The sequence below is a fragment of the Mirounga angustirostris genome, unplaced genomic scaffold (assembly GCF_029215605.1).
Source record: "Mirounga angustirostris isolate CCGP_5_RB_7025 unplaced genomic scaffold, mMirAng1.0.hap1 SCAF_3, whole genome shotgun sequence".
Classification (NCBI taxonomy): domain Eukaryota; kingdom Metazoa; phylum Chordata; class Mammalia; order Carnivora; family Phocidae; genus Mirounga; species Mirounga angustirostris.
In genome coordinates this window covers 133,862,315-133,914,529 of record NW_026991711.1, presented here as the reverse complement: position 1 = coordinate 133,914,529, position 52,215 = coordinate 133,862,315, and the positions used below count along the sequence as shown (strand labels likewise).

Here is a 52,215-nt window from a genome sequence, read left to right as displayed (position 1 = left end):
GAAATCTTGGAAGTTAGTATGTCAATACTAACAATTCTTAGAATCTAACTTAAAGACCTGCACAAGTGGTATGTTTTAGTGAGAAAAATATCTTCATTTTAGAGAAAGATAATAGTAATTATAAAACAATGTTCCCCAAAGCAAAAATTTCATCTCTCCAGACCAAAAGTGACGTAGAATTGAGAATTACAATCTGATCTTCCAAGGTACAGTTCCTGTCAGATGCTGTATAACAGCAAGTCAAACTCAATCAGTACATCAACTGAAAAAATTACTCAACTATTTTTGTAAATAGTTAAGTAAATAAAACTAGGCAGGAAAAATATTAGTATGAATCAAGCTGAGTGGAATTACAAAGAATAACATAGGCAGTACAATATAAATAACTTTTAAAGCACAAATTACTATAAAATCAAAAGTGATGACTTAAGATCTCAAGTTATTAGGATCCTGCTTTTCTGTGTTAATTAAAAGCTGCTGCTGCTGCAAGCCTCTACTTAAATGCAATCAGAAAATCTATACAAGATTTCTTCTATCTAGTGGCTTCTAAAGTTACTTTAATCATGAGAAACACAAGCTTCTGTAACAATGTATTCCAACAATCAGTTATGCTTGTTTTCAACTGGCTAATCACACAAACTGGGATGTAGAATAGCACATTTGCTATTGGCTGATTGTTGCAACACAAAAATGCATACATGAAATAGTTAAACACAGCACACAGTATTACACCAAAGTGTTTTTCTCATTTCAAGTTTATTAAAACTTTAGCAGTACAAATTATCCAGGTTGCAGATTATCAAAAGATCAACTCAATAAAGTCCACATTAAAAAAAAAAAAAAAGGGACAAACATAAAACCCAAAAACAATGAAAAGAGGAAAACAACATAAAGGAGATTCATCAGCAAGTCTCTAAAACTTAAAATTTGAGCAGAATGGAAATAAGAAGTTTACACAACTCACTCATCCACTTTTGTCTTCATCTGTTCCAGGGCTTGATTCATGATCAAATTTTTTATTTTTATCGTGTATGTGGTCATTTTCTTGACCCTTTGATTTTTGGTTTTCTTTTTCCACTGAGGATCTGGTCTTCTCATCCTCCTTATTTTTCAACGTGGAGAACTTTAACTCATTGTCCTGACTACTTTGTTTTATTTTTGAGAATGGACTTTGATCTCTATCAGCCTTTTTTTCCCTATTATTTGAGCTATTATGATCACGATTTTTAGAGTACATTCTCTTCTCACCCTCAGAATTTTCTTTTCTGTGTGAACTCTTACTTTCTTGGTTTCTATATTTTTCTTTGTTTCTGCTTTGACTTTCTTCTCTCTCTGAGCTCCGTGAATCTCTCCTCCTCCTCCTTCTATCTTTACTTCTTGATCTTCCTGGTGATGCTCTTCTCTCTCGGCTTCGAGACCTTCCCCTTCTCCTGTACTCTTGTTCTCTGTATCTATGGTACTCCTTGCTTCTGCTGCGATCTCGGTCATGGCTTCTAGATCGCACTCTTCTGCTCCTGTCCCTACTTCTGCTTCGTTCCCTTGTTCTACTATTGTAACTGTGTTTGCCTTTAGTGATATCACGTTCTCTACTCCTAGACTGTGCACGTCTATCCTTTTCCTTACTTTTATTATGATCATGCTCATTACTTTTTGATTCTAACTGTTTAGACTTCTCTTTACTTCTACTCCTTTCCTGATCTTTTCCTTTAGAATCAGACTTTTCTTTTTCTTTAACAATCTCATGATCCCTTTCTTTACTCCTTGATCTCATCCTCTTTTCTTCATGTCTATTATGCTTTGCATCTCTTTCTTTACTCTTTGATTTCTCTTTGCTCTTACTCCTACTTTTAGATTTGGCCCTTTTCTTCACTTTGTTTTTATTATACTTATCATCCTTTTCTGAGTTTCTTCTGATGTCTCTCTCTTTGCTGTTAGATTTGTGGTCTTTAACTTTCTTTTCCTTTTCATTTTTTCTGTTTGGACTCTCAGACACATGCCTGTGATCAGTTACTTTTTTCTCTTTTACTCTAACTGGACTTCTTTGATTTTCTTTTATTTCATTTAACTCACTCCTAAAAAATAAGGAGAAAAAAAAGCTTTTTGGAAATTTTATTAGAAAAAGGATGATGTCCATTATTAGCCAAAATGGTATTCTGTATTTTTAAAAATATTCAGAAACAATTGAAACGGCTATAAATTGAACAACTTTATGTACAAGAGTAAAAACAAAAATACTTGTCACTATATGTGAAATAATATAGGTAAATCTTACTTATCCCCTTTGATCCATCTTTCACCACTTGATACCCTCATTCTTTGTGCTCTCTGCATCTCTTGCCTCCAATGTGGAGGAGTCTCACTACGTCTGAAACGATCCCTTGATCTGGATCTAGAAGGAGTTCGGTAACGCTTAAAAGAATAAAATGGGAAAAATATTAACCTCCTAAAAATATAAAAGCATTACAATTATAGCTATAGCCTATACATTTCTAGGTTCAAATAAAATGTCTTATACTTCTATACCCTCTAAAATAAATAAGATTTCGGGCGCCTGGGTGGCTCAGTTGGTTAAGCGACTGCCTTCAGCTCAGGTCATGGTCCTGGAGTCCTGGGATCGAGTCCCACATCGGGCTTCCGGATCAGCGGGGAGCCTGCTTCTCCCCCTGACCCTCTCCCCTCTCATATTGTTTCTCTCTCTCTCTCTCAAATAAATAAATAAATAAATAAAATCTTTAAAATAAATAAGATTTCCTAATTTTCAGGTATGAAACCAGTGACGCAAAAATACTTTAAACACTCACTCATACTATAAATTCCAAACAAAAAGCATTAACCACCAAACTCTAGCCACCCATGTCCTCTCCACAGAACTATCCTATTTAAGTGATGCTACTGGACCATAACAGGTACAGGAACCCTTACAAGTTGCCAAGTTTCAATTTGGAAATATGTATTCTTGATGTTTCCAAGCAAATATCCCATATTAGGAGAAAAACTGAGTAAATGCATAATGTTCATTTATTCAACCAATATTTACTCAGCTCTTGGAATGGCCAACCACTCTACCATGTGTTGCAGAAACATTAGTGAGCCAAGACATGTCTCAATTTTGCTCTTTTGGAACTTGAATTCTATAAGGCTAGGAGAACCCTTAGATAGATATATAATCACAGATATTCAAAGCACAAATCAGTTACAATTAGAATCAGCATAAAGGAAATACAAAGTGCTCAGAGAATATGTAACAGGGGAGATCCAGCCTAGTACAGGGAAGGTTAAATGATAATTAAAAGCTAACAACTAACAAACATGCATCAAGAGTTACACAGGCAAGGGTAAGGAAAAGAAGGTAAAAGTGTGAGGATGGATGGGTAAGGAAGAATATGTGAAGCATAAGAAATATCTTATTTGAAGGTCCCAAAACAGGAAAAAACATTGCACTTTTTAGAAATGACCACAAGATAGATCAGTACGGCTAAAGATAAAAACTGCCAGGGAGGGACGCCTGGGTGGCTCAGTCAGTTAAGCGTCTGCCTTCAGCTTAGGTCATGACTCCAGGGTCCTGGGATGAGTCCCAAATCAGGCTCCTTCCTCAGCAGGGAGCCTGCTTCTCCCTCTGCCTGCCGCTCCCCGCCCCGCTTGTGTGGTCTCGCTGACAAATAAATAAATAAAATCTTAAAAACAAACAAACCAACAAAAAAAAACTTCCAGGGAATGTAATACTAGATAATACTGATGAGGTAAGCAAGGACTAGATTTTATAAGGTCTCATAGGCCATGGTAACAATTTTGGACTTATCCTATAATCGATGGCAAAGGAATGACATTTTCATTCTTAAATGACCATTCTGGGGGCACCTGGGTGGCTCAGTTGTTAAGCGTCTGCCTTCGGCTCAGGTCATGATCCCAGGGTCCTGGGATCGAGTCCCACGTCAGGCTCCTTGCTTGGCAGGAAGCCTGCTTCTCCCTCACCTACTCCCCCTGCTTGTGTTCCCTCTCTCGCTGTTTCTCTCTGTGTATCAAACCTTTAAAAAAATCTTTAAAAAAAAAAGACCATTCTGGATACTGTTTAGAGAAAGAATTCTATCAGTGATTCTCAAAATGCTGTCTAGGGATCCCAAGACTCAGGGGATCTGTGAAGTCAAAACTATTTTCATTATATCATATTATTTGCCTTTTCATTTTCACTCTTTCATTATTGTACAGTGGAGTTTTTCAGACTACATGACGTTTTAGTATCTTTGCTTTCATAGCTAATGGAATGTGTGCTTATATATTCTTGTATTTTAAATAGTTCTTGGTTTGGGCGCCTGGGTGGCTCAGTTGGTTGGGCGACTACCTTCGGCTCAGGTCATGATCCCGGAGTCCCTGGATCGAGTCCCGCATCGGGCTCCCTGCTCGGCGGGGAGCCTGCTTCTCCCTCTGACCCTCCCCCCTCTCATGTGCTCTCTCTCTCTCATTCTCTCTCTCTCAAATAAATAAATAATCTTTAAAAATAAAAATAAATAAATAGTTCTTGGTTTTAATTTCTAAAACTATAAATATCGATGGATATAACCCATATCACAAAAGCTCCTTTGGATCCTCAATAATTTTTAAAAGTGTAAAGAGAAGGGCACCCGGGTGGCTCAGGGATCGAGCCATGCATCAGGCTCCCTGTTCGGCGGGAAGCCTGCTTCTCCCTCTCCCACTCCCCCATTTGTGTTCCCTCTCTTGCTTTGTCTCTCTCTGTCAAATAAATAAAATCTTAAAAAAAAAAAAAAAAAGTGTAGGGCGCCTGGGTGGCTCAGATGGTTAAGCGTCTGCCTTCGGCTCAGGTCATGATCCCAGGGTCCTGGGATCGAGTCCCGCATCGGGCTCCCTGCTCCTTGGGAGCCTGCTTCTCCCTCTGCTTCTCTCTCTCTCTCTGTCTCTCATGAGTGGATGGATAAAATCTTTAAAAAAAAAAAAAAGTGTAAAGAGATTCTGGGGCACCTGGGTAGCTCAGTCAAGTGTCCAACTCTTGATTTCAGCTCAGGTTTTGATCTCAAGGTTGTGAGTTCAAGCCCCGCATTTAAAAAGAAAAAAAAAAAGTGTAAAGAGAGTTCGAAGACAAAAAAGTTTGACAACTGCCATGAGAACAGTTAGAAGGCCATTTATAGTTCAGAGAATATACAAAGGTAAACTGAATTAAGGTGGTGGGAGTGAAGCTTGAGAAATAGATGGATTTCAAAGTATTTACAAGGTTGAAATGAAGGGATTTGGTTTTGGTGTTGGATAAGATATACAAGGTAGGGGGGCGCCTAGGTGGCTCAGCTGGTTGAGCGTCTGCCTTCGGCTCAGGTCATGATCCCGGGGTCCTGGGATCGAGCCCCACATGGGGCTTCCTGCTCCGCAGGGAGCCTGCTTCTCCCTCTCCCACTCTCCCCTACTTGTGTTCCCTCTCTCGCTGTGTCTCTGTCAAATAAATAAATAAAATCTTAGAAAAAAAAAAAAAGATATACAAGGTAGGAAAGCAGAGAAATAAAATGATTCTTGGGCTTTAAGTAACTGTACAGGTGTTGGTGTCTATCAGTGAGAGCAGGAACCTAAAGGAGGTCTGAAGAGGAAGTGCTTATGCTCAACATTATATACACTGAGTGTGAGGTGTCTGTTAAGCAACTAGCTGGCTGTCAAATAAGTCTTGGCACCAGAAAAGCAAATCAGCATTTGATACTTATCAACACACAGGTAAGCCACTGAAGCTGTGGGAGTGATGAGACTGCCCAAGGACCATATGCAGAGTGAGAAGAGTTGGAATCCTGAGGTACTACTATATTAAAGGCCAGGTATAAGAGTGTGAACTGGCAGTGGACATTCAAAATAGACTGGCCAGAGAGAGAAAGAAAATAGGACAGAAGCAAGTGGAAAGAGTATTACAAGGAGGGAGAGTAAGTAAGACAAAGACAGAAAGGACCCACTGGATTTTATGACATATAGCCAACCATATAGCAAGTGCTATTTTCAGCAGAATGGTAGAAGATGAACTGAAATGGTTTAGAAAGGAGTAAGAAGTGAAGAAATAATATACCAAGTACAGCCACATTTCTAAAAAGTTTTGAAGACTCAAGATATTCGGATGGGGAGAATCCAGGGAAGAGGATGAAATACAGGAACAGGGTTAATTTTTATTAATTTTTAACAAGATCAGAGATACAATGGTCAGGAAGTAACAAAGAGGCACAAGAAAGACACTGATCTCATTTTACACCATGCACATGTAAAATCTATTAACATCCATATATTTTCAGTTTGGAAGTACCAACACAAAGAAGTTACTATAAAAAGAGAACATGGGGCGCCTTGTTGGCTCAGTCGTTAAGCGTCTGCCTTCGGCTCAGGTCATGATCCCAGGGTCCTGGAATCGAGCCTCGCATCGGGCTCCCTGCTCCGTGGGAAGCCTGCTTCTCCCTCTCCCCCTCCCCCTGCTTGTGTTCCCTCTCTTGCTGTGTCTCTGTCAAATACATAAATAAAATCTTTAAAAAAGTAAATAAAATAAAAAGAGAACATAATATCCATATCTACTCTAAATTTTAGTTACTTATAAAACAATATTTAAGAAACACTCAAATTATTTACAATAAATGCAATATTATTAAGATTTCTGGGAAAAGAATCACCTACCCTTGGTCCTCTTCCTTTAATTTTCCTGCCAGACCTAGTAACTAAAAGTCGCCTCTGGTATGAAGCAGGCTGGGAGTTAGGTGGATTACTAGAAGGAAGCAAAGGGAAAATTAAAATACACACACACACACACACACACAGGAATATTACTTGGTCATCAAAAAATGAAATCTTAACCATTTGCAACGACGTGGATGGAACTAGAGGGTATTATGCTAAGTGAAATAAGTCAGTCAGAGAAAGACAATTATATGATTTCACACAAATGTGCAGGTTAAACAAGACAGATGATCATAAGGGAAGAGAGGGAAGAATAAATTCAGATGAAATCAGAGAGGGAGACAAACTGTAAGAGACTCTTAACTACAGGAAACAAACAGGGTTGCTGGAGGGATGGGGTAACTGGGTGATGGGCATTAAGGAGGGCACCTGATGTAATTAGCACTGGGTATTGTATGCAACTGATGAATCACTAGACTCTACCTCTGAAACTAATAAAATATATGTTAATGAATTAAATTTAAATTAAAACAACTATAAAAATGGATCTGGAGAATATAGCTTTACTGATCTAAACTAATAAATTTAAATCTTATACATAATCAGTAGTTTTCAATGTTATCAATTCCTACTAGGTATCTGGAAAAGTATGGGAGCATTTTTCAACTGTTAATGACTAGACAGTGCTACTGGTACTTAGAACCATGAGTTAGGAATGCTAAAATCTTATAATGCATGAGAATGAAGAACTATTCTGCCCCAAAATGCCAGCTGTGTGCTGAGAAACCCTGTTAAATAACCATTTTTAAGATGAAATTAACTTGACAGCATTAAGGAAAATCAACATAGAAGAGTTCATATAGCTCAGCATAGGCGGTATGCCACTAAGAAAATAATTTTAAAACTATCTTATTCCAGGGGTGCCTGGGTGGCTCAGTAGGGTTGAGCATCTGACTCTTGATTTCGGCTCAGGTCACGATCTTAGGATCCTGGGATCAAGCCCTTGTCGAGCTCTGTGCTCTATGGGGAGTCCGCTTGAGATTCTCTCCCTCTGCCCCTCCCTCTGCTCACGCACACACTCTCTCTAAAAGAAATAAAATCTTTAAAAAAGAAAAAAACAACCCCATCTTATTCCAAAGTAGCTTATAATCCTATAAGCAACTGTTCACTGTCAAAAGAACTACAGAAAAGAGTAATTAAGGATAATAAAGTAGACACAAGCTGGCGTGAATTAGCAAAAGATTTATATCCTGGTTTATACCAAAAAGGGAAACTGTTTTCAAAAAATAATGAGTTAATATTTAATTAGCACAAACAATATCCATGTAAGTTATGTTTGAAAAGTTCATTCTAAAGTAGTTCAAACATTATCTCTGTAATATTTATTTCCTTAAAAATACCTTTCCTAGTACTTGAGGAAAAATTAACTCAATCCACTCCACTGAAATTACCCCAAGTTTCAAAGAACTTTTTTTAAAATAAAACTAAGATTTATTTTTATATTTTTACTGTATTGTGAAAGTATATGGGAGATACTCAGAATTTTATTACTTTTATGTTATTAACAATACATTTCTAATCATAAATAAGAAAATGACTTCAATCTTTTTTCTATTTTTGGAGATAATTATTAAAATGATTTACAAAGAACCAATAGGCCAACTAATACTAATAATGTGAATTTACGCAGAAACATTTTCAAAGAACTTGAATATATCAATTTTCATTACCACAATACTATAAATTAGGCATGAAAACAGCATTTTTGCCCTATTAAATTGAAAAATAAAGGTTCTTACTTGCTTAGAAGTTTAATATATACAAATTACACAGACAGCTTGGGTTTTAAATGGAATTGGTCTGAAATGCCACAATGCATCTTTTTGCAGTGCTTATTTTTCAAAAAAGTAACTTTTAATTCAAAATCTGTTTGAATTAAATCAGTTTCTCTTTTTAGATATATAGTTAACAAAAAGGAGCTTTGCTAACTTTATCCTATAAAAAAAGATTTCAATCTTGGGACAAGGTCACCAATTAAATCTTGTTTAAAGTACATAAAGACTTAAAAAAAAAGTTCTGTTTTAAAGAGTGTAGGGCACTCTACAAGATAGACACATTAACATACCACTCTCTCTCTCGCTCTCTTTCTCTGTTTTTCCTTTCTTTTTCATCAGCTTTAGGAGGACTTTTTCTCATTAGGAATCTATTTTCAGGTATAGGAGGGATCTCTTCTGGACGGACAGTAGACTGGGGTTGTGCTTCAAGATTTTCAGTCTCACTTTCACTAGATGCACTTAACAGAAAACATACAAAAAAAATTCCATTTCATTATTATGCACCTACCCCAAATTTCCAATTGTTGGTATTTCTTTCCTTTGTAAGATGTCACAACATATAAGCCATCCTGCCCACCCCCTCAAAGATGCAATAACATACAGAAAATCCTCCTTCATTTGTCTGACAAACCAGCTAACCAACCCAAAAGCAAAACCAATTGTTTCCACTATCACATTCTCAGAAAGTATTTTCCAATAAAATGGATCTAACACATGGAACTCCACAGGCAATGTACTCTGATAAATTTAAAATACTTAAAAATGTAGGCAAAGAAATTAGTTGCTTTAAAGACAACAGGCGTAAGTTTTAGTACATAGATTATTTCAGACAAAACAGAAAAGAAAGTAAATATACTGATAATATTTGCTTCTACCCTTGTGTTTTCATAGCAACAAAGGAAATAAAGGACAAAAAAAGCAAGAGAGACTGCTATAATAAGGAAAATAATAATTGGTTTCCTCTAATTCTCATTAATCCTATATATTCCTCCTAAGAAACACAAACCTATAAAACCAAAAGCATCTTTTCACTGAGTTCAGACAAACAGAACTGAATGGCTTTGTTGAAAATGATATGAATGTACCTAAATTTAATCTACAGACTGTAGAATCAAAATGGTCTTATACTTGGGGCGCCTAGGTGGCTCAGTTGCTTGAGTGGCTGCCTTTGGCTCAGGTCATGATCCTGGAGTCCCTGGATCGAGTCCCGCATCAGGCTCCCTGCTCGGCAGGGAGTCTGCTTCTCCCTCTCACCCTCCCCCCTCTCATGTGCTCTCTCTCTCATTCTCTCTCTTTCAAATAAATAAATAAATAAATAAAATCTTAAAAAAAAAAAATGGTCTTATACTTAATGCTAGGAAATATTTCTCACTATTTTAATATCGCCATGCAGATGATCCAAAATCCCAATAGATTTACTTATAAACTGAAGGGAATTAGAATATAAAGCTAGTATTATAAAAGAATTTAAAATTAAGACCTTTTCTTGCTTTTCTTTCGCTTCTTCTTTTCTTTCTTGTGTTTTCGGGAATTTTTCCTATGTTTCTTTTTTCTTTTTTTTGATTTCTCTTCAGAAGCACTTTCTGAATCAGAAGAATCAGAAGACGACTGAGAATCACTTGAGCTATCTGAGTCACTGGATGAGGAGGAAGATGATGACGATGACTTATGTCTTTTCTTTTCTTCTTTCTTAGCTTTAATAAGAAACAAAAATGGTTTTGGTCAGCACTTTTTAGATAAACTTTATAAGTGGAAATTTAGGTCTGCAGCAGATTCTCACTAAGTCCAGTATTTAACACTTAGCTCATCCAGCTATGTGAACTGAGGAGTACAGGAAAGGAGTCAAGACTTAGGATTAGAATCCAGATCCCTGGATTCATAGATCGAAGTTCTATCTATTACGCCAAAGAATTTTGGAAAAGTAACAGGTTAAGTCTAAAACACTAAGTTGATTTTAGGAAACACTTAAATGACAGTTTCTAAAAAGCACAGAATTTTGAGTCCCAGATTAGAATCTTCTTGTGGTTTTCAACTTTTTCTATTATCAAGAATAGAGGTAGAACTGTGAGAGAAATAACACACATAAAAAATACTTTGCATAAATGTGGAAAATAAGAAATATGACTCCACTGGCATTGGCTTGTTTCAATGCCTGAGCATTCCTCTAATGATTAAGAAATTTAGCTTAGTTGAAGAGAATTACCACAGAGGGTAGTCATTTGCCAATGGTTAATAACTATGCTACAAAACTGCTACAAAAATAATTTCAAATTGAAATTTTATTTTGGATTAAGTAGGTAATAATTTTTAAAGGGATCCCAAAACTCAAATGCTTTAAGGACCAGGCAACAAATATAAATAAGTGAAATTAACCAGGTATGATACAACAGGAATTGGGGAAAGATAAGACAAACTGAATAGAGCCTGACTCATCTAAAGGTATTCTAATTCAAACTATGGTGGACTTAAAGAGAAATCAGGCCAAAGATGTGACAACACTGATATATGGATAAGTATAATAAACTGGAACACATCAAATATATTAGAATTCATCAGTTCATATATATTAGAATTCATCAGTTCATAATGATATTGGTAAATAAAATATAAAGAAATTACCTGCTTTTCCTTATACAAACTGTACCCACAGGCTAACCAAACAGTAAATGAAAGGAAAATGCTCTTTTATCAAAAGTATTCAGGAATAAATGAAGCAGAAATGATGATTAGGATATCATCATTTTGCAACTCATAATGAGGCACTGACACCAAGAACTGCTGCAGAGCACAAAAACTACTTTTCGTATATGACACTTGCTCTTGTCAAATAAATCCATCCATCCATCCATCCATCCACCCATCCAAACTGCATCTGATCAACTTTCTAGACCTAACTACAAAGTCATATGAAATAGAGGCAAAAAAGAACACATTACATAACAAAGATGCAATCAGTATAATCTAATGTCTGTAATAATGGAAAACACTACAGGACAAATGACCTAGCTTGTTCAACAAATAAATCTCAAGGAAATAAAAGAGATGGTACCGGAAATCTATTTAAAACAATATCAAAAAAATCTCACAAACCCAATGTCTGAACCTTACTTGGATTCAAATTAAAACATTAAAAAAATTACATTAATGAAACAATTAGAAATTGGAACACTGACAGGAATATTTAGGAATATACATGTGTGTACACAATTATGATATTAGTTTTCTTAAAGGAATCGTTTTTTAGACCAATAATGAAATATTTATCAATAAAATGTCATGCCTAGAATTCGCTTCAAAACAACAAGAAAGGGAGAACTGGCCAGGATATAGGTAAAATGATACTGGCCATGACTTAATTGTTGAAGCTGCGTAATGAACACTATTGTTTGGTTATACTACTTTGACCACTTCTGTATATGTTAGTATTTTCCATGATAAAAAAAAAAATCAGAGCACAAAGAAAATACATCTTTGGACTGACTGTTGGTTGATTACAGACCTTAATTGAAAGGGTTAACAGCTGGTTTATAGCCTTTCCTTTAGCCTCAGGAGCACCTGAGGTTCTGGCAGTTGGCCAAATCATTCTTGAAACTCTTAGCTCAGAATTTATAGGAGTGTACTAATTAAAAAATAAATGACAATCTGGCTGAAGTTACTATGTACTTTACCCAGGACTTGCAGTTCACCACACCAAGACTGTTTTTCCAGTACCAGTAAGATGCTGCTGCACTGGAGAATGGGAATAAGGTATAAAGGTGAAGGCAGGGGGGAGGAGAGAAAAAAAAAAAAGGTGAAGGGACCTGAGGTAAAGGCTTCATCACACAGCCATGTTCCTCAGGGTCATGAACATAACAAAAGTGAGATGCCTGGGACGTATGCAAGCTCTGCCTAGAAATCATGAGATCTCTACTATGTTGTTGCTGTACAAACTATGCTGTTCCTGTCCTGAATCCTTTCTTAAAGGAAAATAAACTTAGTGCTGAGTAAAGTCTATTTTGTATTTTGTCTCATGAGTCCAACTGTTAATCTGAACCCAAGCCCAATGTTGTCGGTTGAGGCACAGAATGGGTATGTAAACATATACAAACTGAAACATCCACTTATATATACTACAAACCTAAGAGATGGGTGGGTGGGTAGGAGGTAATCAAACTTAAACTGAAGGAATAAATTCATAATGAATAACTCTAAATATGAGATCACAAAATAGGCAAGCAAAATAATTCACATAAACACAGTAATGCTTTACTTGATTACCATGATTTACCAGATTAACAAAGCTTTATTTACCAGTTCCAACTTATATTTATTTTGCATTGAGATTCTTTCCCAGGGTAAATACACTGCAGTTTGCTTCTTTAAGAAGCCTAATCTCCCCACCAAATGTATTTTTTTAAATTATTTATTTATTTATTTGACAGAGAGAGAGATAGCGAGAACAGGAACACAAGCAGGGGGAGTGGGAGAGGGAGAAGCAGGCCCCCCGCCGAGCAAGGAGCCCGATGTGGGACTCGATCCCGGGACTCCGGGATCATGACCCAAGCCGAAGGCAGACGCTCAACAACTGAGCCACCCAGGCGCCCTCCCCACCAAATGTATTAAATACATTTCAAATGACCATAATTTAGTTCACATATCACTTTTTAAAAAATATTTTATTTATTTGAGAGCAAGGGAGAGAGTGAGATAGAGACAGAGAGTTAGTTCTAATAGAATATATCCTGAGTCTCAAAATCTGTGTTAAACTAAATTTAAAAATATGATTTACGCACATTGTGAATCTAACTGAAACTTTATCCTTCTCAGATCAACAAATACAGATGACCACACCCTTGCAGTCAAAAATCCATGTGTAATTTTTGACTCCACAAAAACTTAACTGCTAATAGCCTACTGTTGACCAGAAACCTTACCAATAATTATAGTCAAGCAACACATATTTTTGTAGGTTTATATGGATTATATACTGTATTTTATTTTATTTTACCTTTTTAGAGAGAAGGAGAGGCGGAGAGAGAGACGGGGGGGGGGGGGGGGCAGAGGGGTGGAGGGAGGGAGAGAGGGGGGAGAGAGAGAGAGAGCGAGCAACTGTAGCAGGCTCTACGCCAAGCACGGAGTCTTTAGGTATGGGCCTCAATCTCTCAACCCTGAGATCATGACCTGAGCCAAAATCAAGAGTTGGATGCTTACTCAACTGAGCCACCCAGGCGCCCCTATATACTGTATTCTTAAAATAAGTGAGAGAAAAAATATTAAGAAAATCATAAGGATGAAAAATACATTTACAGTACTACACTGTTTTTATATATTTAAAAAAAAATCCATGTATAAGTAGACTCGTGCAGCTCAAACCCGTGTGCAAGGGTCAACTGTATGTTTGAGTAATATATAGATAGTATATAGTACATATAATACTAAAGTAAACAGTTTATAGATAAGTATGTAACATGAAGGCAGGATGTAGAGTATATGGGCAAGTTCCATAGTAAACTTAAAAGATATGCACCTTCCCTCAGAGTTTAGAATCTATTTGGAAAATAAGACCAACAAGTGTGCATTCAATAGCAAACAGCATCAGAAAATATACACTTTAGTAAATTTTCTAGAAACTGACTATAAATTGTATAAGGATTTAAAGTGAGTATGGTTAATAAACACAAAAGTAAAAAAAAATAAAAGAAACACAAAAGTAGAAAGGCTTTCAAGAAGTCAGTTCCACTGTTACACAACATATGTATTCCTATAAATCACTATGCTGTGTATGAAAAATTACACAATAAAAACTACATGGCTTATGGGAAAAATGGGAAAAGGGTGCAAAACCCAAAAACTTCATCAATAACATAAAAAAAAAGTACAGGAAACTAATAAGAATGGCAGCAGAGTTTTACACACATTAAATGGTTAATACATAAATACAACAATAAATGTGGCACTTTACTTTGAAAAAAACCTAGGGTTCACCTGTGGCAATAAATATTAGGGGGCTATAACTTGTGAGTTACTGTAAAGTAGTGGAAGGGTGATCTAAAATCAGATGGAAGGTTTCAGCAGTAGATTGTGCTTAAGTGTGACTTATAACACAAGTAAATAACTGTGATAGTTTAGTTGATGTTTAAGGTGTGTGTAATGTGTAATTTTTGTGTATTCCTGTGAAGCTGTTACCCTGGGTGTAATTTTCTGCATTCACTTTATGTTTCTTCTAAACAAGATCATGTATAAACAAAGGTGAAAAAGGTATTATGTTCAAATTGTTTTCTAATATACCAATTGAATAAAACAAAAGCCTGTTTTCAAAACAAACAGTACAGCAGAACTGACTATACTACATTAAGATTTCATAGGAGTAGGGGGCGCCTGGGTGGCTCAGTTGGTTAAGCAACTGCCTTCAGCTCAGGTCATGATCCTGGAGTCCCGGGATCGAGTTCCGCATCGGGCTCCCTGCTCAGCAGGGAGTCTGCTTCTCCCTCTGACCCTCCCCCCTCTCATGCTCTCTCTATCTCATTCTCTCTCTCAAATAAATAAATAAAATCTTAAAAAAAAAAAAAAAAGAATGTTTAAAAAAAAAAAGATTTCAGAGGAGTAGGAATAGTGGGGATTAATATCTGTACTCACAAAATGCTAATAAGCACTGAACAAACAGTCCCTTTATAGGTGTAATTTAAGAATGAGTAGATGAGGGGCGCCTGGGTGCCTCAGTCGTTAAGCATCTGCCTTCGGCTCAGGTCATCATCCCAGGGTCCTGGGATCGAGCCCCGCATCGGGCTCCCTCCTCAGCGGGAAGCCTGCTTCTCCCTCTCCCCCTCCCCCTGCTAGTGTTCCCTCTCTCGCTGTGTCTCTGTCAAATGAATAAATAAAAGCTTAAAAAAAAAAAAAAAGAATGAGTAGATTATAGTCAAGGAGGTAAAAGACCTGCACTCTGAAACTATAAAACATTGATGAAAGAAATTGAAGATGACACAAATGGAAAGATATTCCATACTCACGGTTTGGAAGAACAGATGTTAAAATGTCCATACTACCAAAACAATCTACAGATTTAATGCAAATCCTATTGAAATACCAAGAACATTTTTCACAGAACTGGAAAAACAATCCTAAAATCTGTATGGAACCACAAAAGATCCTAATAGTCAAAGCAATCTTGAAAAAGGACAAAACTGAAAGTATCACAATCCCCAAATTTCAAGATACACTACAAAGCTGTAGTAATCAAAACAGTATAACCATGAGAGATGATGGACTCTGAAAAACAAACTGAGGGTTCTAGAGGGGAGGGGGGTGGGAAGATGGGTTAGCCTGGTGATGGGTATTGAGGAGGGCACGTTCTGCATGGAGCACTGGGTGTTATGCACAAACAATGAATCATGGAACACTACATCTAAAACTAATGATGTAATGTATGGGGATTAACATAACAATAAAAAATAAAAATAATAAAAAAAAACAGTACGGGGCGCCTGGGTGGCTCAGTTGGTTAAGCGACTGCCTTCGGCTCAGGTCATGATCCTGGAGTCCCGGGATCGGGTCCCGCATCGGGCTCCCTGCTCGGCGGGGGATCTGCTTCTCCCTCTCATGCTCTCTGTCTCTCATCCTCTGTCTCTCAAATAAATAAAAAAACAAACAAACAAAAAAACAAACAAAAAAAAAACAGTACAGTACTGGCCCCCAAAAAGACACAGAGATCAACAGAACAGAATAGACAGTTCAGAAATAAACCCATGATTATATGGTCAATTAACCTATAACAAAGGAGGCAAGAATATACAACAGGTAAAAGACAGTCTCTTCAACAAATGGCATTGGGAAAACTGGACAGCAACACGTAAAAGAATGAAACCAGACCACTTTCTAACACCATACACAAAAATAAACTCAAAATGGATTAAGGATCTAAATATGAGTTCTGAAACCATAAAAATCCTAGAAGAGAGCACAAGCAGTCATTTCTCTGACATTAGCTGCAGCATCTTTTTTCTAGGTATGTCTCCAGAGGCAAGGGAAACAAAAAAACTATTTAGACTACATCAAAATATAAAGGTAATATAAAGCTATTAATATAATAAACTATTCAGACTACATCAAAATATAAAGCTTCTGCACAGCAAAGGAAACAATCAACAAAACTAAAAGACAACTAACTGAATGGGAGAAGGTATTTGCAAATGACATATCCGATAAAGGGTTAGTTTCCAAAACATATGAAGAACTTATACAACTCAACACCAAAAACCCAAATAATCCAATTAAAATTGGGCAGAAGACATGAATAGACATTTCTCCAAAGAAGACATCCAGATGGCCAAGACAAATGAAAAGCTGCTCAACACCACTCATCATCAGGGAAATGCAAATTAAAACCACAATGAAGTATCACTTCGGACCTGTCACAATGACTAAAATCAAAAACACAAGAAACGAGTGTTGATGAGCATGTGGAGAAAAAAGAACTCTCATGTACTGTTGGTGAGAATGCAAACAGTTGCAGCCACTCTGGAAAACAGTACGGCGGTTCCTCAAAAAATTAAAAATAGCATTATCACATGATCCAGTAACTCCACTACTGGGTATTTACTGACAAAATACAAAACACTAATTTGAAAAGATATATACACCCCTGTTTATTGCAGCATTATTTAAAATAGTGAAATTATGGAAGCAGCCTAAGTGTCCACTGATAGATAAATGGACAAAAATGTGGCATATATACAATGGAGTATTACTCAGCCATAAAAAACAACGAAATCTTGTCATTTGCAACAACACAGATGGATCTATAGGATATAATACTAAGTAAATAAGTCAGTCAGTGAAAGACAAATACCATGTAATTTCACTCTTGTGGAATTTAAGAAACAAAACAAACGAACTCTCTTTTAGAGAACTGATGGTTATCAGAATTGGGGGGGGCGGTGGAGGGGGTGAAATAGGTGAAAAGGATTAAGAGTACACTTATCATGATGAGCACTGAGTAATGTATAGAATTGTTGAAGCATTATACTGTACATCTAAAACTAAGAGAATGTTGTATGTTAATTACACTGGATTAAATTAAATTAAATTACACTGGCAATTAAAATCAATCAAATGGCTAAAGGAATTTCTCTAAAGAGAAAGGAAATAATAGAAAGTGGCTTGGAATTTCAGAAAGAAAAAACAAGAATGGGTAAAAGATATGGGATAAAGGAACAATCAGTTCATATAACTATAAATGATTCTTAAATTAAAAGATGCTAGGGGCGCCTGGGTGCCTCAGTCGGTTAAGTGTCCCAACTCTTGGTTTTGGCTCATGTCATGATCCCAGGGTCGTGAGATGGAGCTTGGAGTCCGCTTGAAGATTCTCTCCCTCTGCCCCTTCCCCCATTTTCATGCTAAAAATAAATAAATCTTAAAAAAAATAAGATGCTAGTATCAAACACCTTAGAGAAATGCCAATTAAAATCAGCTGAAAAAAAAATCCCACCTATTATTAGGCTGACAAAGATTAAAGAGTTTGACAATACATGGCTTTGCAAAGTATATAAGGGTAATTAATTTTGTGTTCAATGGCAGTGTCTATCAAAATTACAAATGCATGACCCCTATAATCTATTAATTCCATTTTTAGGAATTTATCCCCTGTAATCTATTAATTCCATTTTAGGAATTTGACCAAAATTCACATACATTTAGAATGATATACAAAATGTGGGAATGAAAACTGATGGGCAGAGACAGGAAGGAGACTTCACTGACTATCCTTTTTGGCCTCTAAATATTAAAGCAAATGAATATATTAAATTTAAAAAAATTGTAGAGGGGCACCTGGGTGGCTCAGTCGTTAAGCATCTGCCTTTGGCTCAGGTCATGATCCCAGGGTCCTGGGATAGAGCCCCACGTCGGGCTCCCTGCTCAGCAGGGTGTCTACTTCTCCCTCTCCCACTCCCCCTGCTTGTGTTCCCTCTCTCGCTGTGTCTCTTTGTGTCAAATAAATAAATAAAATCTTTACCAAAAAAAAAAGAAAAACTGTAGATACTGGGGTGCCTGGGTGGCTCAGTTGGTTAAGCAGCTTCCTTCAGCTCAGGTCATGATCCTGGGGTCCTGGGATGGAGCCCCAAGTCAGGGTCCCTGCTTAGTGGGGAGTCTACTTCTCCCTCTCCCTCCACCCCTCTCCCCACACTCATGCTCTCTCTCGCTCACTCTCTCAAATAAAATCTTAAAAAAATAATAAAAAGTTAAAAATTGTAGATATTTTAAAACTTCCAAGTATGATAATAATGGTTTCCATCCCGCAAAAAATCCTCCTATACTTGCCTAACCACTTACACACAATCTGTTCCAAAGTATCTGTTAGAAACATGTAGGTATCCTTAAGGTCAAATTAAACATTACTAAAAGCAAAACGACAAGGCAAATTAAAATTCATAATGGATGAAAAGGAATTACGAGGAGTAACACTTTCAACTTTGGGGCCATTTCTGGATAATTTTTTTAGATTATGTAGTTTGCTTATCATCAGGTCAAAGAATTTCCCAAACCTATTCATAGACCTTTTTGAGGGCTGGGATAGGATGTAGTGTAATCTATTAATTAGGTATTGACTTTACTAGTATGATATTAAAGTTAAAAAAAAAAAAAAAGCTCCAGAACATTTTGCTTGTAAAAATCTCAGGTGAAAAAAATGCTGCCTTATTCATTTTTATTTGAGATCTACAGATTTTACACCAATGAATTTCATGTGAAACCTTTATATTAAAGGAAATTTCTAGGGCACCATCAAGTAAGATTAAAGAACAGAACAGAAATAAAGAACAGAACTACTCCTAAAACAGGTCTCCCTTAGATATTTTCATTTCATATTACTGGTCTTATCTTCTAATCAGTTTCTAAGTTTAACATCTCACTATTTTCCATTAGAAGTGCCATCACCACTGCTCCTAATTCCAGATTAAGGGCAATGAATGGGATCCTGTTGCTATACAAATGAGTCTCTGGTGTTCTTTACCGTCTCCTGAGTACAAGATTCACTAGCTGCTTTCCTTGCTCTGTTCTTTGCATATTGCCAGGCAATGTTTCCTACCCACATAATATGCAAAATTTCTGCTCATATAACTATCTATTTATTGTCCTGTTGCCACAACTCAGCACTTTGTTTCTGTAATATAGCAATGGCCCTGTTTCTTGTTGCATGGTCAAAGTACACCTCTAGCAAACTCTGAAAAGACCATGACCTGAGGTCATGCCAACTCCTGAAAAACCAGTTGAGTATCTTGACCAAGGTAGTGGTTTCACTCTCTGGTGGTCTGTGTTCTATCCTCCACTCTGCCCCATGACAGCCTCTACAGAAATGCAGTTTTCATTAGCCTCCAGTGTTCCATTTCTGCATCTTTTGGAAGGTTCTTCTGCTTGACTATGAACCTTCTCAGGCACATTCAAGTGGCTACAAAAAGCAGAATTTCCAATCTTGCAACAGCAAAGGGAGAAAGGCCCAAGAAGATTGCCCAGACTCACCAAGACCATATACAGGTGGGCCCAGACAGTCAGAATTCTTCAGAAGTCTTTTTGTTTTCTTTCAGGAAGTTAGAAAAAGAAAAGAAAGATTCTGTATTTATTTCTTTTTAAACTGGGGTGTAAATCTCTCAAACAAGGTTTTAAATATAATGATGATGAACACCACCGTGTTACACAAAACTTTTTGACCGTTTCCAATTTGAAACGGTAAGGAGGCCATAAAACATAAACTCGATGTGAGACCCAGCTCTGCCTAGAAAAAAGATTATATAGATGCATTACAAAATCCATTCTGACGAATGTTCTGAATGGTAAATAAAGGTCATAGGTTCTGAACTGTGTGACCTTGAATATAAAGATCTTTTCATATTTCCACAGTACGGTCCAGAACAGAATAGGCATGGAAGTTATCACTCAAAACAAATCTGACCTTTTCAGGAACTCCTGGGCAGACACTAATAAAGGGCCAAATGTCCCTCCCCCACCAAACTGCTGAAACTGGTAAGGGCAAGGTATGCTTCCTTAGCACAGTAAGATGCTACATCAATTTTCAGCACAACTTCTTGTCATAATGGCATAGGCAAAATTAGCATTTATCTCTGTTAAGTGAAAATATGTTATAAAGACATAAATAGGGGTGCCTGGGCGGCTCAGTCGGTTACGCGGCTGCCTTCGGTTCAGGTCATAATCCCATGGTCCTGGGATCGAGTCCTGAGTCAGGCTCCTTCCTCAGCAGGGAGCCTGCTTCTCCCTCTCACTCTGCCTGCTGCTCTGCCTACTTGTGCTATCTTTGTCAAGTAAATAAATAAAATCTTTTAAAAAATAAAGACATAAATAATAAAATATAGTGACATTCATTCACTTTCTCATTCTTTCAGCAAATATTCAAACACTGACATTTTATTACCAAAAGAATCTTTACACCAAATTTACTAGAGAATCTATGATAACTGCTTATGGTTTAAAAGGTGTATCTTTTTATTACCGCTATTTCTTTCCAAATATATAAACCACAGTATCCTTAACTTTTATAAGCAGAGAACAGATTCTAACACACAAGACCTTATAGACCACAAAATATAAGAAAAAAACCCCTAATTTTTAGTAGAGAATAAAAGATAGATTTCCTAGACGATATGGGAAGAAATAACGCCTTAAACGAAAATGTTCCAATTGTACTAACAACACTTTGAGGAACTAAGCAACGGAACCAAGGTCTAAAACTTGCAGACATTAACACAGATTGCATTTTAATTTTTCATTTTTTAAAAAATAAAAGTTATTCAGTAACACCTCATTCTTTACTGGATCCTCACAAACACAACACATACATTATACCTGTTGCTTGTACATATAGACAGAGAGCCAGGCTCATGAACACCAAGAAGTTATATAAACACTCCCATTATGAGCTGCAGCATATTCCTGCAATGGTTTACAAGGTATATGTTTGATATGACAGAGAAGAAAATGAAATCATCGGAATCAAAGGAGAATAAAGAAACAGAAAATTAAAAATAAGCCTTCTCTATGAACATCCTGGGTCTTTTAAAATTAAAACAAAACAGGGCGCCTGGGTGGCTCAGTTGGTTAAGCGACTGTCTTCGGCTCAGGTCATGATCCTGGAGACCCGGGATCGAGCCCTGCATCGGGCTCCCTGCTCGGCAGGGAGCCTGCTTCTCCCTCTGACCCTCCCCCTTCTCATGCTCTCTCTCTCTCTTAAATAAATAAAATCTTAAAAAAAAAAAAATTAAATTAAATTAAAACAAAACAAATATATATATTTTTTTTAAGATTTTGTATTTATTTATTTGACAGAGAGAGACAGCAGGAGAGGGAACACAAGCAGGGGAAGCTGGAGAGGGAGAAACAGGCTTCCTGCCGAGCAGGGAGCCCGACGTGGGGCTTAATCCCAGGACCCTGGGATCATGACCTGAGCCAAAGGCAGACGCTTAACAACTGAGCCACCCAGGCGCTCCACAAATGTGTATATTTCTAAATGACACAAAGAAATCAGTATGCCTAAAACTTGAGAACAGAATGTTCTACTTATGGCAATTCTGAAAGGAATGTTAAAGACTTTAATGAGTCAGCAATACATAATAGAAAAAAGTCTAGATCTGGAGCCATCAAGCTTGGGTTTGAAGCTTAGCCCCCTGATGTGGTAAATAACTTAATCTCCTTGACTATTTTCATCTGTAAAATGGGGGAAATACTACAGGGTTATTGTGAGGATCAGAAAAGATTATAGATGACTCTCATATATGTTAAACATGAAAAACTAAGTATTGGTATTATTATTCCCTAGACAAGTTAGAATGGGAAAAACAGAGTCTATTTATTATTTTATTGTTTTCTCCACAGGTAATCTCACCCTATACTTTCAGAATAACAGACCCAATATCTAATAAATGGTAGCAGTTACATATTTCACTTATATAAACACTTAAAATATTCACTTAAAACAAAGTTCTTACCATTCAGATAATATATCAAACTACTGGTCATGTTAACTTCAAAACTTTTGGTCTAAGAAGTTTCTCAAATATGCCAGATGCTTCTGAATCTCAGGAGTGCACGAAAGGAAAATAATTTATTCCCAGTTTCATAGTCTATGTTATTCTCTTCAATTGTCATCTTCCCCCTCGCTGCGTCTTTCTCTAGAAGAGTATTTATTTACCATGCTATTTAGACAACTACCATTAAAACAAAACAAAACAAAACAAAAGTGGAAGGATAAATTATAGCAAATAACAAGAAAATTAAGTGATTCCATGGTAAATGAACAAAGTATGAAGATAAAACACTTTTAGAAAACACAAATGCCTCATATTTATATTCACATTAATATAAATTTCAAGCCAACTATTTAGAATGTCTCTGCTTGTTCTGTATACATAAGCATTATCAGAAATATGCACTTGTTCTTACCTTTAGATTTGGGAATTAGCTCTCCACAACTGAGTATCCGCACCTCAGCAAATGGTTTGCTAGCTGCATCTGTTTTCTGGTTTTCTATCTCTCTCACAACTTCTTGACCAGATATCACTTGCCCAAAAACAACATGATGCCTAAAGAGTCAATTATAAGATGATCAAATAACAGCTTTTAATTTTAACATTAATTTAAAATGGTCATAAAATAAATTAAAATAATCTTTACCCATCTAAATGAGGAGTTGGCTTCGTTGTTCTTTGGAAGTCATCAGATGGAATAAAAACAAAGTAAGAGAAAAACAAAGTTAGCAGCTCTAAAAAGGAAAAGAAAATAACTGCATTGGAAATAAAGTTGCAAAGAAATCACATGCTATTTTAACATAATAGAATCTTACTACATTAACCTTAAGTAGACAGAAATAATGCAAGATGCTTTTTACATATTTCAAAAACTTATTCTGATCATAAAACTAATACCTACTCATTCTTGAAATTTTACATGTAATTAAAGTTGACATTTTGGTGTCATTTCTATCCATCTATGTTTCTTGCATGTGACTGGGTTCTTACTGAATATTCATAGGTGTATAAAGTTCTATGGTTGTATAATATTCTATTGTATGGACAGACCATAATTTATCAAAAGATTCTATCAGTTCATAGGTTTAACAATAGTGTTTTTCAATCTTAACATTTTAAACAGTTAAAGCATAGGTCAATCCCCTATCCATGGTTTTGCTTTCCACTGTTTCAGTCACCCACAGTCAATTGCAGTCAATCGCAGTCCAGAAGCAGATAATCCTCCATCTCACACACTGTCAGTTCAATAGGAGCCTAATACTACGTCACAATGCCTGTTAGTCACCTCACTTCATTTTTTTTAAAGATTTTACTTCTTTGCAGTGCCTGGGTGGCTCAGTTAAGTGTCTGCCTTCAGCTCAGGTCATGATCCCAGGGTCCTGGGATCGAGCCCCGCATCAGGCTCCCTGCTCAGTGGGAATCCTGCTTCTCCCTCACCCCCTGCTTGTGTTCCCTCTCTCGCTGTCTCTCTCAAATAAATAAATAAAATCTTAAAAAAAATTTTTTTAAATTTATTTATCTGACAGAGCACAAGCAGGGGGAGAGGCAGGCCGGGGGAGACGCAGGCCACGGGAGAGGGAGAAGCAGGTTACCCGCTGAGCAGGGAGCCTGATGTGGAGCTCGATCCCAGGACCCCAGGATCATGACCTGAGCTGAAGGCAGACACTTAACCGACTGAGCCACCCAGGCACCCCTCACTTCTTTTCATCAGGTAGGCATTTTATCATCTCACTTCATCACAAGAAGGATGAGTACAGTAAGATATTTTCAGAGACCACATTCATGTAACCTTTGTTACAGTGTATTATTATAATTGTTTTATTTTATTACTATTGCTATTAATCTCTTACCATCCCTAATTTATAAATTAAACTTTTATCTGTAGTTTTAGGCATTCATTAGGGGATCTTGAAACGTACTCCCTGTGGATAATATTCAGATGGCCCTCATACATGTTCTGTTGGACCAGAAAAGAAATGGTCCTTATTGTTTATAAAATTTTCAGTTAGCTGCCAAGATTCAAAACTTTGGATACTTTAAGATAAAAATCCAGATTTCAGACCTTTACTGGAAAGCTGGAAGGTGTGGCCCCTGGCATGTGGCAATAATGGGTCAGGCTGATTATCCCTGTCTTTTTAATACAGGGATTAATAGTGTAGATTCTTATCCCAGCAGGCTTTATTTGCTTATGTTACTTGCCTAAGACCTAAAGACTTTTGAGCTTTTTACCCCTGATAAACAAGGAAACTTCACAATGAAGAAAGAGATCTGGGTTAAAACTTGGGACAAAACTCAGGACGCCTGGGTGGCTCAGCTGGTTAAGCATCTGCCTTTGGCTCAGGTCATGATCCCAGGGTCCTGCTTCTCCCTCTGCTGTTCCCCCTGCTTGTGCTGTCAAATAAAGAAATAAAATCTTAAAACAAACAAACAAGCAAAAAACTTTGGACCAAACTCAAAGTAAGCGAACGTCCAACAAATGAAGTAATTTTTTAAAATCCTTTTTCCACTCCACACCAATCTTAAACCCCTATAGTTAAGAAAACTGGTATCTGAGTAGCTATGAAGACACACTGCTGTAACAGACTGAAGATGGGCACTATATATAATTTGTTATTTTAAAGAATCTAATCAAAAAAGGCATTAGAAATTTGGAAGAAGGAACACAATTTAAGCTAACCTTTGGTTAAAGCCCACACAATACTAATGAAAAAAGTTCAAACATGTACATGTATTTTTACAAGATCATCTTGCTTTTAAAACTAACCTATTATTGTTTTCTGTCTCTAACAGCTATGCTCACCTGAACTCGCTTAAACCATCTAGAGATGTAAAACCCTACGTGTATACGATACATGTATTTGTATTACAGATTACATTCAATGTATATATATAACTTGCATCCAGATTTAGTCAGTCTTTGTCTCAGATACTGTATTTGCCAAGTTCACTTGCTCACTAGAATTTACCTGAAACCCCTAAACCAATACTCCTCTGTTTTCATGGTCATTCTCAGATTGGTAAGAAAAAGAAAAAAAATGTACTGATGAGTAGAAAAACTAGAACTCTTGGGGGCTCCTGGGTGGCTCAGTCGGTTAAGCAGCTGCCTTCGGCTCAGGTCATGATCCTGGGGTCCTGGGATCGAGCCCCACGTCCAGCTCCCTGCTCAGCAGAGAGCCTGCTTCTCCCTCTCCCTCTGCCTACCACTCTGCCTGCTTGTGCTATCTGTTGAATAAATAAAATCTTTAAAAACAAAACAAAACAAAACAAAACCCCTAGAACTCTTGTATAGTGCTGGTAGGAATGTAAAATGATTCAACCACTGTGGAAAACAGTTTAGTGGCTCCTCAGAGAACTAAATATAGAATTACCATATGATCCAGCAATTCCATTTTTATGTATATACCTAAAATTGAGAAGGGACTCAAACAAATATGGGTATGCCAAAGTTTACTGCAGCACTATTCATCATAGCCAAAAGGTGGAAACAACCCAAATGTCCACTAAACTAAATGTAGTATGTACATTATATATAATGGAGTATATTCAGCCATAAAAAGGAACAAAGTTCTGATACATGCAACACGGCTGAACCTTGAAAACAGGCTAAATAAAATAAGCTCGAAACAGAAGGACAAATATTGTATGATTCTGCTTGTATATCTAGAACAGGCAAGTTCATAAAGACAGAAAATAGAGGTTACCAGGGGCTAAGGGTAAAAAGAAATGGGTTAGTTTCTGGGACAATGAAATAGTTTTGGATACAATGGTAACAGCTCCATAGTATTGTGAATATAATCAATACCATTAAATTATACACTTAAAAATGGTTAAAATGGCAAATTTTATATCACATACGTTGCCACAATAAAAAATAATTTAAGATTAAAAACTGAAGTTTTCTCCTTTAAAAACAATAAAACAGAAATTAAAGAAGGGCAACCTACAAATTAAGAGATAAGGAAAAATCAACATATAGAGGGAAGATTCTGAAAATATACATGAGGGCGCCTGGGTGGCTCAGTTGGTTAAGCGACTGCCTTCGGCTCAGGTCATGACCCTGGAGTCCCGGGATCGGGTCCCGCATCGGGCTCCCTGCTCGGCAGGGAGTCTGCTTCTCCCTCTGACCCTCCCCCCTCTCATGCTCTCTCTATCTCATTCTCTCTCTCAAATAAATAAATAAAATCTTTAAAAATATATATATATACATGAAGGATTACATAAACTTAACAGAGAGGTTTTGGTTAGCACAGGAAGGCTTTTCCTTAAAAAAAGGAAAACAAACGATAACACTTAAGTGTTGTTGAGAATCTGGTGATACTGGCACTTTACATACTGCTGATATCTGAGTACAGTAGCAATATACATGGAAAGGCTTAAAAATGTGTAAACAGGGGCACCTGGGGGGGCTCAGTCCGTTAAACGTCTGCCTTCAGCTTGGGTCATGATCCTAGCATTCTGGGATCGAGCCCCCGTCACGTTCCCTGCTCAGCGGGGGAAGGGGGGGGATCGGCTTCTCCCTCTCCTTCGGGCCCCTCCTCTTTGCTTGTGTTCTCTCTCAAATAAATAAAATCTTCAAAAAAACAATGTGTAAACATTTCACTAAGTAAACTCTTAGCAGCTTATGTAAAATAATTAAAAATGCATCAAACAGGTACAACAATGTTCACTGAAGCAGTGTGAAAACCAAAAAGCAAGTCAAATGTTTAAAAATTAAATAAAGCAAAATACATTCAAACAATGGATTCACATATAGCTATTAAAATGTTAATTAATACTTCGTGATGTGCAGAGATTTATACTGTATCCAAAAGTTGATCAAACAGTATATGCAACATTTATTTATTTAAGATTTTTATTTGTCGGGCGCCTGGGTGGCTCAGTCGTTAAGCGTCTGCCTTCGGCTCGGGTCATGATCCCAGGGTCCTGGGATCGAGTCCCACATCGGGCTCCCTGCTCGGCAAGAAGCCTGCTTCTCCCTCTCCCACTCCCCCTGCTTGTGTTCCTGCTCTCTCTATCTCTCTCTCTGTCAAATAAATAAATAAAAATCTTTAAAAAAAAATTTTTTTTATTTGTCAGAGAGAAAGAGCACAGCACGGGGAGCAGCAGGCTCCCCGCTGAGCAAGGAGCCCGATGCAGAACTTGATCCCAGAACCCTGGGATCATGACCTAAGCCGAAGGCAGACGCTTAACCAACTGAGTCATCCAGACATCCCTATATGCAACATTTAGCTTACATTTTTATTGCCGAGAAAGATACCCTGGGGATGGGAATGTTTTTCTTCTTTTTATCTGTGTTCTTTTTCTACAACCAACATGATATAAATTGTTTTCATTTAAATAATCAGAAAAATCCCCACATAGGCAACTGGTTGAATGAACTAGAGTATATTCACGCATTATGCAGCTGCAAAAACAAATGAAAAGGATCTCTATGAACTGATATGGAGCGATTTCCAGGATATACTGCTAAGTGAAAAGAGCAAAACATTGTATATAGTATATGCTATCTACCATGTAAGAAAGGAAAATAAGAAAAAATATATTATCTGTGCTTATTTTTATAAAAAAGAAATACAGGAAGGGGTGCCTGTGTGGCTCAGTTGGTTAAAGGTTTGCCTGCAGCTCAGATTATGATATCCAGGTCCTGGGATGGAGCCCTTCATTGGGCTCCCCACTCAGCAGGGAGTCTGCTTCTCTCTCATTCTCTTTCCCCACTTCTGCCCCTCCCCACCACTCATTCTCTCTCAAATAAATAAATAAAATCTTAAAAAAAAATACAGGAAGATAAACCAGAATCTAATGAGGCTGGTTACTAAAATGGATGGGTGGAAATGGGATGAAAAAATGGGGAATGTCAATGGAGGTGAAGAGTTAGGTGGGAGTGATACTTTCAGAGGCATTCTTTTTGAATCACACAATGTTTTATAAACAAACACAAAGCCAAAAACTCAAAAAACAAATCAAAATAAGGTGAGAGAACAAAATATAATCATAAACAAATGAACCTAACATATTTTGAGTCACAAAACCACACAAAATTCACACCAAAATGTACTAACCCAAGTCACTTTTATTTTTATTTATTTTTTTTTAGATTTTATTTTATCCACTTGAAAGAGAGACATAGCTAGAGAGGGAACACAAGCAGGGGTAGTGGGAGAGGGAGAAGCAGGCTTCCCGCCGAGCAGGGAGCCCAACGCGAAGCTCGATCCCAGGACACTGGGACCATGACCTAAGCTGAAGGCAGACGCTTAATGACTGAGCCACCCAGTTGCCCAAGTCACTTTTAAACAGTTATTTTAACTACATATCCTCAATCTAAAACCAAAAATAACTATAAACAGTAACTCTAGTTAGTAGGTTACTTTTCATAGCAGTATAGAACGGTGATTTTTTATTCTAGGATTCAGCAAATAGGTAGAAATTTTGAAGATAATGGGAGCCAAGTTTCTCATTGTTAAAGAAGGGAGTTACAAATATGGAACAGTAAAACACTAGAATAATCTATATGGTGCTTACTGATTAAGTTCCTCTTGAGGGGAGAGTTTAAGGCTAATGAAGAGGAGACCAAATCTGTATCCATAGGACATGATAAAAAATATGCATTGTTTTAAATTTTTTTTATTTTTTTATTTTTATTTATTTATTTTTTTAAAGATTTTATTTATTTATTTGAGACAGAGAGAATGAGAGAGAGAGCACATGAGAGGGCAGAGGGTCAGAGGGAGAAGCAGACTCCCTGCTGAGCAGGGAGCCCGATGTGGGACGCGATCCCGGGACTCCAGGATCATGACCTGATCCAAAGGCAGTCGCTTAACCAACTGAGCCACCCAGGCGCCCTAATTTTTTTTTTTTTAAGATTTTATTTATTTATTTGACAGAGAAAGACACAGCGACAGAGGGAACACAAGCAGGGGGTGTGGGGGAGGGAGAAGCAGGGCTCCCGCCGAGCAGGGAGCCCGATGCAAGGCTCGATCTCAGGACCCCGAGACCACCACCCGAGCTGAAGGCAGACGCCCAACGACTGAGCCACCCAGGCACCCCAAAAATATGCATTGTTGACAAGAGCCTGGTCAAAATTTTTTGGGGGTCAGAATTGGAAAGGATTAACAGTACTGACTTTGGGGCTATAAACAAATGTTAGGGAGTACATAAATTCACAAATATAGAGTCTCTTAATAATGAGGATCAATTGTATTTTACTCTTTGTAATCAAGTAATTTATAAGGAGATACTCTGTAAATATCCTGTTTATTATTAAATTTACCCTCTAAATAGATAATTCTTTCCTCAATCAATCATTACTGAGATGAATGCAAAATGGTGACTTTTCTATCATTCCTTTTACATTACTAGCTGACATTCTACTAAGGAACAAGCTTTTCCTTCTCCCTTGTTATTTATTCATTTATTACTCATACCTATATGGGCTCCTGGGTTTCTATTTTATTTGATAGTCTGACACTATCATTATTTATTTTGATGCTCAAATTGTTCTAATTTGGCCAGTGGGAACCTCACCCCTTCAGGCTGGCTCCTGTGCCCTTTTGACAAGTCTTCATCATTTTGAAACTTTAGCAATACAGTTCAATTTTCTTTCAACAATTTTGCTCTCTTCAACAATTCATTGTTCTCCTTCCTTCAAAAAATTTCCCCTTTATGGATCCCCCTATTAGTGATCAGTGAGAAATGACACACCAAAAAAGGCATATTTTAAATAATCACGGCATACATACTTACATGAAGAATTGTGAACCATTTGTATCCTTCCCTCTGTTGGCCATAGACAAGAGAAATTCTTTGTTGTGTTTAACAGCAAAACTCTCATCTATAGAAAAGCAAAGTTTTCAGTTACATTACAGGTATAACCTCCAAAAAAGTTTCATTTTCACTCTTCATCTCTTTTGTTCATATGCGCTCTTTAGCACCAGACAAAATTTAGATAAAAGGTAAAAAGAAATCAAATATTAACCAACTCCCTCTCCCATCTTTTTAGATTAAAATATTTCTAATTTTCAATCCCTTGCTATAAATCCAAATACTATTAACAACCCCCTTTCTTTCCATTTGCATTTGTCTTTTATATATTTTTTTAAAAAACAACACAACTTTCTTTGATTATTCAAGGAAAAAATAAAATGTTCCTTAAAAAGCAAGAGAAAGAAACCAGATAGGATTTTTACATTTCATCTGTTTCATTTCTGAGCACAAAAAGGCACGTATCCTATTTTAAACACAGAGAGGCACTCATTAACTTAATCTCTGCCATAGCATCATTTATTGTAGAGTATCTTGCTTTCCAATCTTGGATTAGAATATGAGAACGCAAGTGGAATGTGAAACAAAATTTCACTTAATCCCTAATGTGAAAGATGGGAAATATAAAATTATTTCCACATTCACATGTTTATAGTCTTTCAAATGATCTTCACATCAATAAAAAATTCCCAAGAGAAAACTTAAAGTTGAGAAAAACATTATAGCCAAAGTTTAATATATTAAAGAGATTTTTTTTTTAAAGTGCATAGAAAATGGACCCACTAAGTACATGTGGATATTGTTACTATGAAACACTGCTAAATCTCTTAATAAAAATTAAGATTAAGCTATGGAAGTTCCCATTCTAGCACTATAATTCCAAGAGTTTATTACAGATCATTGAAACCCTTCAGATAACATGATGTATTAATGTCCTAAACACACAAAAAATCCTACCTCTATAAGAAAAATTACATAAAATTTTTCACAAGAAAATTAACTTTCAGATTCACTGAATGTAGTTGGATATTAGTATACTGTTTAACAATCCTATTGATTCAATAGAGATAAATAAGATAATATAGAAAACATTAAAAATACAAAGTATATGTAAATATCTTTACCTTCAAAAAATCCTCCATAAATAGATTCCCCTCCTCGTCCATTTCCTAAGAAAGAAAAACACGAGACTCAAACTCTCGACAGTAATCTGTTCCAAGTTACGCCCTAAATAAAATACTTATTACAAAGTAGATGCTCAAATGACTTTGAATCAAAAATACTCAAAGGTTCACAGCATATCATAAAAGATACTAATTTAAACTCAATATTGACAAGATCCCAAATTACTTTCTTTCCCCTTCGATACAACAGCAAAAATGTGACAAAGCCTATTAAGGTATGTGAGAAAAAAGAACATTCAGATTCTAATGATTATGTAGATCTTTGAATAAAAATTAGATTTTTTTCAAATCATCTTTAAAAATAGTTTGTTTTTACAATTTAAAAGTATAGGTAAAAACTAGGGGCGCCTGCAGTTAAGCATCTGCCTTAGGTTCAGGTCATGATCCCAGCGTCCTGGGATCAAGTCTCACACTGGACTTGCTCAGCGGGGAGCCTGCTTCTCCCTCTGCCTGCCGCTCCCCCTGCTTGTGCTCTCCCCCTGCTTGTGCGCCCCCCCCCCACAAATAAATAAAAATCTTAAAAAAAAAAAACAGAAAATAAATAAAAGTATAGGAAAACCTACATTGTAGTTAAGGATTACTAGTTTTGACAAGACGAAACACATATACGGATAGATTACTAAGAGATGAATGGTGTTTTTTATCCAGAATCAAATTTCTGAAATTACTTCATGTATCCAAAGAAAAATTATTTCCTATGTGCTTCCTTCTTTTTGTCTATTTGAGTATTTCTAGATACTTGTCTAACTTTAGATCTAGGATACTTAACAAAGCATACATGATTTTCTTACCTTCACTGAAGTCACCACCTTGAACCATAAAATCTTTGACAACTCTGTGAAAAAGACAACTCTTATAATGTAATGGCTTCTGAGTTGATTTCCCTGTCCCCTTTTCACCTACAGAGAAAAAAATTAGTAGGCCATTTAGTAGAAAGAAAATCAAGGAAGCAGTATTAAAGCAAAATTAATGATGAAAACTATTCTCTGTAAAATACACCTCTTTTAAACTATGTAGATGTGTTTAATCTATAAAACTTGCAATTTTTTTTTTTTAAATTCACTTAAAAACCACCCATGTTTTTCTGGAGAGTGTAGAAATTTAGAAATCAATCTCAGATAAAAGCCCATTACAAGGAGTATTTCTAAAAATTACTTTCATGGGGTGACTGGGTGGCTCACTCAGCTAAGTATCCGACTCTTGGTTTTGGCTCAGGTCAGGATCTCAGGGTCATGGGACTGACCCCCCCATTGGGCTCTGCTGCTTAAGAGTCTCTCTCTCTCTCTCTCCCTCTGCCCCCCCATCCCCGCTCACGCTCTAAATAAATAAATAAATATTACTTTCACATCTTGGTCAATGGTACATAATCTGAAGAAAATTAAAATATGTTAAATAAAAAATTAAAACCATAGTCAAATGGGACTACTATTAGGCCAACTAAAAATGTCAACAAACCTGTACAAAGACAACGAAAGTTCTCGCATGTTTTGGGGCACACATCAGAAAATAATTCAAAGACAACTCTTCCAGCTGAAAAAGAAGGAAGCTCATTTATAGTTTACTAATTTAAAATATTAAATATTCATTTATAAATGTTATATGGGAACATTAATTTTCTTACCAGGTTGATTATTAATGGCAATGTCAAAAAAACATCGAGGACGCTGAACCTTTATTCCCATGGCTCCAATACTTCAATCTATGAACAAAATACAGTTTTAGGCAAACAGACCAAAACAGCAAAAATTTCTTATAAATCTGTAGGAGAAAAAATTCCTGGAACACAAACTAGAAATGTAGTTTGAACTTACTTTGATATTTACTTCCATGACATAAATAACATGGATTTTTTTTTTAGAGATTAAATTGCATTTTGTGAAACAGAAAAGACACAAAAGAAAAACCTTAGCCATAATATAATAAAAATTCTATTTTAGGGCTCCTGGGTGGCTCAGTTGGTTGAGCAACTGCCTTCGGCTCAGGTCACGATCCCGGAGTCCTGGGATCGAGTCCCACATCGGGCTCCCTGCTCAGTGGGGAGCCTGCTTCTCCCTCTGACCCTCTCCCCTCTCATGCTCTCTCTCTCTCATTCTCTCTCTCAAATAAATAAAATCTTTAAAAAAAAATATTCTATTTTAACCACTGAATATAGATTGCTACCCAAACAGAAAATTGTATTAAGTCTGTATGATTAGTGAACTCAAGCAGATTACCTTTAAATAGAGAAAAATCAAGGGCAGACTAATCCAATCCTTTCACTCCTTGAAAACAAAAAGGAGAGTTTTGGTTAAAATGGTGTTTTAAAAAGAAAAACATTAAAAATTCCTAGAAAATACCAAAAATAAATCATCAAGGAAGAAAGTGGGATATTTTAACGATAATAATATATGGTAGCTTCCCATTCTGAGTAAAATCACAACACTACATATGAGGCTATTTTCTGTTCATTCAAAATTATCATATCTAAGCTGATAGCTCTACAAGCAGTGTTTTAAGTCCAGCGAAGTTGTGAAAAATCTATACTCTCCATCCTAAATAGATTCCTCTCTTTACCAATTTTTAGAGATATCTGTAGAGTCACTGTAGATTGTAAGAAATAATACGATAGTATGTACTTTACCGTTGGAGGAATTTAGAAAACTGTTATATAATAGCACAACTGTAGCATAAAAGCAGAACAATGTTGATACAATCCTTTATCCCATTCACATTTCCCGGTTTTAAAGGCACTCATCTGAGTGCTTGTGTATTTATTTAGTTCTAAACAATTTCATCACACGTGTAGGTTTTATATCACCACCCCTTATCAATTTTATACAACCCATAAACTACAAATCAGAATACTCTGCCCAGATCACTAGCAATTTGAAAAATGTAGATATGTATTTATTCATTTAATGCTGATTATGTGAATTAGGGATTAAATTACATAAAAGATATATTGCATTCAAAAAGATATACTGCATTCAAATTCAGCCCAAGTGTTGGTATATTCAACTTCTGGCATTATTGCACGAGAAAGGGGGGGAAATACCATTTTCTCATGACTGTTCCATTTTTTATTTCTAATAGAAATAGTGGAAACTAGAATTTGTTTCACATGAAACAAAAGCAAAAAGCTAAACTTTAAATCCTCCTGTAGCCTAGCCTTACTGAAAACAAAAAAAAAACTTAGCAATTTTAGTATCTTGCCAAGTTTGTTGCACTGTTTTTACTTGTACAGAATCTAAATTCCCGCACACTTGAAATTGAGAATATGTTCAATCCATAAAAAATCTGAGGACTTTCTTAAAAACTTAGTACCTGATTATTCTTTATCTTTTATTTTTTTTATTTATTTTTTACAAGAAAGAGAGAGAGAGCATGAGTGTGGGGAGAGGCAGAGGGAGAAGCAGACTCCCTGCTGAGCAGGGAGCCCGATGAGGGACTTGATCCCAGGACCCTGAGATCATCACCTGAGCTGAAGGCAGACGCTTAACTGACTGAGCCACCCAGGTGCCCCTCCTTTATCTTTTAAATAATTTTTGTAGGCCTTCTTAAAATTTCTACTTTTGGGGGTAGAGGAAGAGAAGAGAAAGTTTAACGAATTATTTTCCCCCTAAAAAACCTATGTAACTACTTATTTAACCACAATACCCCAGGTGAAGATTTCTATTCTTACATGAGCACTATACTATACTATTCTTACAATGAGTACTATAGTATAAAAAATACTGTCCCAAACATACCAGATTGTTTATAATTACAGCTAATTTCCTACATACAGTACTGTGTTCTTGAAAACCAGGCATAATTTGGGTGTCTGGGTGGCTCAGTCAGTTAAGCGTCTGCCTTTGGCTCAGGTCATGATCCCAGGGTCCTGGGATCAAGTCCTGCATCCGGCTTCCTGCTCAGCAGGGAGTCTGTGTCTCCCTCCACCCTCCCCCTCGTGATCTCTCACTCTTAAATAAATCTTAAAACAAAACCAGGCATAATTTATGGTAGATCAGAAAAATCCCTAATTACCCATAACCTTTTAGACACAATCTTTGATAACTGTCCGAGTTTCTCAATTCTAGGGCACAATGTAAAAAGCCTATAGCTCTGGTACTTTAAATTGCAATGAATACCACTACTAATTTATGGAGTTATGAGCACAAGTGGGAGCTACCACAATAGTGTTTGTTTTGTTTTGTTTTTTTAATCTGAGAGCTGTTTACCTGGGTGAGTTCACTTTGGGAAAACTGAGCTACACTTAGATTTTACATAGGTTCCGGTACACTACATTGTACTTCAATAAAGTTTATTTTATTAAAAATAAAAAATCAAAAACAAAACTTTACTTCTCTACGCCCACTTCTCTCAAAACTTAGTAAATATTATCACTGTCCAAATCAGCCAAGGCTGAAAACTTGGAATCATCTTTGGTTGCATTCTCCTTCATAGCCATTATCCAAACATTAATAAGTCAGTTTGGCACTGACTTAATTTTAGCTTAAAAAATGCTCTCACCGGGCGCCTAGGTGGCTCAGTTGGTTAAGCGACTGCCTTCGGCTCAGGTCATGATCCTGGAGTCCTGGGATCGAGTCCCGCATCGGGCTCCCTGCTCGGCGGGGAGTCTGCTTTTCCCTCTGACCCTCCTCCCTCTCATGCTCTCTGTCTCTCATTCTCTCTCTCTCAAATAAATAAATAAAATCTTTAAAAAAAAAATGCTCTCACCATCTTTACCATTATTGTCATTTCTTATCTAGAATACTGCAATTGCCTCCTAATTGGTTTCCCTGTTTTTACTTGGTCCTCTATTATCTATTCTCCATAGAATAACCTGAGTGGAGTGATCCTTTAAAAGCACAATTTACCACTTCATTCCTCTGCCTAATGTTTTCTTTATATATATATATATATATATCACACTTAATCAGAATGTCTTTCCACGGATTTTAAGAATCTAAACCACCGCTGTCCAAGAGAAATATGAGCCACATTTATAGTTTTTAAATTTTTAGTAGCCACATTTGAAAAAGTAAAAAGGTGGGATGCCTGGGTGGCTCAGTTGGTTAAGCCACTGCCTTCGGCTCAGGTCATGATCCTGGAGTCCCGGGATCGAGTCCCACATCAGGCTCCCTGCTCAGCAGGGAGTCTGCTTCTCCCTCTGACCCTCCCCTCTCTCATGTGCGCTCTCTCTCACTCATTCTCTCTCTCAAATAAATAAATAAAAATCTTTAAAAAAAAAAGTAAAAAGGTTAATTTAAATAATATATTTTATTTAACTCAGTATGTCCAAAATATTACTTCAACATATATCAACATAAAAATGTGATAAAGAGATATTTCCCATTCTTCTTTGGGTACTAAGTCTTAGAAATCCAGTGTTTATTAATTCAAAATTGCCATGTTTCAAGTGCTCAATAACTATATGTGGCTCATAGCTACTGTACTGGACAGCACAGCTCTAAATATTTTAGCCCTATTGACCTCTACAACTTCATCTAATATTCTTCTCAACTTTGCTTTAGATACACATGTTCCAGCTGTTCCTCAAACATCCCGGGGCGCCTGGGTGGCTCAGTCGGTTAAGAGTATGCCTTCGACTCAGGTCATGATCTCAGGGTGCTGGGATTGAGCCCCACATCGGGCTCCTGGCTTAGTGGGGAGCCTGCTTCTCCCTCTCCCTCTGTCTCTCCCCCTGCTTGTGCTGTCAAATAAATAAATAAAATCTTTAAAAAAAACAACAACAAACATCCCAAGGCCTAGTCCTTTATCAGGTCTTCCACATTTGTTGTTTCCTCCGTGTGGGATGCTCTTACCCCAGATCTTCACTTAGTTCATTCCCTCACTTAAGTCATTGCTGAAGTATCCCCTCCATAAAGAAAGCATCCCTGACCAGTATATTCAAAGGAGCAGCCCCTGTCCTCCAACACTTTATATCCCCTTACCTGCTCTATTTTTCTTCCCTGCATTTATTGCTAATTTATTTTATTATTAATTCAAGTTTTTATATCTATTCTTCTTACTAGAATATAAGTTCCATGAGGTGATAAACCTCTTCAGTTTTGCTCCCCTCTTAATTCCTAGTGCTGTAAACAGGGCTTGGCTATGGTAAGAAATCGTTACTTAATAGATACATGATTATACATGAAAGGAGAGGCATGTGTGAGAACAGTTTTGCAACACTGTTAACAACAAAAAGGAAACATCCAAAATATCCCACAATGAGAGAACAGCTGAATAAATTCTGGTATATACATGCTATTTAATATTATATAGCAGTTTAAAAAGTCTATATACTCTAACCAAAAATCCTATTACTTAGTTGAAAAGACAAAAAAATCAATTTGCACCTAAGCATTGTATTTATACTCTAAACTAATACTCTTATTTCTACAGATAAAGAGTTACATAGCAAAACTGACAGCACTCCGCAGAAGGGACTGGGAGTAGCGATGAAGTCAATGCGAGTCTTTAGCTTTAACTATAAGGTTTGAATTTTTGCATTGAGAATATATTCATGTATTAGTTTCCCAATTTAAAATTAATAAAATTTAGGAGAGCCTGGGTGGCTCAGCCGGTTGAGCATCTCCTTTGGCTCGGGTCATGATCCTGGGGTGCTGGGATCAAGCCCCTCCCCCAATGGAAACTAGGAAAACTACATGTGAATATTTATCCAAACTGGGTATTAAATAATTTTTCAGGTTCATAAATAAATAAATAAATACAGGAAATAAACAGATTTGACTTCATGAAGAATTTTATTATTCCTATTTGTCAGAAGGAAATTAGAAAGTAGAAAACGGGTGCCTGGGTGTCTCAGTTGGTTAAGCCTCCGACTCTTAGTTTTGGCTCAGGTCATGATCTCAGAGTGGTGACATCAAGCTCCACGTGGGGCTCTGTGCTCAGCAGGAAGTCTGCTTGAGATTCTCGGTCTCCTTCTCCCCCTCCCCCACTCCGTGCACTGGCACAAGCGCACACTTTCTCTCAAATAAATCTTAAAAAAAAAAAAAAGTAAGTAAAAACGGGAAAATATTTTCAACAAACATGATGTGTTACTTTTTTACCGTAGAACGGTGCTTAAGAATGGGGTGCCAGAATGATTCTTCACTGACTAGGACAATCCTAACTCACTGCAGAACATCAATCTCCCATGGCCCTATTTAAGTATCAGCACATCTGACAATCAAAAAATCTCCCAAGGTTCTTCTGCCCCACCTTTCAGAACCAATACCATAGGGAACATGCACCAAACAATTAAAAGCACAAAAATCACCCAAGGGAACATGAACAATTTATAAAAAGTGAAATTAAAAATACAAACCGTATTAACAATTTTGCTAAGCAACTTGGCATTACAGACCAACAACTTTGAATATATTCATATTCATTCTAACCTTTAACACTTTAGTAATTCAGTATCTTGGAATCTCTCTGAAGGCAATCATTTTATTTTTATTTTTTTAAAAGATTTTATTTTTTTATTTATTTGAGAGAGCGAGAATGAGAGAGAGAGCGAGCACATGACAGGGGGGAGGGTCAGAGGGAGAAGCAGACTCCCTGCCGAGCAGGGAGCCTGATGCGGGACTCGATCCCGGGACTCCAGGATCATGACCTGAGCCGAAGGCAGTCGCTTAACCAACCGAGCCACCCAGGCGCCCTGAAGGCAATCATTTTAAATGAAATATTCTTTGATTTTGGTTTAATAATAATTAGAAACAACCTACATGTCCAACATAACAGTTAAGTAAATTAAGAAATATTCATATGATGATCTATTATACTATGAAAATGCAATTTTTAAAAATATGGAAAAAATGTTAAATGAAAAACATTATATTGTTAGAAAGATTTTAAGTATAAAAAAATTTGGGGCACATGGCTGGCTCAGTCAGAAGAGCATATGACTCTTGATCTCGGGGTCATATGAGTTTGAGCCCCATGTTGGATTACTAAAAACATAAACTTACAGGGATGCCTGGGCGGCTCAGTTAAGTGTCTGCCTTCGGCTCAGGTCATGATCCCAGGGTCCTGGGATCGAGCCCCGCATGAGGCTCCCTGCTCAGCGGGAGGCCTACTTCTCCCCGTTTGTGCTCTTTCTCTCTCTCTTTCACAAAAAACAAAACAAAAACAGAAACAAACAAACAAAAAAAACTCAAATCTACCCTTTACTTTAAAAAAATTCACACGTAGTCACTGAAGTGCTTTTTATAATAAATAAAAAATAAACTAGTTGTGCAGTAATATAAACTGGTTAAATAAATTATTCTCTCATGAAATGGATGATATTCATTTAGTGATTGGAAATCATATTCTTACATGTTAAAATCAGAGATAACATTTTTCACCTAACAAAAATAAACAATACTGACCTCAGACATTGTTGCCAATAGTAAAGGGGTAAATTGATACAATCCTTTGCCAATTTGACAACACACAATGTTACAAGTGCATTAAATACTTTCATTCAGTAACCCAATTTAGGAAGATTTTATACATATCCCACACATTTGCAAAATAAGGTATGTACAAGGTTATTCAAGGCACCATTGTTTCTGTGGTTAAAAGGCTGTAAATATAAATGTCCATAAAGAAGGAGAGATTACATAAATCGTATTACATCCATACAATGTACAAGGCTATAAAAAGAATGAGAAAGCAGTTTATGTACTGCTTTAAGTTTAAACTTTAAGTTAAAAAAAAAATTAAAAAGCAAGGTACAGGGGCGCCTGGGTGGCTCAGTTGGTTAAGCGACTGCCTTCGGCTCAGGTCATGATCCTGGAGTCCCTGGATCGAGTCCCGCATCGGGCTCCCTGCTCGGCGGGGAGCCTGCTTCTCCCTCTGACCCTCCCCCCTCTCATGTGCTCTCTCTCTCTCATTCTCTCTGTCTCAAATAAATAAATAAAATCTTAAAAAAAAAAAAAAAAGCAAGGTACAGATATGGGTTATGGCATGCTTTCTTTGTATATTTTTCAAAGAAGTAAAAAAATATGTATATGTTTGCTTGTCTAATACAGAGGCAGCTGGTGGGAGAGGAAATGTGTGGCTGGGGAAGATGGATAAGAAGTTTTGTTTTTGTTTTTGTTTTTACTATATAACTAACTTTCTATACCTTTTCAGTTTTATACCACGTGAACATATTATTAAAAGTTACAAAAACTAAAAAGGAAAATTATCAAAAACTACTCATGGATGAGATATTCATAATATATATATATATTTTTTTAAAGATTTTATTTATTTATTTGACAGAGAGAGACACAGCGAGAGAGGGAACACAAGCAGGAGGAGTGGAAGCGGGAGAAGCAGGCTTCCCGCCGAACAGGGAGCCCGATGCGGGGCTCAATCCCAGGACCCTGGGATCATGACCTGAGCCGAAGGCAGACGCTTAATGACTGAGCCACCCAGGCGCCCCAGATATTCATAATATATTAAGTGAAAAAATTAAGTTAGCAAAAATTCCCAACTTTACACATAAGAGATATACGTTAAAAAGAGATGAAACCACTATGCTGAAGACTTACCTGTACCACCATGTTCAGTGCAGCATTATTTACAACAGCCAAGACAGGGAGACAATCTAAGTGTCCATCAACAGATGAATGGATTAAGAAAATGTGGTATATTTACATATATAATAGGATACTATTCAACCATAAAAAAACAAGGAAATCTTGCAATTTGCAACATGGATGGACCTAGGGGGCATTAAGCTAAGTGAAGTCAGAGAAAGACAAATACTGTATGATCTCACTTATATGTAGAATCCAAGAAAAAAAGGTAAATACAAAAAATATATGTATACAAACACACCCTGCCCAAACTCACAGAAAAAGAAATCAGATTTTTAGTTACCAGAGCTGGGGAGAGAGGGTAGAGGAATTGAATGAAGATATCAAAAGATACAAACTTCCAGTTATAAGTACTGGAGATGTAATAAACAACGTGATGGCTATAGTTAACTGCTGTATGGTATATTAGAAAACTGCTAAGAGACATTGAGCTGTGAGGTGCTGCTGTGGTGTGTTTACAATCAGCACCATGGCAGAAGACATCAAGACCAAAATCAAGAACTACCAGACTGCCCCTTTTGACAGCCGCTTCCCCAAGCAGAACCAGACCAGGAACTGCTGGCAGAACTACCTGGACTTCCACCACTGTGAGAAGGCAATGACTGCTAAAGGGGGTGATGTCTCCGTGTGCAAATGGTACCGTCGCGTGTACAAGTCCCTCTGCCCCAAATCCTGGGTGTCAGCCTGGGATGACCAGCGGGGAGAAGGCACATTTCCTGGGAAGATCTGAACTGGCTCTACCCACCTCTCCTCTGTCCTCCCTCCTTCTCCCAGGGAGGTGAAGGGGGACCTGGGTGCATGGTGATCCCCACCCTGGGATTCTGAATCATGGCTTAACTAATAATAAATACTCATTGGAAAAGTGAAAAAAACAAAAACAAAAAAAAACTGCTAAGAGAATAAATCCTTAAAATTCTCATCGAAAGAAAAAACATTTTCCTCCTTGCACCTACATCAGACAATGGATGTTAACAAAACTTATTGTGGTAATCATGTACACTTTAAACTTACACTGTGCAATATGTCAATTACATTTCAATATAAGTGAAAGATAGGATTTACACCAAAATACTGATTATTGATTATAAATTATGCAGCATTATTATAATAGCCAAGACATGGAAACAACCCGAGTGTCCACTGATGGATGAATGAATAAGGAAAATGTGGTATGTGCGCACACACACATAGGAATATCATTCAGCCACAAAAAAGAAGGAAATCCTGCAGTGCCTGGATGGCTCAGTCAGTTGGGTGCCCGACTCTTGGTTTCCGGCTCAGGTCATGGTCTCAGTGTCAATGAGGCGGAGCCCCAGGACGGGCTCTGCTCTCTTGAGATTCTTTCCCTCTCCCTCTCCACCCTCCTCTCAAAAATAAATAAATAAAATCTTAAAAAAAAAAAAAAAGGAGGGCGCCTGGGTGGCTCAGTTGGTTAAGCGACTGCCTTCGGCTCAGGTCATGATCCTGGAGTCCCGGGATCGAGTCCCGCATCGGGCTCCCTGCTCGGCAGGGAGTCTGCTTCTCCCTCTGACCCTCCTCCCTCTCATGCTCTCTGTCTCTCATTCTCTCTCTCTCAAATAAATAAATAAATAATCTTAAAAAAAAAAAAAGGAAATCCTATTACTATGACAAGTATGGACCTTGAGGACATTATATTAAGTGAAGTAAGTTAGAGGAAGACAAATACTGTATGATCTCACTTATATGTACAATCTTAAAAAAAAAACAAAAAACTAAACAAAAAACCTAAATTCATTTTAGGTGCTGGGGATGTAATGTACAGCATGATGACTAGTTAATAGCACTATACTGTATATTGCTAAGAGAGATGATCTTAAAAGCTCTCATCACAAGAAAATATTTGTAACTACGTGAGGTGATGATTAACTAGATTTAATGTGATCGTTTTTGCAATATATGCAAATATCAAATCATCATGTTGTACCTGAAATAGAATATCAATTATATCCCCCCAAAAATGAGTAAGTAAAATAAGCCACCCCAAAGATTTACACCAAAATATTAACATTGACTCTGTTTAGGCCATGAGTTTAAGGATAATTTTTATGTACTTGTTTTCTGAATTTTCTTCAACAGACAGATACTAAGTTTACAATCATGAATATTTTTAAAGAAACACTAAGGGGAGCCTGGGCGGCTCAGTTGGTTAAGCGTCTGCCTTTGGCTTGGGTCATGATCAGGGTCCTGGGATCAAGTCCCGCATGGGGCTCCTTGATCAGCAGGGAGCCTGCTTCTCCCTCTGCCTGCCACTCCCCCTGCTTGTGCGCACGCTCTCTCTCTCTCTGACAAATAAATAAAATCTTTAAAAAAAATTTAAAAAACACTAATGTTTTGCTTATCAAAATAGTAAAGATCTTCTAAAAGACTAAAACAGTACGCAGCTCCTCTGCAAATATGTGAATCTCTTAAATGTTTACACCTTAAACCAGTAAAATTCACATACTAGGTATCTCTTGTAAGAAACTACCCTTTTAGAAAGCCTTCATGTATAAAGTTAGCTATCAGTGCTCTTTTTAAGAACATATAATCAGAAGCAATCTAGTCAATATTACATAAAAAATGGTTAAATCATGGTCTCTGGTTGAACAAAATATCATAGTTGTTAAAGTACTGCTATAAACATTAGTAATTTGGAAAATGTGTGTGATTTGTTAAAAAAATAAGATACAAAACAGTATATGCAAAAGCATTATAATCAACCACTCCTAAACTTCAAAATTTAAAGATTTATAAAAAGAAAAAAAATTGAAAACAGTCATTATTGTGTTGATTGTAAGACCAAGACGGTTTTTGCCTTACTGTACTTCATTCTACTTTTCTTTAATAAATATAATTGGTATTATAAAGAAAAAATTCATAATAAAAATGTATATATAATCATCTAAGATTATAATGGACATGCCTATAAGTGATGATAATACACAGGTTATACCATATAAGGATACTTTTCACAGAAATAGATTAAAATTAGTTTTTCTGAAGTAAATAAAAAATGTCTTAAATTCAAGAAAGATGACAGCAATTATTAAAAGCACTACAGATTAACATAAGAATAAAATAAGAATAAAATAAAAAAAAGCACTACAGAAATCTCAAGTATGTAAATGTTCTTGTCATAGCTAAAGAAGAACAATGATGACAGAAAGATGGCTCAACACTATGTCTCTAATATTACTGAAATCAGATTCTACCTAATCAGAAATATAGTACATAGTATTTCCTCTATAATTATGATTTCCTGATATTACTCAATAATACCTAAAATCAAACATGAGATAAGCATCTGATCAATTTATCACGTTTTCAAGAAAAAGTAAACAGAATATAATACTGAGAAATACCAAAGATACAATTCAGGGAAAAATCAAGTCTATGCAATTTTCAATAAACTAATTCACGAATTTCCTAATAGTATATAATGAAAGCTTTCAGAATAGTAGCCTGCTTTGTTGCAAATTTATTTAACCTAAGTGAGTTGCAGCTATTTCCATAAAATTCAGATATTTTCTTGAAAAACAAAAATAATGTGCTCCACTCCTGTACAGCAATCAACATGGTCTGCCTCCAACTATGGCCTGTTACTCATTACTATTTACTATCTACTTGACCTCATGAACTCATTTCACCTGCCTGACTCCTTCAGAAATTTGAGTGATACTTAACCTCACCTACTTTTTTCATAATGAAAATACTTTTTACATAATAAAGCTAACAGACTCACTGAAAAAGTTCGATCATATAAAAATGCATAAAATCCTGACACTTAAGCTATAACTTTTAAAAATGTTCATGTATATTCTTTTTTCTAAGCAGAGAGAAATACAGTTGTTTTCAATGTTTATCCACAATATCATAGTTTTGTATGTCAATATTTTAAAATAGCAAATGCTAGGATGTGTAAACTTCTGTAACAAATGTATTTCATAAAAACGTAAGAGGTAACAAATTCATACATAAAAAGTTTAATCTTGTAGTTTCATACATAAAATAATTTCGATATTCATCTTAAAGTAACATGAAGGATGGGAAAGGGGACAGGACAAGGACATAGGCAACTAATTACTAAAATATATGATAAAGGACACAGTATTTGCAATTAGGCAATAAATAATGCAGTAATTTATGACATTAGAAGAATTATTTAGAAGTTTCACACAGTATGAAGAGGTCAACAAAGTACTCAGTCTTCAAAAAGTAGACAGTAAAGCTTTTAAACTATTAAGATTAGCAGGTCTTTGCCCTCTCAATTAGTCTTTGCTAATTCCCTTAGCAGGAATTAGAGGTCTTTAATTCCTCTGTGTCCTTAAAGATTCAAATAGCCAGAGTACATTCTATGGGAACTTCACCTTGACTCTCTAAAGCTTAAATGATCCTCCTTTGTTTAATCTTATTTTCACTGTCATAAACTTGTCTGTAAACTCTTCAAATTCAGTACCCTTGTATCTTCAACACCATGCACAAGGCCTGGCCCAGGACTACATTATCAAATGAAAATAATACTAGTAAATCAAGGCATGAGCAGAACTAGACTCTGCCTAAACTTCAGTACCCTCCTCCTATATGTACTGCTGCTCACATGGAATATTGCTAATTTTTATCTGTAGTCAGTAAATTCTTTTTTTTTTTAAAGATTTTATTTATTTACCTGACAGAGACAGATAGTGAGAGCAGGAACACAAGCAGTGGGAATAGGACAGGAGAGCAGGCTTCCCGCCGAGGAGAGAGCCCGATGTGGGACTTGATCCCAGAATCCTGGGATCATGACCTGAGCCCAAGGCAGACGCTTAATGACTGAGCCACCCAGGTGCCCCATAGTCAGTAAATTCTCCCAGAGCCTACCAGTCAGTAACCACCTTCTGAGTCTATTCCATAACTGAAACAGAACCTATTCCCTAGATCTGCCTGAGTTGCATTTTACTAATAAAATGTTTCTTTTCTTTCTTAATAAACAGAATCCATTATAAGAGGGAGCATCTTCAGTTCAGGACTAAGAAATAAAGATGGAGGGGCACCTGGGTGGCCCAGTTAGTTAAACGTCTGCCTTTGGCTCGGGTCACGATCCCAGAGTCCTGGGATCAGCCCCACAACCAGCTCCCTGCTCAGCAGGGAGTCTGCTTCTCCCTCTCCCCTTGCTTGTGCTCTCTTTCTCTCTCTCAAATAAATAAAAATCTTAAAAAAAATAAAGATGGAAAGTTCTTGTCTGCTTAAGTTTAATAAAACAGGTAACAATTTTCACATAATATTTCCACCTCGGGCGCCTGGGTTGCTCAGTTGGTTAAGCAACTACCTTCGGCTCAGGTCATGATCCTGGAGTCCCGGGATCGAGTCCCACATCCGGCTCCCTGCTTGGCGAGGAGCCTGCTTCTCCCTCTGACCCTCCTCCCTCTCATGCTCTCTCTCATTCTCTCTCTCGCAAATAAATAAAATCTTAAAAAAAAAAAATTAAAAAAAAAAAAAAGGGAGCGCCTGGGTGGCTCAGTCTTTAAGCGTCTGCCTTCAGCTCAGGTCATGATCCCAGGATCCTGGGATCGAGTCCCAATCGGGCTCCCTCCTCGGCGGGAAGCCTGCTCTCCCTCTCCCACTCCCGCTGCTTGTGTTCCTGCTCTCGCTATCTCTGTCTCTGTCAAATAAATAAATAAAATCTTTAGAAAATATATATATTTCCACCTCTAAGTGCAAGCATATTAAACTAATTAAAACCATAGATCTTGAAGATTATTTTCAAAGAAGGCAATGTGACATTCACACCAGCCTCTTCACCTTACCCCCAATACAGTTCAGAGATCAAATGAGAAATGAAAATACTGTTTCAAAAACATTTTAGTGCATTTATGAATATCATATTGCTAATTAAGCACAAACAAGTTAACATTCTGAGGCATCAGAAAAGACAACTCTTCCATATGGTGCCCCTTTGCTTAGTGTCTCTGATAGTCACAAACCACTGTGCTGGTAGAAACATGAACAACAGTGCATAGGCATTTCCTAAATTCTTAAATCTTTTAGAAAACATAAAGAGAAAAGCTGTAATGTTGCCAAATTCGGTGTTAAAAATGATATTACATACTTTCTAAACATACAATATGAGAGCATAAAACTATGCTTTATTAGTACCGAAATAAAAAAGCCTATACTACTAACTGGGAAAGCCCTGCTAAACACTCTTAATATTGTACCTGCAATTACTTAAGTTTTTACAATGATAAATGTATACCACTCTCTCCAGAGATACACCTACACCATACAATAGCTACATGTTAGTCAATGTGGTAATTCCTGTACAGACTTTTAAAGTTTGGAGGAACCCTAATCTGGTCCAATCTTCTGATTTTATAGATTTGACAAGAGGACTAAAGAATTGAAGTGACTGGAGCAAGGTCATAAGTGGAAAAAAGCAAGAGTTTTCTGGTTAAGTACTTTAACAGCTTCACTATAGAAAACAGCTTATTCACAAATTTTCCAGATAATGGCTTTTTAATTTTACCTTCTACCCTATGACCATAATGCAATGACATAATTATGAATAAACCTTAAGCTAAAGTTTATACATAATTAAGAGTAGCTTAATATATAAAGAGGCTTCATTCATTTTAAAAAATCAATGACTTAAGGAATCATTCATGTTTTAAAACAACCATTTTAATATTAAAAAAATTAGGGGCGCCTGGGTGGCTCAGATAGTTAAGCGTCTGCCTTCGGCTCAGGTCATGATCCCAGGGTCCTGGGATCGAGTCCCACATCGGGCTCCCGGCTCAGTGAGGAGCCTGCTTCTCCCTCTGACCCTCTCCTCTCTCATGCTGTTTCTCTCTCGCTCGCTCTCTAAAAAATAAATAAAATCTTTAAAAAAATAAATAAATAAAAATAAAAAAATATTTAAAAAATTGATGCCTATATTTCTGGTACAACCTCTTTCAAGAAGAGGTTGGTGATTGCTTTAAGACACCTCTTAAAAGTGCAAAAGATGGGGCGCCTAGGTGGCTCAGTCGTTAAGCGTCTGCCTTCAGCTCAGGTCATGGTCCCAGGGTCCTGAGATCAAGGCCCACATCAGGCTCCCTGCTTGGCGGGAAGCCTGCTTCTCCCTCTCCCACTCCCCCTGCTGTGTTTCCTCTCTCACTATGTCTCTGTCAGATAAATAAATAAAATATTTTTTTAAAAAGGGGGGGGCGCCTGGGTGGCTCAGTTGGTTAAGCAGCTGCCTTCGGCTCAGGTCATGATCCCAGGGTCCTGGAATTGAGCCCCACATCGGACTTCCTGCTCGGTGGGGAGTCTGCTTCTCCCTCTGCCTACTTGTGCTCTCTGTCAAATAAGTAAATAAAATCTTAAAAAAAAAAAAAAAAGTGCAAAAGATTTCCTGTCTGGTACTGAAAGTACAAAGTCCCCAGTTATGGAAGTTTTCTCTGAGTATTTACACAATACTCCCTGTAGTAAATTTCAAGATGCAAGATTGGCCCACAGAAATAGAAATACAGAGTTCTTATAGAGATAGTATATGCATTAAACCAGGGTAAAACCACTGACACTTAAATAAAAACTAAAGCTTGGTGCTAGCTAATATTAAAGGCCAAAAAAAGTGAAGTAACACAATGTAGCAAAAATCTGCAACAAATTCTTCAAATCACTTGAATTATCTGTGGACTCCTAATGTGACAAGCTAGACATCTTAGTATATTAGAATACTAAAACTAAGTAATACATTATAATTCTATTGAAATACCCTATTAGTAAAAAAAAATGGGAAAACATCAACATGTTTCTTTTTTTTTTTTTTAAGATTTTATTTATTTATTTTTTAGAGAGCGAGCGAGAGAGAAACAGCATGAGAGGGGAGAGGGTCAGAGGGAGAAGCAGGCTCCCCGCTGAGCCGGGAGCCCGATGTGGGACTCGATCCCAGAACCCTGGGATCATGACCTGAGCCGAAGGCAGACACGCTTAACCATTTGAGCCACCCAGGCGCCCCAACATCTGTTTCTTAAAAGAGCAACACTGGAAGAATTAATTGCTAATGGTTCATACTATTGATGACTAGTTCATACTATTATGAATGGCTACCAATTTTCCTTTGCATGCACAATGGATGTTGCCTAACAGAAAACCTAATTTAAAATATGCAAAATATCTAAAGGACAAAAACTTTACTCAGAGGCCACTGATAACTGCAAGGCCACAATAATAAGCACCAAAAGTGAAAGGCCTTTAATAAGTCACAATAAATGTATGTTCTTTAGGAGAACCGCTGACTTCTTACTGAAAATCAATTTTACACAGAATTTTTAACAAACCTGATTATTTATTTCTGAAGCCCACAGCTGATGATAGCCTGAAATCAAAATATTTTATAGATGAAGAAACTGAGGTTCAGAAAGATGGTTGAGCCAGAAACAAATCCAAATTTTCTAAACTAGGAAGCTTGCATACTTGTACACTGCTGAAAGCAGGGGAAGGCAACCCTGACAACAGCCTGCAAAGACAAAAACCTTAAAAGTAAACACAATTCAAAAAAAAAAAAAAAAAAGCACAGAATCCTACTACAAGACCCATTGTGATTTCAGGGCACCTATAATCCTGAATAATAAACCTTAAACGATGTAAAATGAACTCTAATTAAGAGAGAAGTAATTTATTATAGAAATAATCCTATCTAAAACGGTTAAAATAAAAAAAGGGGGAAATGCTAAAACGGGTAAATTTTCGGATACTTAAAAAATATGAGAAGCAGCCATTCTAGATATCCGTGCCTCTTCTGGATTTTACGGCACTACTGCGAAAATGTTCATACACCTCCTCACCCATCATTTTTACGAACCGGCAAATTACTGGCTTTTTTTTTTTTTATACCGACACACGCACACATGTTTTCCCCTCCATTTGGTTTTAGCTACTAAAAGTTAACGGACTCCCAAAAGTCCAGAACATTTGTTTCTTGGACGTATTTGTCATCACTACTGCAAAAGCTTGGTCCTGAACAAAGTACTGCTGTAGGAATAAATTAAATCAACGGACAAAATGGTGCTTTTATAACATTTCCAAAATGACTAGGAGTTCTCCAATCCCGCAGACCCCAACTTAGCTCCTTAAAAGACTAAAGATGAGCCAAATTCGCACACTTCCCCCAAGGCATATGGAGCTCTGAAGCCATCGCCTTCCTCCTAAAGAGTAATTATCTTCTCCTAAAAGGCCTGCGCTGCTCACAGCTCCTCGGAAACGTGGGTGAACTTCGAGACAGCCCTGGGAGGAAAAGGGAAGAGCCTGGATTTGTTTTAATCAAAAGGCCTGTATCACTTAACTATGTACGATAGCCGCTGTCTGTGAGAGGAAAAGATCGGAGTAGGAGGAAAGCCTGTTTTCAGTCTAATCTTAACCCCTGTGATCCAGGCTCCTCGCCCGCAAGTCTCCAACCCTAACCTGACAGGACATCAGGTTACTCCTTTCCCACCAATTCTCCCACCTACCCCGCATTAGCGATTAGTCTTACGATTTTGAAGCATCAAAAATCACCCTTGTTCCCTAGAGTTCAGGCCGCCGCTGCTGCCGCCATATTACAGCTTGTGCGGCAAAATGCGTCAGGGAGGGAGGTGTGCGCCCAAGTGAGAGGGCGGGGGCTGGCAGGGGGAGGACCGTTTCCCAGGCCCGGGAGGCACGCCTGGAGGTCCTCTCCAGCTGCAACAGCGGCAAAGCCAGAGCCAAGGTCCTTGAGGGGCTTGTTCAGGGACCAGGCAGCCCAGATACCTCGAGGCGAAGACGGTTGGCTCCGCCGGGCCTAACGCGTCGACTCCGCCCCTCTCCTCGGGCTCTTCCCGCTCTCGTACCCCCGGACTGCTGCAAAGGACGCCACCGAAACAACAGGGGCTTCGCGCCACCTACCTGCTCCTGTAGTCTTCACTTCTCGGGGTCCGGTCCTTTAAAGCGCTTCAAATCTACCGCCGCCAGAAAAGGCGCTAAAGCCCACTAACCGCCTCCCTCCCCCACAAGCCAGTCCCGGCGTGGAGGGAAATCGTCGCGCAGGAAGTACGTCACTGGTTGACCGCAGCTCCTGGTGGTGTTCTCTTGCTTGCGTCACCTAAGCCCTCCCTGGAGTTCTCGGATATTGGTACCTGTTAAATACCTAGTGCATAGGTAGTAAATGCTTCTGGTGTGAGTTGGTTGGGAACGTTTGTAACCGTCAAAATGCCATATTCTTAGTGAAATGAAGTGCTTCATCCAGTAAACATGTATTCATCCTCTGCCAGAGTATTGGGAAGGAAGCCCTACCTTTAAGGAGCTTCCAGTTCAGCTTCCAGGTAACGCTGTGACACAAGTTTTAAAAAACAGAAACGAGCAAAGTGCTAGTTGAGGGAAAGAGGAAATTACATTAGGCGTTGAGGCTCTCTCTCCTTTAAAATTCTCACAGCAACACCATGATATAGGTTATTGATGCTTGTTTTACAGATAAGGAAATCGAGGCTCAGGAAGGTTAAGTGCCTCCTCCCCCCGCTAAATACACTGTTCCTAAATACAAAAGCAAATCTTTGACTCCAAATCCAGGGCTCTCTACGGAAAACAGGACATATATTGTGTTTTAATTATTTTAAGAGGCAAGCATCCCTAGATTGGGTTAAAAAATAAATGCCTCTGTATTTGGAAGGAGGCGGGCTGACGACAATCCTTGTGGGGACACGGGACGTGGGGTAAATGAGTTTTAAAGGAACTAGCTAAAGGAACTTAGATTTTGTTATTGTATAGAAAGATTTTTCAGTCATTTAGGGTAGGTAAATTATCAGCAACAGTTGGGCATGTGATATATGTCAGGGTCTCGACCAATTTTAATAGCAGTAAAACTGAAAGGACAATCCCCCTCCATATCCCCACCCCGCCTTAAGGCATTGCCTGTACTGCCCGAGAGCAGCGGCCCACCAATTCAAATGCTAATCTCACCCGGAAACATCCTAACAGAAACACCCATAAATAAATGTTTAATCTAGGTAGCCCTTGGCCCAGTCAGGTTGACACAAAATTAACCATCACAATGGGTATTGCACAATTTATTTATCTGTTGTACTTTAGATGGATATTTGTTTTTGAGTTTTAGCTCTTATTGAATAAAGCTTCTGTGAACATTCTTGTATCTGGTATATTAGAGAACATATATTTCACTTATATGTTGGAAATATACCTAGGAATGGAATTGCTATATTTTAGGATATGGGTAGGATCAGTTTTGGTAGATCCAAAGAATTTTCTGAAGTGGTTGTAC

The 52,215-nt window shown here is 37.3% G+C and overlaps 2 protein-coding genes across 6 annotated transcripts; one reads left to right on the top strand and one right to left on the bottom strand.

The window, feature by feature from the left end:
• Nucleotides 1–737: 737 nt before the first annotated feature.
• On the bottom strand, nucleotides 738–51,000 carry PPIG (peptidylprolyl isomerase G). 5 transcript variants are annotated; one of them, XM_045870289.2, is made up of 14 exons: nucleotides 50,847–51,000; nucleotides 33,639–33,686; nucleotides 33,047–33,124; nucleotides 32,881–32,955; nucleotides 32,217–32,324; nucleotides 31,366–31,410; nucleotides 30,224–30,311; nucleotides 23,130–23,159; nucleotides 22,899–23,038; nucleotides 9,958–10,171; nucleotides 8,768–8,935; nucleotides 6,643–6,730; nucleotides 2,273–2,409; nucleotides 738–2,072 (listed from the first exon to the last, which is right to left on the bottom strand). In XM_045870289.2, the coding sequence occupies exons 3-14, from the start codon at nucleotides 33,105–33,107 to the stop codon at nucleotides 965–967; spliced, it is 2,262 nt and encodes a 753-aa protein (XP_045726245.1). In that variant the 5' UTR covers nucleotides 33,108–33,124; nucleotides 33,639–33,686; nucleotides 50,847–51,000; the 3' UTR covers nucleotides 738–964. The 5 variants fall into 5 exon arrangements, with proteins under 5 accessions (XP_045726245.1, XP_045726247.1, XP_045726246.1 ...); XM_045870291.3 differs by lacking the exon at nucleotides 50,847–51,000 and adding an exon at nucleotides 50,435–50,684; XM_045870290.3 differs by lacking the exon at nucleotides 50,847–51,000 and adding an exon at nucleotides 50,458–50,684.
• LOC123840536 (cytochrome c oxidase subunit 6B1-like) lies at nucleotides 41,376–41,825 on the top strand. The gene has a single exon (XM_045870294.3). The coding sequence runs from the start codon at nucleotides 41,434–41,436 to the stop codon at nucleotides 41,692–41,694; it is 261 nt and encodes an 86-aa protein (XP_045726250.1). The 5' UTR covers nucleotides 41,376–41,433; the 3' UTR covers nucleotides 41,695–41,825.
• Nucleotides 51,001–52,215: the final 1,215 nt, after the last annotated feature.

Bases quoted from the DNA above. Each gene is read 5' to 3' on its own strand.
- PPIG (XM_045870289.2), bottom strand. From the start codon at position 33,107: ATGGGAATAAAGGTTCAGCGTCCTCGATGTTTTTTTGACATTGCCATT. The intron at 30,312-31,365 runs GTAAAGATATTT...GCTTTTCTATAG, and splicing joins TTATGGAGGATTTTTTGAAG to ATGAGAGTTTTGCTGTTAAA. The intron at 10,172-22,898 runs GTAAGAACAAGT...TTCTTATTAAAG, and splicing joins GCTAATTCCCAAATCTAAAG to CTAAGAAAGAAGAAAAGAAA.
- LOC123840536 (XM_045870294.3), top strand. From the start codon at position 41,434: ATGGCAGAAGACATCAAGACCAAAATCAAGAACTACCAGACTGCCCCT.